This window comes from Jatropha curcas, chromosome 10 (assembly GCF_041381405.1).
Source record: "Jatropha curcas cultivar XTBG-Jc1 chromosome 10, XTBG_Jcur_1.0, whole genome shotgun sequence".
Classification (NCBI taxonomy): domain Eukaryota; kingdom Viridiplantae; phylum Streptophyta; class Magnoliopsida; order Malpighiales; family Euphorbiaceae; genus Jatropha; species Jatropha curcas.
This window is the reverse complement of record NC_143160.1, coordinates 17435046-17507134: the sequence shown is the minus strand read 5'-3', so window position 1 is coordinate 17507134 and position 72089 is coordinate 17435046. Positions and strand designations below refer to the sequence as shown.

Genomic DNA, 72089 nt, shown 5'->3' with positions numbered 1-72089 from the left:
CATGGAAATGGGGTTGGAGTCGTATTCAAAACTCCTTGTGGAGAATACGTCCCAATCGCAGTCAAATTAGATTTTGACTGCACCAACAATGAAGCCGAGTATGAAGCTTGCATAAAGGGGTTAGAAGCGGCACTAAAAAAAGAGATAAAAGTCCTTAGGGTTTTCGGGGATTCCAATTTAATAGTCTCTCAAGCTCTAAGGAAATGGAAAATTAAGGAAGAGCGTTTGGTTCCTTACCTATAATGTTTGTACGAATTGGCTCAGCAATTTGAGGATTTATCCTTCCACTACTTGCCGCGAGCCAAAAATCAGTTTGCTGATGCTCTGGCTACTTTGGCCTCCATGGTTAATGTAGGGGAAGACCAAGTCATTTGACATCTGACAGTTTGGCTACAAAAACAACCAGCACATATCATGAATTTGGTGGATAGCAAGCCCTGGTATTGGGATATACAGAATTATCTTCAAAATGAAGCCTACCCGGAGGGATCCACTAAGACTGATCAATGGACATTGAGACAGTTAGCATCCGGATATTCCCTTACTGGGGGAGTTCTGTATAAAAGAAGTTGGAATGGCCTGCACCTAAGGTGCGTTGATGAGGGAGAAGCTCCAACCATCATGGATTCCTTACATAATGGGGAGTCTGGTCCACACATGTACAGGGTAGCCTTGGCTCAGAAATCCGTGAACCTGGGTTATTACTGGTCAACCATGAATGCGGATTGCGTGAGGCACACGCAAAAGTGCCATGAGTGTCAAATTTTTGCTAAGCTGCAAAGACAGCCTCCGGTCAATTTGAATCCTATTACTTCACCATGGCCTTTCGCAACTTGGGGCATAGACATGATCGGAAAGATCCACCCAAAGGCTTCCAATGGTCACCAATTTATCCTGGTCGTTGTTGATTATTTCACTAAGTGGATTGAGGCAGCCTCCTATTCGGTCTTGAATGCTAAGAAGGCAGCACAGTTCGTTCGTACTAACATCCTTTGTCGGTACGGAACGCCATTCAAGATCATCACTGATAATGGGTCCCACTTTCAAAGTGAATTTTCTGACCTGCTGAAGCAAAAGAAGATTCAGCATCATAAGTCCTCGCCCTATTGTCCACAAACAAATGGGGCTGTAGAGGCTGCAAATAAGGCTATAAAGGTCATTTTACAAAAGACAGTTCAAAGCATAAAGCTTGGCATGAACAGTTACCAAATGCCTTATGGGGATACAGGACTTCAATCAGAACGCCTACTGGGGCAACCCCATATTCCTTAGTGTATGGTATGAAAGCAGTGTTGCCTATTGAGCTGGAAGTTCAGTCGGCGAGGATTATCCGGGAAAGCCAGATCAGCGAAGCAGATTGGGCTAAGAATTATCATTTGCAACTCTTGGGTATGGATGAAAAACGATTGCAAGCGATCCACCAAACTCAAGTTTACCAGAGAAGGATGGCACGACATTTTAATAAGAAGGTCAAAGACTGAAAACTCGAAGAAGGTTGTTTGGTCCTCAAGGAAATTAGACAGCCAATCATAGACCCACATGGGAAGTTTCGTCCTCATTGGGCTGGACCCTATGTGTTGAAGAAAATATTGTCGGGCGGAGCCGTCATTTTGACTGATTTGGATGGTTTGGAATTCACGAATCCATGTAATTTAGATCAGTTAAAAAGATATTTTGTATAATAAGCATTGCATAATGTAAAAAGAGCTACATTAGACCTGATTCTCCTCGGAAAAAAGAAATTGTGTATCTGTGAACCCCTTTCCCCGGATGCATAGGCATGTGATGCATATGACAAAAGGAAGGAATGCACGTGAGTGTGTGAGTCGCCACCTTGTTTAATTGTTTCAGGGTAAACTAGGAAAAACCCTATGTGACTCCAATTTTAATTAACCTAATTACTAGATTAATTAGCCCAATGTTTAAGGCACAGTCTGCGAACCCGAGGTGGATCCCGAGACTATGTCATGCTGATGAACTAACCGATGAATGAATGCTTTGCAAGGCGAATGATGGATTAATGAAATGTTTAAGTGATTTTGACTTGCCACCCGGGGTGAAATCCCGAACGTGCCTACGTACTTCCGTTTGAATGGAAGATCAAAGTCAACGTAGTTCGATAGGCCTTCTTTGAAGGGCTTTGAATAGGTATGCTTAATGCATGAGTGTGTGTATGCTTCGTGCATTTTGTTTAGGCATTTTGCCAAAGGATCAATTAATTCGATTAGGTGTTCGTCGCAAAAAGTGTTGGTTTTAAGGCATTTGTGCCAAGAATGGTTGTCGGGCGATTTATCGCCAAAAATGGTGTTTGGGCTTATTATTGCCAAAATTGGTGTTCGGGCTTATTATTGCCGAAAATAATTTTGTCGGGCGATTTGTCGCCAAAGTTGATGTTTGGGCTTTTTCTTGCCAAAATTTGGTGATTTAGACAATTTATTTGCCATGAGATTTGATTGGGCGATTTATCGCCAAAAAGATTGATTTTAAGGCTTTTAGCCAAAAATGGTTTGTCTAGGCGATTGTCGCCAAAATTGTTGATTTTAAGGCTTCGGGCCAAAATTGGTTGATTTAGGCGATTGTCGCCAAAATGATTGATTTTAAGGCTTTGAGCCAAAATTGATTGATTTTAAGGCATTTTGCCAAAATGATTGATTTTAAGCGATTTGTCGCAAAAGATGGTTAATCTCATTTATAAGCAATTTGTTTGCTAAAAAATCGATTAGACCGTAGGTAATTTGTTGCCAAAATTGTTGTTTTTAATGTAGGCAATTTATTGCAAAAAAAAAACGTGATTAAATGAGGCCGTTAGCCACAATTATTGATTAATTGGACTTTTAGGCGAATTGTTCGAAATAAGGCAATTGAACCGTAGTTATTAATTAACTAGGCTGTTTAGCCAATATTGTCGGATTTAAGCTTTAATACCACGATTATTTATTAACCGGGCATTTAAGCTTAATCATATTTAATTGAGACAGTTTATTTGCCTAAATATGATATGAATGCATTTATGCAGTTGTAGAATTATTAAGAGTAGAAGAGAAGCATGCATGAAGTGCTAAAATTAAATAGGCAGAGTTTCGTTTACGTACCTGATTTAATCGACGACCGCTTCTTAACTCCAGATTAAGCTCCTCGTTTGGGAAATATTAATTAATTTTAATTTGTTTAATTTTAGTGGCCAAATATCATAATAAAAATGCAATAAAAATTAAATTAAATGCAAAAAGCGGTAAAGAAATCGCAAGGAGCGTGGGAGGGAGGAAGATCGTCCGTCAACACAGACCGGGGTGTCAAAATGAAGGGGGGAGAGGCCCTTTTATAGGCCAAAACGGGCCTTGGGCGGCAGCTGCCGCCCTTTCCGGCGGCAGGTGCCGCCGGTACGGTCTAATTTGTTGCCAAAATTGTTGTTTTTAATGTAGGCAATTTATTACAAAAAAAAAAAACGTGATTAAATGAGGCCGTTAGCCACAATTATTGATTAATTGGACTTTTAGGCGAATTGTTCGAAATAAGGCAATTGAACCGTAGTTATTAATTAACTAGGCTGTTTAGCCAATATTGTCGGATTTAAGCTTTAATACCACGATTATTTATTAACCGGGCATTTAAGCTTAATCATATTTAATTGAGACAGTTTATTTGCCTAAATATGATATGAATGCATTTATGCAGTTGTAGAATTATTAAGAGTAGAAGAGAAGCATGCATGAAGTGCTAAAATTAAATAGGCAGAGTTTCGTTTGCATACCTGATTTAATCGATGACCGCTTCTTAACTCCAGATTAAGCTCCTCGTTTGGGAAATATTAATTAATTTTAATTTGTTTAATTTTAGTGGCCAAATATCATAATAAAAATGCAATAAAAATTAAATTAAATGCAAAAAGCGGTAAAGAAATCGCAAGGAGCGTGGGAGGGAGGAAGATCGTCCGTCAACACAGACCGGGGTGTCAAAATGAAGGGGGGAGAGGCCCTTTTATAGGCCAAAACGGGCCTTGGGCGGCAGCTGCCGCCCTTTCCGGCGGCAGCTGCCGCCGGTGCGGCGGGCGGCAGGTGCCGCCCAGGCCGGCGGCAGGTGCCGCCGGTGCGGCGGGCGGCAGTGCCGCCCTGGCGGCGGCAGGGGCCGCCGGAGGCCGGGCGGCAGGTCCCACCCTGGCCGGCGGCAGGTGCCGCCCTGGCCGGCGGCCGGAGCCGCCGTGTCCGGCGGTGGCCTTCGGGCCTTTCACTCCAGAGGCATTTTCGGGAGTTCCGGACCTCAGAAAAATATTCCGGGACCTGTTCCGCGATCCTCGTGATATTCCGGACGTTTTAAGTACCATATTGGCATACTTTCGGTGAACTTCCAAAATGGCCTTCGGTCCGGTCGGACTGTTTGCAGTCTGAAAAAACATGCTTTTAGCAAAGTCAAATTCACTGTAGCAGTCTGGGAAAACTGGCTTTTTGAGCCTCAAAATTTGAGTATTCACAGTATCGGAGATATCTAGGCAGCCCTCTTTGTGGCGCGGTCTAAACATTAATAAAAAAAATCATTTCATAATTCATTCTTCTTTGCCAAATAAAAGAAAAAAGGGAAAGAAAAGAAAAAAAGTGAAAAAAAGAGAAAAACTTGCTAAGTCGAAAACCCGAAAGGGCGGCTTAGGCAAAAGTCGGGGCCCGCTAAGTTGAAAACCCGAAAAGGGCGGCTTAGGCAAAAATTAGAGCTTGAATAAATAAAGTTGGAAAATGCTTGGAAAGCTTAAAAGTCAAATGACATTCCAATTAAAGCAATAAAGTCAAATAGCCCGAAGTCAAGCAGAAAGCCATAGAGTCCAAAATAAATAAATAATGAAGTCTAAGTCCAAGTCCAAGGGGCAACATCCTCTATGTCATTCCTAGCCGTTGAACTCTCTCCAACCCCGCCTGTCTGAGGAGCCAACACAATCTCCTCATCAGTCCCAACCTCATTATCAGCGTCCGCCTGAGCCCAATCTTCAAGTGCACTCAGCAGTGCGTTCCTCCTTAGCCTTTCAACCGGCCAGACAACGGCAATGAACCAGGTCCGATACTCAGGAGAAGTCTGAACACCGGCAGGATTAGGTAAAGGCCTAACCATGTGATGGTCTCTAACCCAAGCCCTAAGGACAGCTTGGGTAACACCCGGAGTGATGGCCGAATCAGCTGAAATGTCATCCACAATTGGAACAGTCTGGTCTATCCCCATCTGCCTCATAACGCGCGAAGCGCAGTACCAAGTACAGTGTGTAAGGCCTAAAAGGTAAACCCGAGTATGGCAGAAGCTAACCTGGATGAAGCGGGTAATGTCATACCAGGAAACGTACCACAGTACCTCATCTGGGCCCAGCTCAATCAGCCACGAGGTCCATGCATCAGTAGATGGATGAGTGATCAGGATCCTTCGCATACGATACTGAGAAGGGTTGTAAGGCAAGGAAGTAGGAGTAGCAACCACTTGGAGGTGGTCCTTTAATCAAACCTGAGTAATGGATCCTTTCTATTACGAAGGAATGAACCAAAAGAAAGAAGAAAAAAATGAGAAAAAAGGAAAAGGGGAAGTACCTGGAGAATAATCGGAGAGATTGTCCATTCATCGAAGCCTAAAGCAGCTCTGTCAAGGCTCCTGATAGTCTCGGCCAACACAATGCCTCCGATGCAACCCATATCCTCCATCTGTCGAACCATGGGGCAGAGACGCAAATCCCCAAAGCCTGGATCCTTGTTGAATAAGAAACCAGCTAGTAAGCAGAAAACCAAGGCCCGCATCCTCAGCCTCATCCGGTCTGGATCGTCTGAGTGGACCTCTGAAAATTCGTCAATCAGGGGCAGCAGAATTGCTTTCTGGTCACCAACAATCATGGCCCTAGCTTGAGGCCGGCTGAACTGAAACAGGCTTTCAAATAACCGAACATACCCAATTTTGACCTCATGCTTGACTAAAGGGGCATTGGGATCGCACCCTATAATAGCACAGAATTCCTCAAAAAGAGGGCACATCTCCTCCATCATGGCCCCGAACCGAAAAACGTGGGCCTCTGGGTCCCAAAGTCTGATGCAGGCCCGCAGAAAATCCCAGTCAATTACCACTCCCCTAAGGGTAACGATAAGAGAAAGACCGTACCTCCCTAAGTTGATCTTTTCAACTTTGGAGAGACTCCTAGTCCAGCTGTGCATGCTATGATTATAAAAAGGATTCATTTTTGAAGGAAGAAAGAAAAAAGAAAAGAGAGAAAAAGAGAAAAACTGGCTAAAAAAAAAAGAAACTGTTTTTTTTGGCACAGATTTCGAGAAAGAATGAAAAAAAAAGGAAAAAATAGCCCTTTTATAGAAAAAAAAGTGCGCGGAGGCGGCTGCCCCCGCCGGCGGCGGCGGCAGTGGCGGCAGCGGCCGCCGAAGGCGGCCCTGCCGGCAAAAAAAAATTTCGATAAAAAAAATGAATGAAAAAAAATCAAGGAAAAATCAGAAATTGAAAAAATTAAAAAGAGAAATTCTATTCTTTCTTAATTAAAGTAAATAAACATGCATACATACAAATTTTTCACTACTAACCGAGTGCAGGTACAGTCAAAGTTCAGTACAGAAATACAAAAAAAGAGAGCAGCAAAAATCTAGCAAGCATGACATCAGCGGCTGGGCCTCCTCCTCCTCTGATCATCAAAGGCCCTCAGAGTCCAAGACGCAGAAAGTTCTTGTTGCATCCCGAGCATCAGCTCCATCATCTGACTGACCAAGCCGTTAGGAACCTGGAAATCATACAAAAAAGCACAAGTCAATATCAAATCTCTTATGATTCCTTTTTGTGAGAGATTTATCAGTCATTACCTCATTAATGTCCTCGGGAGGAAGATCCAAGCGATCCACATTCTCCAGGGAGACCTCCCGAAAAGCTAGAGTGCCGTTAGGTGTATAGTAGGAAATGTTGTATGGAAGACGTAGGTTGGCCAGGCCTGGATGAAGCGGCCCGGTAGCCTCTGAAATGGCCCGAGGAGCCCTGGAAGGACCTGACGGGCGACTAGGCCCGGCCCGAGATGGACCCTCAACCAGAGTGGAAGAAGTAGGATCAGTCTGGGGCCTCCTCCTTGTGAACCCCTACCCCGAATATCATAGCATATGAATGCATGTGACTAGGGAAGAAATGCACGTGATGTGTGTGAGTCGCCACCTTGTTTAATTATTTTAGGGTAAACTAGGAAAAAACCCTAAGTGACTCCATTTTTAATTAACCTAGTTACTAGATTAATTATCCCAATGATTAAGGCACAATCTACGAACCCGAGATGGATCCCGAGACTATGTCATGCTGATGAACTAACCGATGAATGAATGCTTTGCAAGGTGAATGATGGATTAATGAAATGTTTGAGTGATTTCGACTTGCCACCCGGGGTGAAATCCCGAACGTGCCTACGTACTTCCGTTTGAATGGAAGATCAAAGTCAACGTAGTTCGATAGGCCTTCTTTGAAGGGCTTTGAATGAGGATGCTTTATGCATGAGTGTGTGTATGCTTTGTGCATTTTGTTTAGGCATTTTGCCAAAGAATTGATTGATTTTTAGGCATTTGATGCCAAAAATGTTGATTTTAATGGCTTTTAGCCAAAAAGATTGATTTAGGCAATCGTTGCCAAAAATGATTAATTTTAGGCGATTGTCGCAAAAATGATTGATTTTAAGGCTTTTAGACAAAAAGAGTGATTTAGGCAATTTGATTGCCAAAATGATGTTGATTGGGCGATTGTCGCCAAAATGATTGATTTAAGGCTTTTAGCCAAAATAAGTTGATTAATTTTAAGGCATTTTGCCAAAAGATTGATTTAATTGTAGGCAATTTGTTGCCAAAACGTGATCGATTAAGGCTTTTAGCCACAATTATTAATTAGTTGGACTTATGCCGGATTTGTTTGAAATAAAGGCGATTACACCATAGCTATTAATTAACTAGGTGTTTTAAGCCAATATTGTCGGATTTAGGCTTTAATACCACGATTATTAATTAATCGGGCATTTAGCCTAAATTTATTTAATTGAGGCAATTTGTTTGCCTAATGATGACATGGATGCATTTATGCAGTTGTAGAATTATTAGGAGTAGAAAAGAAGCATGCATGAAGTGCTAAAATTAAATAGGCAGAGTTCAAGTTCATGTACCTGATTTAATCGTCGACCACTTCTTAACTCCAGGTTAAGCTCCTCGTTAAGGGAATTAATTTTAATTTAATTTTAAGTGACCAAGTATCAAAACAATAAAATAAAACTAAAATTAAAAAATGCAAGAAAGCAGTAAAGAATCGCAAAGAGCGTAGGGAGAAGGAGCGTCCGTCAACACAGACTGAGTGTCTCAAAACGGAGCCCCAGAGCCGTCTTTTATAGGAAAAAAGTGACCCCAGGCGCCCCTGCCCGCCTTCAAGGGCGGGCGTGCCCGCCTGGGCTGGGCGGGCGTGTCCGCCTGGGCTGGGCGGGCGTGCCCGCCCTAGCTTAGGCGGGCGTGTCCGCCCAAGCTGGGCGGGTATGCCCGCCCATGTTGGGCGGGCATGTGTGCCTTCTTTCTTTTTCTTAATTTCGTTCCGGAGGCTTTTCCGGGAGTTCCGGACCTCCAAAAAATATTCCCAGACCAGTTCCATGATCCTCGTAATTTTTCGGACATTTCAAGTACCATATTGGCACACTTCCGGCGAACTTTTTGAATGACCTCCGGTCTGACCGGACTGTTTGCAGTCCGGAAAAAGTGGCTCTTTGAGCCTCAAAATTTGAGTATTCACACTCCTTAGAGTCCTGGTCGAGGGGCCTGAAGCTCGAGAAGAACGTGTGATAGGAGGCTGTGAAGGTGCTTGAAAATCATCAAACTGAGATCCGATAGGCTGCATCAGAAACATCTTGCAGAACTCATCATAATCTCCTCCCAGAATGAACTCTACATGGGGGAAGCCCTCGATATGAGCGTCGGTAAGTGTCATCTGCTTTCCCGCTCGCATGTCCTCGGGAGGGGAATAGGGGACGGAGCGGCAGCCTCTGATCTGAAAGTCTACTCTCTCACCCAAGTAATATCGCCTCAGGACGGGGTGCGACAGGACCACCCTCCGTCGAGACACGGCATCCGACCGCTGGAAATGGGGGTCGGCCTGAATCCAATTCTGTAAACAGGCGGTCATCGCCCCCACCTCAACCTAATGAAGAAGCAAATGTGTTAACAAATCCTTTTTATTTTCACATACAAAAAAATTTACAAGACACTTACCTGATCCACGGTGCAAGTATCGAAGAATGTCCACAGGTCCCTTAACAACTTTCTGCGTCGAACAGTTTGGAGGTTTGTTTGGTACCACCTCCAAGCCAAAGGTACCAGCCCTAATCTAAGATCAGTCTGAATTAGCTCCGGGCAAGTGTAAGGAAAGTACTCAAATGCCCAAGTCTGCAAAACAGAAGCGAGAATCAGTGAGGGAAAATCAGTAAATAAACAGAAAAGCACAGAAAGGGAGAATGTTCTTTACATTACCTCCCAAAAGTAGTAGGTCCCTCTGAGTTTACAATGGCCCCGACTCAGATCACACATGTCATCATACATGCGGCTCAGAATAGCGTCGGCCCAGTCGTACTCCTCAAGATGGGCCAGATTTTCCAAACTCTTCAAAATGGAGGGATTAAACTTCTCTTTCCTTGTTGGACCAGAAGGTTGAAGCGAACAGCAGCAACAGGGTGAATCTGGCCACCTAAGTAGCCGTCAGCTCTCCCTGCCTGTATCTAGCATAGATGTCGGGGGCTTGGAGGGATAACCAGCGTCTGGAAATGCTAAAAACGGGAGTAGTAGAGCCTGGCCCGACTATCCGGGGCAGGTCGATCCCTATCAGCTCAACCATCCAATCAGGAGAGACCTCAGTCCTCCAGTCATTGTACAACTCGATCGGCCGAATGCCAAAAGAATCCCGGAGATTACCGAAAAATCAGTGGGGGTCATTGTCATCTCACCCCAAGGGAAATGGAAAGTATTGGTGGTGTCCCACCATCTCTCGGCCAGAGCACTCAGTAATTCTTTGTGACTGTTCCGACCCACGTTAAAATGCCTCAAGTAGCCCAGATGGGACGGACTAATAATCGCTCCGACTGGGTTGTTATGATCAAATATCTCGACTGGAATTTCGGCCACAGAGGTCTCACTCACATCCAACTTAATATGGGGGTCCTAAAAGGTAAAGCAATCTAAGAGTTATTCCTTGGTTCCTTACTAAGGATAATATCTTAGTTCTACCCTAGCATGCATACTAATAAAACAGTAAAATGCAAAACATGATGAAAAAAAGAAGAGTAAACTTACCTGGGCGTAGATGCCAGTCACGGAAGCGTGGGTGTCTGCGTCCACGGTAAGGTCGGGGTCCAAGGAAATTCCCAAAGACTCCGGGAAATCCTCGTCGCTGCTGTGACCCGGAGAAGTCATGATGAGGAAGTTGAGAGAATTTGAGAGAGCTCTTTGATTTGGAGAGTGTAGAATGAATGTAAAAGTGAAATTTTAAGCTATTTATAAGGAAATAGCCAAAAGGCGGGTCTTCTGGACGCGTCCAATTTTCGCCCTCAAAATTTGTTTTTCAGACAACCACCGACGCCCATAAATCATTTTTATGGTTGCCAGTGGGGGGCAACTGTGAATACTCAAATTTTAAGGCTCGAAAAGCCTGTTTTCCCGGACTGCAAACAGTCCGGCCGAACCGGAGGCCATTTTGGACATTTATCGAAAGTATGCCAATATGGTACTTGAAACGTCCAGAAAATTACGAGGATCGCGGAACTGGTTCCGGAATATTTTTTGGAGGTACGGAACTCCCGAAAAAGCCATTTGAACAAAAAATAGCGAGTCCGCCGGCCCCATTTTTTTTATAAATACAGCCCCGGGCACTCAGTTTTACTCACTCAGTCTGTGTTGACGGACGCTCTCTTCTCCCCTACTCTCCTTGCGGTTCTTTTACTGCTTTTCTGCATTTAGTGTAGGCTTTTATTTTGCTGTTGTGATACTTGGTCACTTAAATTAAATTAATTTTAATTAATATTCCCCAAACGAGGAGCTTAACCTGGAATTTCCAAGCTGAAGCTAAGAAGCGGTCGCCGATTAACTCAGGTAATAACGAAACCCTGCCTATTTAATTTCAGCATTTCATGCATATTTCTCTTCTACTCCTAATTCTACAACTGCATAACTGCATTCACACCATTGTCATCATTTTGGCAAATAAATTGCCTCAATTAAATATGATTAAGCTTAAATGCCCGGTTAACTAATAATCGTGGTGTTAAAGCCTAAATCCGACAATATTGGCTAAAGCCTAGTTAATTAATGACTATGGTATAATCGCCTTTATTTCGAACAGTCCGGCTTAAGTCCAATTAATCAATACTTGTGGCTAAATGGCCTTAATTAGACACGTTGTTTGGCAATAAATTGCCCATATTGCAATTCAATTGATCACTTTTGGCAAACAAATTGCCTATAAGTAGATTAATCATTTTTAGCGACAAATCGCTTAAATCGAAGCTTTGGCAAAATGCCTTGAATTAATCAATCTTTTGGCTAAAAGCCTTAAATTACTCATTTTGGCGACAATCGCCCAATCAACACTTTTGGCAAACAAAGTGCCTAAATCAACTCATTTTGGCTAAAAGCCTTCAAATAATCAATTTTGGCGACAAGCGCCTAAATCACATCAACTTTTGGCAACAATTGCCTAAATCAATCTTTTTGGCTAAAAGCCTTAAATCAACACTTTTGGTAACAAACGCCTAATCAAATCAATCAACTCTTTGGCAAAATGCCTGAACAAAATGCACAAAGCATACACACACTCATGCATTAAGCATACCCATTCAAAGCCCTTTTTAAAAAGGCCTATCGAAGTACATCGACTTTGATCTTCCATTCAAACGGAAGTACGTAGGCACGTTCGGGATTTAACCCCGAGCGGCAAGTCGAAATCACTTAAACATTTCATTGATCCAATTACATCATTTACCTTGCAAAGCATTCATTCATTGGTTAGTTAATCAGCATGACATGGTCTCGGGATCCACCTCGGGTATGCAAACCATGCCTTAAACATTGGGATAATTAATCTAGTGATTAGGCTAATTAAAAATTGGAGTCAATTTAGGATTTTTTCCTAGTTTACCCTAAAATAATTAAACAAGGTGGCGACTCATACATTCACGTGCATTTCTGCCCTTAGTCATATGCATTTATATGCCTATGTTTTCGGGGGAGGGGTTCACAATTGCGAAGCTGATCAGGACAATTTCAATGACCAAACAGTGATGGTGTATTACGAAGCTGTTTGGACTCTCTCCCCGGTCAATGATGGTGGATTACGAAGTTGACCAGGGCAATTAAAACCCTTTGAGCCAATCAAACCGAGCCTCGAAGGTATCTTCATATCCAATCAGACTGAATTTTGGAGGTTGTTACGGATCCGATTGGAGCCAACAAAAGCCGATCAAACTGAGCTGAGGAGGTGGCCAGATGATCAAGTCAACCTAACATCCTTCAAGCCAATCAACCTGAGCTTTGAGGATGATTACCAGATTGAAGGCGCGTCAATGGACCACTTTAACATTAATCGTTTATACAACTAATGATAAAGTTGGGGGGTAAACTGTTGACACGTGTTTTTATGCCCCCACCTAACCCGATGAGGATACGAGGACGCGGAATAAGGAATCATGGTTAACCGGAAGTCTTTAAACCAAGAATCGATTTAAACCAATTCAAGGAAGTCTGGTCTGCACTAGGGTTGCGTCACGCAACTATAAGGTGCGTGACGGCACTAATAGTTGCGTCATGCAACTCTAACCAGGATGACGACACCTCAAAAAACCCACATAACGGTTTTGCTTTCTGTTTGGATACGTGGCAACGGTCCAAAAAGTGAGCTGCGTCTCGTAGCTCTCGGGTCCGTCACGCAACTATTAGTTGCATGACGCAACTATACTCTGTTGCCCTACCCATATAAATACTGCGTTTTTATCTTTTAAAAGGGACTTTTTGAGAAAACTTTAGGGGAATTCTAGAGAGAGCATAGAAAACAACTGCGGCTAGGTTTTCTACAAGAACTCCTTTGAGTTATCTTGAAGAAAAATAGCCTTAGAGATTAACTAGTTGAAAACAAAAAAAAAATCACACAAAAAGAGAAAAAGAGAGAAAAGAAAAGAAAAAGAGATTTTTTGTTAAAACTTGGGAAAAAAAGGCTTCTGGGATCTTGAAACTTTCCTCCTAAGGCGTTCAGATTGTGTGCAATCCTCAAATCTGAGGGTTAGGTAATCATCTAAACTTTTCTTTGTATTTTCTTAGTTGTTAATTTGTTTATATCTATTTTGTTGGTATTTGGATAGCTTGATATTGATTAAACGGTATTCTGCCTATTGTTGAACGTTTCTGAGTTATATTAAAACAAGTTTTGATAAAAAGAAAACGTAAAAAAGGTAGTTTGAAAGGTAGTTGCGGACCAGAGCAGTTGCGACAAGCTGCGTGACGGAACTATTCATGTCCAAAATATGTTGACGTTACCCCGACTAGTTGCGTGACGGAACTGTTCGTGCTTATAATTTTACTTCGTTTATATCTTTTTATTTAATATTGTATTTTAAATAAATGATTGATGAATCTGAAAGTTTTGCCAAAGGCACGAACAGCTACATCACGCAACTATGAGTTCCGTCACGCGACTGTTCTTCCATAGAACAGCTGCGTGCGCGACTGTTCTAGGGTTCCAGAATAATTTTATTTTTTTTATTTTGTGCTATCAAATAAATATTTAATTCTTTTTATAATTCAAGAAATAACCAATAGTGGGCAGATTGCGGTTTAATCAAATCAAGTAGGCTAATTTATTATCATACATGATTTCAGGTTTTTAGGGTTTATTGGATTTAAATTGGGTAGAATGTATTTTAAGTTTGGTTTGTGGCCCGCCTTAACCATAAGGCAAGAGCGGGTCTTTTAATTATTTAAACTTAATTGCTATGGGTTGAATGATTGATGTGGTTTGAATGATTATGAATGCAATGAATGAATTTATTTGGGACGATTAAATCATTTTCCACACAGGAACTCGGTTCGATTTACTCGGGTTGGGTTTGTATAAATAAATTGGCTTTTCTAAATTAAAATAAATTAGAAATTGTAGGTTAAAAGAGGCCGATTTTCCGGGCGTCGACTTCCAACGGGCCGACGTACCCAATTCCCTTATCCAGAATCGCACTTGGTGCGCCTGACTAGTCTTTTAAAATAATTGGCCTTAAATAAAATTGGGTTAAAATGAAGTCACTTTTTAAAATAAAATTGGAAACGGTCCCATTGCCGAAAAAATGGGTGGCGACTCAAAATGTTTTATAAGACCGATTCATCGGCATTGTGTTCCTAAAAAGGTTTTGTCACCATTTAATAGAAATCACTAATTTAAAAATAAATATATATTTCAATAATCGAGCGTTTTTCGGATCGCTCGGGGGCGGTGCGAAAATAGCGTGTAGTGGCGCTAAGCACTTGCCCTTATCAGAAAATCACAGAGTAGAAAACAGAGTCTTCTGACTGTGTTGACGCGTGTTTTTTATGCCCCGCCTGATCCAATGATGATACGAGATTGGTTCAATATCATCTAGAAGTCTTTTAACCCAAAGATTTAAAAAAATAAATAAATAATAATAAATAAATAAATAAATAAAAATAAAAAATAAAAATAAAAAAGAGTTGCATCATGGCTGCATCACACAGCTACTGTGCAACTGTGTGATGCAGCTGTGCAGCATAAAAATATATATATATAAATAAATAAAAAAAGAAGAAAAGGGAAAAACGCGTAGCTACAGTAGCTGTGCTACTGTAGCACGCGTTCCCTAATCAAATGCACTAACTTAAAAAAAAAAAAAAAAAAAAAAAAAAAAAAAAAAGGAAAAACGCGTAGCTACAGTAGCTGTGCTACTGTAGCACGCGTTTCCTAAACTCTATAAATACCACCTACACAAGGGGCTCTCTCTCGGCTCCTCCTTCCTCTCTCTCTCTTCCTCTCTCTCTCGACACTACCACACTTCAACACTACAATCACACTACAATCTACACTTCTACACTACTACTATACACTTCTTCACAATCTTAAATCTTAAAAAAATATATTGTGCGGTCAAATTTCTCTTCAAAAATTCACAAAGAAAATATACTTAAATCCTTGGAAACAAAGCTTCTGTGAGATCTGTTTGATCCATTCACAATCTTCAATCTGAGGATCAGGTAATTTCCTTAACATTTTTGTATCTTTTACATACTTTTATTTTATTTACATATTTTTGTGTTGTTTATATATTTTTATGGTTTTAGTAATTTAAGTTTCTTTAAATTATAGTATATTTATATTTGGCCATTTTATATACCCTTAAATCATAAAAATCACTTAAAAATAATTCTATAAAAATAATAATAATAAATATGCAGTTGTTCATCGGTGAACAGTAATTGTTCATCGATGAACAGTAAATGTTCTTAATTTTTCTGGAAATACACTGTTCACACACTGTTCACGCACTATTTAGGCACTATTCACACACTGTTCACGTACTATTTAAGCACTGTTTATACGAAAAAAAAAATCACACATATAAATAAATTTTGATTTTTTTAATAAATCTGAAAATGGCCAATTATGAATAGATTATAGTTTAATTAAGCTTAAAATATTAAAATGTGATTATATATATTTATTTGTATGAATTTTATTATTTTTGGTTGAATGCAAAAATGAAATTAAACTAAAAAATAAAAAAAATTAAAATGTGATTTAGATATTAAATAACAATTATGTATGGTTTTATTTTTATTAGTTTATGGATTTAATTTTTGATTCGACTTATATATATATATTTTTGGATCCGGTTTGTTACCCGCCTTGAACCATAAGGCAAGAGCGGGTCTTTTATTATTTGATTTATTATTTTTGATTCGGTTTGTCGCCCGCCTTGAACCATAAGGCAAGAGCGGGTCTTTTATTTATTTGTTTTAATTGCTTTGGTTATTGTTTTATTTTGAATAATTGCTATGTGATAATTAGATTTGTTTGGGACGATTAAACAATTTTCCAAATAGGAACTCGGTCCGATTTATTTGGGTTGGGTTTAATTAAATAAATAATTTGGCTTTTCTAACTAAAATAAATTAGAAATCATAGGTTAATAATAGAGGCCGGTTTTTCCGGGCGTCGGCTTCCAACGGGCCGGCGTACCCAATTCCCTTACCCAGAATCACATTGTTGCGCTGACCAGTCTTTTAAAATAATTTGGCCTTAAAACAAAATTGGGTTTAAAAAGAAGTCATTTTTATAAAAATGGTCCCATTGCCTAAACAATGGGTGGCGACTCAAAATTGTTTATAAGACCGATTTATCGGCATCGCATCCAAATAAAAATATTTCATAAAAAATCACAAAAAAGATGTTTTCGGGTCCTTCGGGGGGATTTTCGGCGAAAACAGATTGGCGACTTCACTGGGGATACAACCACTAGTCCCCGATTATTTTTTAATTAGATGGTTGTGATTAGGAATTAACTCTAAAAACCTATGTTTTCTAAAAAAAAAATAATAATAATAAAATTGGTTAGAAAGCCGTTGGAAAATTATTTAATCGTCCGAATATGTTTAATTGCTTTCCTTTTCTTTCTAGGATTTTTGCATTCATTCGCATTTCTCTCTTCTCACCTCATTCTACCCATGCTACCCTTCGGTACTGGTGTTAAGTTTGACGGTGGATCTAGCCTAAACCATGCGATTTAGGTGCATCCATCCGAGAATTAACATTACTACCAACCGCAAGCCTAGTACCTTAAAGGTGCGTCAAAAGGAGTAGGCCCAACAAAGCCCGAATCCTGTTTGCGGAACCCAGACTTTGTTAAGCCCAATAAGACTGAAGCCAATGCATATAGTTGAAAAACCTTAGTTACTTCCTCTAAGGTACACCCGATTCTGTCTGCTGTTGTTATGCCGCATTCATTTCTGAGAGTTTGTATCGTCAATCTCAAAACCCCCTATTGGTTGTCGAGATTAGACCAATTCCTAGGAAACAGATGTCGGAATTTATACCAACGGAATCCGTGTGTGGGAGCAATAAGGTTGGAAGGCATGCATTTCCCAACTCCCGTTCCCCTGTTTGTTATAAATTATACATATGTTGTGACATTCATGCACCACGTAATACTTTTTGTTTCAGCCATACATTAATAAGAGTTGATTTTCAGTATGGACATTTGACCTTGATTTTGAGACTGGACCTCAAATTCATTTTGAATAATATAATGCAATCACTTATAGTGAATCAATACTCAAAAGAAAAGGGAATTATAAGGGGTTGCGATTCCTTTGTATTGTCACATTTCTCACATTATCTGAAAATAAGTGAGCAAGAGATTACAAAACAAAATGATATCCTGCTTGGGACCATATGTTCCAAGGCAAAAAGTAAGGATATGAAGAAAAAAATCCCGCTTGGAAATTCTTTCATTCCAAGGCAAAAGTTAGGGACTTGAAAGAAAATAGTTGACCGTAAAATCCAAAAGGAACGGTTGACGACAGATAATGCCAGAAATGTTTTAGTGCAAAGTAAATAATTGTTATGTTATTCATGCTGAATTTTAGGTCCAATCATAATAAAACAAGATCTTATTTCCATACTGATCATTAGCACATTAGATTTGCATTTCTCATCCATGTGCCTATATTCTTCATGCATATAAGTGCAAAGACAGAAAAAAGGCAAAGCACCATTCACATCGTCTTCTCAAACAAGAGAAGTAGATGCCTTACAGCAAACACAGGAGAATTTGCAGATCACAGTTTTTGACATGGGACAACAACTGCACACGATCCAGGCAAACCAAGCATGCATGGAATGGAAGTGGAAGAGATATTTCCAAAAAAATAAAAAATAAAAAAAAATAAAAAAATAAAAAAAAATAAAAAAATAAAAAAAAAATCTTTTTTACTCTGTCACCTTCAGGTTCGGGAGGCCTAGGGATTTTCTGTCTTTTGTTTTTCATTTCTTTTTAATTTCTTGTGTGTTTTATGCATGTGCATTTTGTATTTTATGCGTGTATTCTCCCACAATGAAGACATTGTGTCTTTCAAGTGTGGAAGAGAACTATATTTTCATTTCATTTCACTTATAAAAAAATCGATTGACAAAAAATAATAAAAAAAAAAACTTTGACGAAAAAAAAGGGTCAACTTCTTTGCCTTAGTTCAATGTTTTAGTCTCTACATGTTGATTGGTTCGTATTTTGCTTGTTGAGATAGAAGTCTTGAATAATATACCATGATTAAGAGATTTAAATGCTTTTATGAACTTAGTTATTAAGATATGACATATAAAATATTTCTTTGCAAATATTAATCTTTAATTTATCTTTGACTTTAGAGAAGCATGAATCCTAACTTAAATGAAGAATAGGAAGGAAAGGGAAACTAAAGCCATAATACTTGTATGTTTCGAGTCAATAAAGCATGAGGGTATTTTAAGAGAAAAACAAAAAAAAAACGATAGAGGGAATAATGGAAATCGGTTCTAAAACAAAGTGGTACGGAGCATAAAATGCGACCACTTATTATTTACATTCCCACATCTCTCTAAAAAAAAATAAAAAAAAATAAAAAAAAAAAAAGAGAGAAGAAAAAAAAAAGGGAAAATGTGGTATAGAGCACAAAATGCAACCACTTTGTGAAAAAGAAATAGGTTATCTAAAAATACCTTGAGATAAGAAACAATACATCTGTGCTAGAATTGTCCTAAGTACTTCCTATTTTGCATTTTAAGGTAGGAGGATTGCTTATCTCACATTTTGAATGACTAGATTTTGTATAGCCATATTGACAATTTTGAATGTCATTCATTTATACTACTTGGTTCATAAACACTTCAATCTCTTATCTTTGGTCTATTACTTAAGAAGTCTAAATCAACGAGCAAAAATAAACATGATCAACATGAGTTCAAAAAAGATTAATGTTTTGCTTAGAGACAAGCACAGAACTAAGTGCGGAGGAATTGATAGCCTCACAAAGCGGGCAAATTTTGTTATGGTATTTTCATTTGATTTGCATGATTGCATGTTGTTTTTATACATTTTACGTTTGCTCATGGTTATTTTAAAGTGATTATAGGAATACAATTCGAAAAAAAAAACAAAACAAAAAAAATGTTTTTATACATGAGGGAGTTGCACATTTTATCCAATCACCCTCTCTTTCCAAAAAAAAAAATGTAAATTTTTGTCCTCAGCTAAATAATCCGCTTTAATGTGCTTTCATTTTTTAATCCAAGGGCAAGAGGCCCAAATGCTAATCCAGCAAATAATTTCAAAAAAATTATTGTTGTTGTCTTTTGCTATCTCTGAATCAATAAAGAAAAAAAGCGGCGGACCACTCTTGCTATCTCTAAGTGCAGAAAACAGGAATCAATAAAAAAAAAAGCGGTGGACCACTCTTGCAGTAGATGGGCATTTATGCCCACATTAATTGGACCACTCTCGCAGGTGAGTTGGATGCCTCCTTTTTATTTCTGTGGCTTTGGTTAGCTTTCATTTTTATTGCCTTTTGTCCGTTTTGGAATAAAGAAGATGGGCATTTATGCCCGCATTAACAAGGTGGACCACTCTTGCGAATGAGTGGTATGTCTCTTTTTGTTTCCGTGGCTCTGTGTAGGAACAAAGCAAATAAAAAAAATCAATCAAAAAAAAAAAAAAGAAAAAAAAGCAGCACACGGACAAATGACGTCCGAATAAAGCGGTAAGTCTTCTCTTGCGTCAATTCTAGCTTTCATTTTATTGCCTTTTGTCAATTTTGGAATAAAGTAGATGTGCATTTATGTCCGCACTAACAAGGTGGACCATTCCTGCAAGTGAGTGGAATACCTCCTTTTTGTCCCTATGGTTTTGTTTTCTCTGTGCAGGAACAAAACAAATCGAAAAAAAAGGATAGGGGTGGAAACATCCAGAGATGCAGGAGATGAGGCATCCGAATAAAGTGAAATAAAGCAACAGTCTCAAAAAAAAAAATTAAAAAACAATCAATTTGGAGTCACTTGCCACACGGGGGCAAACTCAGCACATCCCCTCAACCTCCAGGTAAGTTTTCTTTCAACACCGCAGGAAAAGTATACCTGAAAATTTGAGAAAAAAAGAAAACAACAATTTTTGTTAAAATTTAAAAGACTTTTGTTAAATTCAAAGTTGCAATGGATAAAAAAAATAAAATTTTCAAGGTTTGCTTAAAAGATAATATTTTTGGTCTCAAGACAGAATTCCAAACTGGGGGCAAAAATACAATCTTTTGTCCTGATGCAAAATTCCAAATTTCAAAATTCATGATTATTAATGCATGGGGCATGTGATGCTCCAACATTTAACAAAGGCAAGATCTGTTTGTACACAGAAATTGCTCTTTCCTTTTGAAAATGTTTTCAGGTCAACCGGCGTTAGACCCCACCGAACAGTGATGATGTATTGCGAAACTGTTTGGATTTTCTCATCCCGATCAATGATGATGTATTGCGAAGTTGATCGAGTTAATCCCTTTCCTGATTAGTGATGTTGTGTTGCGAAGCTAATCAGAACAATTTCAACCTCCGAACAGTGATGATGTATTGCGAAGCTGTTTGGGTTTTCTCCTCCCGGTCAATGATGATGTATTGCGAAGTTGATCGAGTCAATCCCTTTCCTGATTAGTGATGATGTATTGCGAAGCTGATCAGGACAATCTCAATGACCAACCAGTGATGGTCTCTCAAAGCCGTTAGGTCCCACCAAGCAGTGATGGTGTATTGCGAAGCTGATCAGGACAATCTCAATGACCAACCAGTGATGGTCTCTCAAAGCCGTTAGGTCCCACCGAACAGTGATGATGTATTGCGAAACTGTTTGGATTTTCTCATCCCAATCAATGATGATGTATTGCGAAGTTGATCGAGTTAATCCCTTTCCTGATTAGTGATGTTGTGTTGCGAAGCTAATCAGAACAATTTCAACCTCCGAACAGTGATGATGTATTGCGAAGCTGTTTGGGTTTTCTCCTCCCGGTCAATGATGATGTATTGCGAAGTTGATCGAGTCAATCCCTTTCCTGATTAGTGATGATGTATTGCGAAGCTGATCAGGACAATCTCAATGACCAACCAGTGATGGTCTCTCAAAGCCGTTAGGTCCCACCAAGCAGTGATGGTGTATTGCGAAGCTGATCAAGACAATCTCAATGACCAACCAGTGATGGTCTCTCAAAGCCGTTAGGTCCCACCGAACAGTGATGATGTATTGCGAAACTGTTTGGATTTTCTCATCCCGATCAATGATGATGTATTGCGAAGTTGATCGAGTTAATCCCTTTCCTGATTAGTGATGTTGTGTTGCGAAGCTAATCAGAACAATTTCAACCTCCAAACAGTGATGATGTATTGCGAAGCTGTTTGGGTTTTCTCCTCCCGGTCAATGATGATGTATTGCGAAGTTGATCGAGTCAATCCCTTTCCTGATTAGTGATGATGTATTGCGAAGCTGATCAGGACAATCTCAATGACCAACCAGCAATGGTCTCTCAAAGCCGTTAGGTCCCACCAAGCAGTGATGATGTATTGCGAAGCTGGGTCCCTTTCTTGATCAGTGATGGTGTATTGAGAAGCTGATCAAGACATTCTCCATACTAAAAACTCCGAAGCCGATTAAACTGAGCTGAGGAGAAATTGCTCTTCTCGACAGAACCCTTGAACGTGGCCAGATGACTGCCAATGCTTAGAACGCTAAAGTAGTCCGACTGGAGCCTTCAGGTCTTTTCAACAACAAAATCCTCCCTAGCTGATCAAACTGAGCTGAGGAGGTGGACAACAAAGCTGATCAAACCGTGCTTTGGATTCTTTTCAAAATCCCCTGAAACCGACTACACCGAGCTAAAGAGGTGAACAACAAAGCCGACTATGCCGTGCTTTGGTCTGTTTTCAAACTGTCTGAAGCCGACTACGCCGAGCTGAGGAAGTAAACAACCAAGCCGACTATGCTGTGCTTTGGTCTCTTTTCAAACTCTCTGAAGCCGACTACGCCGAGCGGAGGAAGTAAACAACCAAGCCGACTACACCGTGCTTTGGTCTCTTTTCAAACTCTCTGAAGCCGACTACGCCGAGCTGAGGAAGTAAACAACCAAGCCGACTACGCCGTGCTTTAGTCTCTTTTCAAACATTCTCTGAAGCCGACTATGCCTAGCTGAAGAGATTGCTCTTTCTTTTGAAAATGTTTTCAGGTCAATTCAACAGAACCTTGAAACTGGAGCCTTCAGGCCGATCAAACCGAGCCTCGGAGGTGTCTTCAAAGCCAATCAAACCGAGCTTTGGAGAGATCACAAATTCGACAGAATCCTCTAAAGCCAATCAAAGTGAGCTGAGGAGGTATCTTCAAAACCAATCAAACCGAGTTTTGGAGTCATTCATAGATTCAACGGGAGCCGACAAAGCCGATCAAACCGAGCTGAGGAGGTGACCAGATTTTCAAATTCAAATTCTTCGAGCCAATCAGACCGCGCTTCGGAGGTGACTTCAAAGCCGATCAGACCAAGCTTTGGAGTTGATCACAGATCCGACGGGAGCCGACAAAGCCGATCAGACTGAGCTTTGAACGTGACCAGATGATCAAATCAATTTTAATCAAAATCTGACTGAAGCCAATCAGACCGAGCTTCAGAGGTGTCTTCAAAACCAATCAGACCGAGTTTTGAAGATGATTACCAGATTGAAGGCGCGTCAGTGGACCACTTTAGCATTAATTGTTTATACAATTAATGATAAAGTGTGGGGGCAAACTGTTGACGCGTGTTTTTTATGCCCCGCCTGATCCAATGATGATACGAGATTGGTTCAATATCATCTATAAGTCTTTTAATCCAAGGATTTAAAAAAATAAATAAATAATAATAAATAAATAAATAAATAAAAATAAAAAAGAGTTGCATCATGGCTGCATCATGGCTGCATCACACAGCTACTGTGCAGCTGTGTGATGCAGCTGTGCAGCATAAAAAAAATATATATATAAAAAAAAAAAAAAAAGAAAAGGGAAAAACGCGTAGCTACAGTAGCTGTGCTACTGTAGCACGCGTTCCCTAATCAAATGCACTAACTTAAAAAAAAAAAAAAAAAAAAAAAAGGAAAAACGCGTAGCTACAGTAGCTGTGCTACTGTAGCACGCGTTCCCTAAACTCTATAAATACCACCTACACAAGGGGCTCTCTCTCGGCTCCTCCTTCCTCTCTCTCTCTCCCTCTCTCTCGACACTACCACACTTCAACACTACAATCACACTACAATCTACACTTCTACACTACTACTATACACTTCTTCACAATCTTAAATCTTAAAAAAATATATTGTGCGGTCAAATTTCTCTTCAAAAATTTACAAAGAAAACATACTTAAATCCTTGGAAACAAAGCTTCTATGAGATCTGTTTGATCCATTCACAATCTTCAATCTGAGGATCAGGTAATTTCCTTAACATTTTTGTATCTTTTACATACTTTTATTTTATTTACATATTTTTGTGTTGTTTATATATTTTTATGGTTTTTCGGTGAACAGTAATTGTTCATCGATGAACAGTAAATACACTGTTCACGCACTATTTAGGCACTATTCACACACTGTTCACGTACTATTTAAGCACTGTTTATACGAAAAAAAAAATCACACATATAAATAAATTTTGATTTTTTTAATAAATCTGAAAATGGCCAATTATGAATAGATTATAGTTTAATTAAGCTTAAAATATTAAAATGTGATTATATATATTTATTTGTATGAATTTTATTATTTTTGGTTGAATGCAAAAATGAAATTAAACTAAAAAATAAAAAAAATTAAAATGTGATTTAGATATTAAATAACAATTATGTATGGTTTTATTTTTATTAGTTTATGGATTTAATTTTTGATTCGACTTATATATATATATTTTTGGATCCGGTTTGTTACCCGCCTTGAACCATAAGGCAAGAGCGGGTCTTTTATTATTTGATTTATTATTTTTGATTCGGTTTGTCGCCCGCCTTGAACCATAAGGCAAGAGCGGGTCTTTTATTTATTTGTTTTAATTGCTTTGGTTATTGTTTTATTTTGAATAATTGCTATGTGATAATTAGATTTGTTTGGGACGATTAAACAATTTTCCAAATAGGAACTCGGTCCGATTTATTTGGGTTGGGTTTAATTAAATAAATAATTTGGCTTTTCTAACTAAAATAAATTAGAAATCATAGGTTAATAATAGAGGCCGGTTTTTCCGGGCGTCGGCTTCCAACGGGCCGGCGTACCCAATTCCCTTACCCAGAATCACATTGTTGCGCTGACCAGTCTTTTAAAATAATTTGGCCTTAAAACAAAATTGGGTTTAAAAAGAAGTCATTTTTATAAAAATGGTCCCATTGCCTAAACAATGGGTGGCGACTCAAAATTGTTTATAAGACCGATTTATCGGCATCGCATCCAAATAAAAATATTTCATCAAAAATCACAAAAAAGATGTTTTCGGGTCCTTCGGGGGGATTTTCGACGAAAACAGACTGCAGGAGGAGTGGCATGTGCCACACGTAGGGGTGTGAGCCCCTTGCATTGTGGCATGTGCCACTCCTGACACAGTCAGGGAGTTATGATTGTTCACGAATTTCTTTCCCAACCAATCAAAAGAACGGTGTTTTCCACACCCAAATGAAAGAAAAGAGATGAGGAAAGAGGTTAATGGCTCTCAAAAGTTATCTTTTGAAGATTTCCAATGATTTTTGAGAGATTGGATGCAAGAAAACCCAAAAGCTAGGTTCTTCAATCAAAGATCCGAGTTTGAGATCAAATGAATGTGTTTTTGTGGACTTTTGATCAACAATCAAGGGTTTTGTAATCAATAATGAATGAATACAACCTTAGATCAAAGTAGAAAACACTAGCTTTCACTTTGATTTTTAGGTGGAGTTTTCAAATGCAAAAGTCTCCTTAAGTAGATCCAAAAAAGTCTCCCTTAACACTATTCCCAAGGCCTATTTATAGGCAAAGGGTAGTGTTGCCCCATTTTAGGGCTTATATGGCAAAATGTTACTGGTGGGCCCCAAAATCAGGAGGGCCCATTTTTACAGAATTAGACCGGGTAGCATGCGAAATCAGGCGGTACATTGGGAAGTGCACAGGCAGGCCCGAAGCGCTTCCCGTGCCCAGTTTTGTTGCAAAACGTCCGGTGACCCAAAAAAGTAAAAATGGTGAAACATATACATTACCTCAACCAATGACCATTGGTCCAAAAACCGAAGCAATCGAAAGTTTCGATCCAATCTTGTGTTAAAAAAAAGGTTATCATCACCGAGCCATTAGTGGCAAAGAGCGTCTACAAGCGCTTTGACTGTGTGTGGTATGTTTAGAGTTGCCACCTTAATTTATTTTTTGTTTTCGAAGAAAATATAAGGTCAAACTCCCGTGTTTGACTCCATTTTAATTTGCCTTTTAGGATAAAAGCACTAGCCTCGAATCATTGGGTTCGGAGACCAGGTTTTCGGTTTCTTTTTGTATGAATCAACAGTTTGGGTTTAGTCAAGAAATCAAAATATCATTCGCATGGATGACAGTTAGACATGCATGATCATACTTATAATGCATGACAATTATAGACAAACATTAAAAGCATAATTAAATTGAACAGTGTGTAATTCGAAGGGAAGCCCGACTCTAGCCTCATTTATCGAGGATTCTAAGCATGCAACGCATTCCTCTAAATCCCGACCGATCAATTCGGTGGGGCCCACTGCCAAGGGTGAAATTCGTAGAAATGACTTCGTACCTCGTTTTTATGAGGATCAAGGCGCACAAAGTTCTACCATCGATTAAGATGGTAGGGTTTTGAAGGTGCCACTTGGGAATTGGCTTACAGGATGTTGGACAGATCGGATTTTAATTTTTATTTTGTTACATTACTTTTTTTTTTTGCTTTCTTTTTTAATTTTCTAGTTCAAATAGTTTATAGGTTTAAATAGTCCTTAATAACTTGATATAATGAATAATTTTTTATTCAAATATTTTTTTTATTAATAATAATATGGTGGTAGTGGTGGTATTGAGTGGTGGTAGTGGAGTAGTGATAGTGATAGTGGTGGTGGTGGCAATAGTGATTGATAAGGATCAGCCATCGCTCAACCATGGAGCTCAAGGGAGCGTGGAGAACAGCTTGGGAAATCCATTGGTGCTTCCTAATGGGCCAATTACGAGAACTTAATGTTAAGCTTTTGTAGGCTTTTGTAAAGGCCCTATTAAATTAGATGGCCTTATTTAAGTTGTTTTGGGCTGATTTTAATTATGCATGTAATTGGGCCTAAACTAACTCGTTTCTTTTGGGCTGGAAATGACTTTATTTGTGTGCTTTAGTTAAGCCCATGTGATTGGGACTTAGGGCAGCCTAGTTAGATACTTTGCTTTATATTTGGGTTTGTTTGAGGCATATAAATAGCCTCCTTAAGATGTAAAATGGGTTAGTTGGGATTTTATCAAAATTGGTGGCTGTTTTGCCTTCCTTTGATTGAGGAGCTTGTCTCCTTCAATTTTTGCAACAAGAATTGACTACTTATCAAGATTTCATCTTGTGGTGTTTTCTTTCTTGTTTAAGTCTGACCTATAATCCACATTCTCAATCCTTGTTGTTTGGGGGTTTGGTAGGGTTACATCAAGAATCAAGGTAGACTTATCAATTCGTTGTGGCGTTTATCTTGTTCTTCTACTCAATTATTGGTGTTTCTGTTTCCTTATAAATGTGGGGTGCCATAGAGGGGAATTCATCTTGATCTTTGATCCGATCCACTCGATTAGGGGTTCTAGGAATTCATTTCCTTTGGGTTCCGCATCATTTGGTATCAAAGCCAAATCAAAGATTAAGGTAAGTTCTATTATCTTAATTTTAGGGTTTTGAGTTTTCTTGTCTTTTGAATTTCCTTTGGTGTTTCTTTTAGCTTTTGATTTCATTCTAAATCTGAATTTTCATCTTTGAATCTCTTGTTTGTCTTCTTGACCAAAAAAAAAAAAAGGAAATTTGGAAATTTTTGACTTTAGTACTCCCTAAACAGAAAAAAAAATTAATTGTTACAATTATTGAGAATTTATAAGTTATTAAACACCTTTGATTGAGGTTGTTTAGAACTCATTTTATACATTTGTCCCTTGTTAAAGACTATACCTACCTAAATTGGGGTACAATTGTGGGTTAAGGGAGGATAAAGGACAACATGCCCATGCTTCACAACTAGCACGCCCATGCTAGGCTCTGACTCTCATTTTCGGACCAAACCATACAAGCACGCCAGTGCTAGGTTCTGACCTTTTAAAAAAAAAATTTTTTTTTTTTTTTGGCTTGCTTGCTTTGTTTGGGTAGAATTACATGGTCCATATTTAATTTGCTTTATAGTGAACTAAATTCGTCCATTATAGCCAGAACTAGTTTTTCTTAATTCTAGTTTCAATTATTCTTGTATTGTGCTTCCTTTGCTTCTTTAGCATTGTTGGGGTGTGTTTGCTCGTTCACTACACTCTAATTGATAATCAAGTAGTACATAGTTCTTGTTCTTGTGCTGCCATCCAATTTAATTTGAGTCTTGTTTAGGATACCATCCATTTGGGTCTTTTCCATAGAGTACCATCCATTTTCAATTTTTTTTTTTTTTTTTTTTTGTTCTTGCTTCTAAAATTGTAATTCTATATTTCTTGTTTAGGATATCATTGTGATCTTATAAACTACTAGTTGAGTAAACTTATTTGAGTTGATTGATTCTGAAGTGCAACTTGAAAAAGAAGATAATAGCGGTAAAAGGCAGAGTGTGTAAGATCAAAAGAGGGTAAAAGCCTAATTTTTGAGTGAAACACGAGAGGAGTGACATCTGATTTGAGGGTAAACAAGTAAGGGAGTGTTTGTGAGGCTTTTATTTCTAACCTTTCTTTCTTGCAGCAATTCATAATGTCTAGTTTAGATCATGAAAAGAAGGGACTTACTATAAATGATGTCTTACAAAGCCAAAGCTGGTTCTTCTCATAGAAGATTTAATAGAGGTAAGCGAGTCATGACCAATGAGGAAGAAATAGAAGGTGATAAAGTTGGTGGTGATGGTGGTGAAACTATATTTGAGCTAGAAGAAATGGTTAACATGGCAATGAAGATGGAGAGGCAATTAAAGAACAAAGGGGCAGCAAAGGATATTCAGGTTTTAACAACCAATGGAGTTCAATATTGTTAAAAAAGGAGAAGAATAGTAAAGAAAAAGGCATGGATTCCAAGGGAAAGTGGTCGGATTCCAGCAAGCAAAAAGGTACCTCAACTTTTAACAAAGATTTGAGGACAAATCTTTTTGAGGAAATGGGGAATGATACGGATCAGTCATCGCTCAACCATGGAGCTCAAAGGAGCGTGGAGAACAACTTGGGAAATCTATTGGTGCTTCCTAGTAGGCCAATTACAAGAAGTTAATGTTAGGCTTTTGTAAAGGCCCTATTAAATTACATGGCCTTATTTAAGTTGTTTTGGGCTGATTTTATTATGCATGTAATTGGGCCTAAACTAACTCATTTCTTTTGGGCTGGAAATGACTTTATTTGTGTGCTTTAGTTAAGCCCATGTGACTAGGCCTTAGGGTAGCCTAGTTAGATACTTTTCTTTAGGATTGGATTTGTTTAAGCCATATAAATAGCCTCCTTAAGATGTACAATGGGTTAGTGGGGATTTTATCAAAATTGGTGGCTGTTTTTCTTTCCTTTAATTGAGGAGCTTGTCTCCTTCAATTGTTGCAACAAGAATTTACTACTTATCAAGATTTCATCTTGTGGCATTTTCTTTCTTGTTTAAGTCTGCCCTATAATCCATGTTCTCAATCCTTATTGTTTGGGGGTTTGGTAGGGTTGCATCAAGAATCAAGGTAGACTTATCAACTAGTTGTGGCGTTTATCTTGTTCTTTTACTCGATTATTGGTGTTTCTGTTTCCTTATAAATGTGGGGTGCCATAGAGGGGAATTCATCTTGATCTTTGATCCGATCCACTCGATTAGGGGTTCTATGAATTCATTTCCTTTGGGTTTCGCATCATTAATGACGTGGAACCCAAAGGAAATGAATTCCTAGAACCCCTAATCAAGTGGATCGGATCAAAGATCAAGATGAATTCCCCTCTATGGCACCCCTCGTTTATAAAAAAACGGAAACACCAATAATCGAGAAAGAGAATTAGATAAATGCCACAATGAATTGATAAGTTTACATAGTTCTTGATGCAATTAGAGGAAAGCAATTTCTCACAATCACTCTAAGCAAAGGAACATGCAAAGCATGAACAATTTCTATAATTCAATTTGATCAAAAGTTGTTGTTTACAAAAAGAACAAGCTATTTATACTAAGATCCTAAACATAAATGGGCTCACTAATGGAACTATGACCCAATAACACAAAAGCCCAAATCTTTTACAAAATAGCTAACCAAATAAAGCATAAAGAATAAAAATGTCCACGTCAGGCCCTAGCATGGCTAGGGCATACTACTTCAAACACCTCCAAGAGTCAAACTCTAGCACGGCCAGGGCGTGCTACTCCAACACCACATGCTTCCAACAATATAAGATGCCTCGGTGTGCCTTCAAGTTCCACACAAAACTTGTTAAAAGCTTGATCATGAAGCTCTTGTGAAACTTGGTCTTAAACATATAAGGACATGGCTACCCCATATCGCTTGGCTCGGCTCCATGTAATTGGCCCACTAGGAAGCACCAATGGATCTCCCATGTTGTTCTCCATGCTTCCATTGATGAGTGGTGGCGAATCCGTATCATTCCCCCTTTTCTCAACAAGATTTGTCCTCAAATCTGCATCCATCTCAAAAGGAGACAAATCACTAACATTAAAAGTAGCGGAAACACCATACTCACTGGTAAGTTTATCTTATAGGCGTTGTCATTAACGCACTCCAAGACTTGGAATGGACCATCTCCACGTGCATCAAGCTTAGTCTTTCGTTGGTTGGGAAACCTCTCCTTCCAAAAGTGTACCCAAACCCAATCTCTAGGCACAAACACTAGCTTCTTCCTTCCTTTGTTCGCTCTGTCAGCATACTGTTTGATCCTCCTTTCTATGTCTATATGAGCTCTAGCCTTAGCATGCATTTCCCTGACTAAGGCGGCCTTCTTCTCACCATCAGAAAACTCCTGCAACAAAGAAACAAAACTAGAAGGCAGAGAAGAAGTGTCAATGCTAGGCAAATTAAGTAAAAACTCCTTAAACCGAATCATCAAGACTGGCCTATCCTCACTAACACTACTTCGAATCTCTCTCTCTCACACATACATACTTTGTTTCTTTCTTCGCTCTCTTTGTTTTTCACTCACAATTGAGCCATTAATTTGTTTTGCGACTTTTGTGGCCTCTTTCTTCCCAATCTCACTCTTTACACTCTTTTGTTCTCTTGATCTCGAAGCCTCACTCCCTTTTTCCCTCACGACCGAAGCCTCTTTCTCTCTCTCAAGCATCTTCTTTTGATCAGTATAGCCTTCTTGAGGTGACAATGGAGCAAGAACCATCTTTTTACCTTCATATGAAGATTGGGCAATCTCTTCTGGAAACACACCTCCAAATTCATTCTTTTCTTTTTTTTCAATAAGCTGAATTTGCTTTCCTTTTTTTTTTCCCCTCTTCCTTTTTATTTGCACTCTGTTTATTCGCATTCATTTGATGGTGGTGGTGTGCTAATTACATTATATATTTACAAAAAATTATCGAACGACGATTACATTCCATAAGTTTTCTCAATTATATTACCAAATATAGTAATGGAATCTCAATTACATTCCATTACATGATATTTTTCATCGTATTACATCTTTAATTATATTACATTACATCAAATCAAACATAGCCAAAGAGAAAATGTATTAGAGATGAGAAAAGAAATCACTTAAGCAATTCCTAGAATTCTTTGATACCAATTGTTAGGATCCAGTGATATGCAGATCCTAAATAAAGGAATTAAGGAAGAAAAATTGTGTTTGGAGGTAAGAATCAAAGGGAAAAAGTGAGAAAGAGAGGAGGAGAAAAGAAGAGAATATAAGAGAGAGGGACAAAATTATAGGGAGAGAAGGAAATATGGAAATTTGTAATATTATTCACAACTTCCATTTATCATCTATATACATCATTATTTGTATCTCGATTATAGACTATCACATAAGCATACTTGACAACTAAGCAAATCCATCATACATTCTTGTAATTACAATTAAGTCCCAATTCCTAACATAAAGCAACAATCAAACAGGCAGCAGAACATTATCCATATTCTTGTGCATTGTTCTAATTACATTAGTAACCTGTTCAATTTGGTTGTCGTTTGAACATGCTGAGAGAAGTACTTTGGCAGTTCTTCCATCTGGATGGCATCCAGCATCAATCATCTTTTCGAAAATTTCCAAGCATCTCGTATACAGTTTCTTTCTAGAGTAGGCTCCTAACCTTGAAGTCCAAGTCACCACATCTGGTTTCAAACTTTTGGTATCAAGTGATTGAAAAAGGTCTTCCATCTTGTCGAAAAATCCTGCCCGCCCATATATATTGATAAGGATGTTGTATGTGCTGATATCAGTCTCATAAGGACCCTTTTCCATTACAGTTAAAACTTCTTCCATCTTTTCAAATTGACCTAGTCTGCCATACAGATTCAGCATACTATTGAGTACAAACGTATCTGGCTCAAGCCCAGATTCATGCAACTCATTCACAATTTCTTCGCATTTTGTTACGTTTCCAGCTTTTGAGTAGGCAGATAAAAGTAGCATGTGTGATTTCATTGTTGGGGTAATTCCTAGTCTTTTCATCTCTTCAAATACAGCTTGAGCATCTGTACAAAATACAAATAAATGTAAACAGGGGAAAGAATAAAGTAGGATTGAATATATAGCATTGAAGCCAATATAATGTTGCAGAGGGCAGACATGTGCAAATGCAATCTGGAAATAGGAAAATGATTGCGATAAACTCAATGAATCTGTTTGTTTGATTAGACTCTGACGTGGAATTCCATAATATCAATTTTAAATAACTCCATGACATGGCTACACTATTCTTCAAGAACAAACAATAAGGGAAAACTAATGGTTAATTACAAATTTTGTATGGAACCACTGCCAGAAAGAAATGCTGATATAAAAAGATATTGTCTTCTTGAAAATTAAAGTTATCACAGAATACAGTCATCCAAATTATGAAAAGTTCTAATGTGGACTCGCTAATACAGCTATATAGTCTCATTGTGGTTAACTGATCCCCCTGAAACTCTGAAAAGGAAGTTTTAGGAATTGTTTTGAAATTGCCCAGTAGAACCACTGCAGAAATGCACACGCACAGAGAGATTGGATTAATTTTGCACTTTGATTACAGATAGAACTGCTCAAAATGATGGAACTGCTAATGTGTTGATGTCCCAAAAAGAGGGACATGCGACAGGACTCAAACATTCATTTTTATATGTCAAAAGAAAAGTACTCACCCAATAAAGAAGAGAATAATTTATAAAGATATGAAAAAGAAATAAAGATAAACGAAGAAAAGGAGAGAAAAATACTCCTTTTGAATACAAAAGAGGCATTTTCATGTAACTTTCAAGAAAATGAAACTCCATAGTCCCTTTTTCTCTAAATTTATCTTCAATGAAATTTTATGAAATTTTTAGATTATTGATTTTTTATAGGCTCAATACATAAATTTCCTCCTATATTTTTTCTTGAAAGACCTTACGGCATCCTCAACTTTTATTTTGACCCATTGAACACTTCAACTTATAAAATTATATTGATTAAACAGTTATTGGATAGTTGAAAAATATAAAAACTATTGTTCCAAAAGTTATATTAACCACATAGCAAAACAATATTTTGTATTTAAAAGTCAAAAATCTTAAAAATTGTTATTTTTAGCGTAAAGAAGTGTAAAATTATTACAAAAATTGAAGTTCAAGATGCCACAAAGTCGATTTTAAAGTTTAGGATGCTACAAGGTTTTTTTTTGTCAAAATTTAGGATTAAATTATGTATTTGTCTATTTTTTATAAGGTAATGTTACTTGGCTTTTTTGTTTGAAGATTTAGAATTATTTTTGTTAATCTTTCCAAGTAATCATATGTTCGAAATCATTTTTCGGTTTTTTTTTTTCTTGGAAAGAGGCCCCACTAAAAAAGAGGAAAAATAGACACTAACTGGCAAGTGCACTACAAGATGGCAAACTTGTCCCTAGTTGGCTTAAGCTTTTCTTTCTTTTATGTTTTTTCGTTTTTCCCGCTCCCTGTTGCATTGTTAACTTGTATAGTATTGAGTGATGTTCATGTTATGAGGTGGTTAGTAGGAAAGTCATGTAAATATTTGGTTCAAGGTCTTTACCCTCATGAAGACCAGCTCTTCCATAGGCATCTACCATGATGTTATATGAAGCTCTATCAGGTTCACATCCCATGTGCTGCATGAGTGAAAATATTTCAGCAGCTCCAAATGGAAAGCCTGCACGACTGTTACGAGAAGATAGTCAAGACATTGCATGCATCAGATAATATAAAAGTTCCAAACAATTTCATATGGAAAGCCTGCTTTTTTTAAAAACATATAAAAGTTTATTTCTCAGAGCTTGAAAAAGCCTTGGCTTAGTTTTTTCCCCCCAAAACAGGCAACAGATATTCCAAGTTATATTCCAGTGGAGATATGATCTCCAAAAAGAAAATGACAGTGATCATAGTCATGGTAGTCCGAGGAGTACATTACAGTGGTTTCCTTTAAAGCCACATCAAAAGAGGCCACCAAAGCCAATTTTTGAATGCTTCATGTTTTAAATCGATCAAATTAATAATTTAACAGGCTAATAACAAGAGTGAATCCCCTAAATCTAACAAAATATAAAATGCAGACAAATATAAACAGTTTTCTGCTGTTTCCATGTAGATAGATTCTTTCTAACCATGTGCTCTCCAGAGTTCCTTGTTTGGAAATTAGACAGGCACACTAACATTATAATTTGTATCCTAATTAAGATTACATTGTAGTTAACAAAATATATTATTGTAGAGGTGTAACTGCAGTCAATTTAAATATCTAAGCTCTGTGTTTCAGAAAGGTGGCATGATAGATGGAGATCCATAGAATTAGAATAGAGTGGATGAAATGAAAGAATGCTACAGGTGTTTTATGTGATAGGAAGATATCTAAAAATCTAACAAAGAAAAGTTCTATAAAGCGGAGATGACACCTATGATGTTGTACGGGAGTAAAGTGCATGTTGGATCCCAAATGCCCAAACTATCCACGAGATAAATGTTACAGAAATGTAAAAATTAAGATAGATGTGTGGTTACACAAGATTGGACAACATTAGAAATAACTATGTCCAATAAAAATTGTAGGTAGCACAAGTTCGGGATAACATGAGAGAAGGGCATTTCAGATGGTTTTTCATGTACCAGTCGACCCCTATGTGCTCTGGTTTGTAATTGCAATACATTGATAGTAAGAATATTAAGAGGGGAACAGGTAGACCTAGAACCATAGAGAGGAAAGTTGTCCCAAAAGACTTCTTGAAATTAGTATAGACTTAGTTATGAATAAAGTGGAATGGAAACAAAAAATTCATATAGCTTATCCCAACCAGTTTGGGATTAAGACTTAATTGTTGTTGTTCTTGTTGTTTTTGTTGTTGTACTCGTCTTGTATGTCTAAATATTGTTCGCATACATGAGCAGCTCTAGCATTTTTTTTTTTCACTTTTTAAAAAAAATATTAAGACACCATTTTTTATGATAGTAACCTGTATGCTTCCATGAGTGCATTATAAGCATAAACATCAGGTTCATGGCCATCTTCTTGCAGCTGCTCAAAAATTTCCTCAGCCTTCTCACAAAGTCCCTCCCTTGCAAATGCATTCATCAAAGCAGTGTATGTGCAGATATTTGGTTTACATTTTTGAGTTTTCATTTCATTGAACAACTTCAAGGCCATGTAAGATTGACTTGCCTGCATCATATAAAAGGGATGTTTGCACCTCACATGTCAAAGAGAATATCGATGAAAGTAACTTAAATATTATCCTTGCACATAAAGAACAGTTTACGATGCTCGTGAATGCATGCTTCTGATGTTAAGGTTTGGATGCAGGTTATGCCATTATATCATTTTAGCATTGGCTAGAGCCAAGTTTTCAGGACAAACCTGCTCTAGTCATAGCACAAGTATGACGCCAATATATCACTAATGCCATTGTTGGAACAATTTAAGCAAAATAAGACCTGTGACCTCACCTTTCCATGTAAGTTGATCAACAACGTATAAGTTTCAGTAGATGGCTGGCAGCAATCTCTTTTCATTCTCTGAAAGATCTCTACTGCTCTTTGAGGGTTCCCACTTTTCATTAGCCCATCAATATATGCATTGTATACAATGGCACCTAGTTAAAATAAGGGTCCATGTAAATTTAAATTTCTGATTTCACTCATTGGACATGCAAGTGTATCAATAGTGGAGATACAATGAGCTAGATTGAAAATCTAACATATTTCAATAAAACAAAATCCATGAAAATTCAAAACTTGGACAACACTTTTCAAATTCCAACACTAAAAATAAAAATCAATATCTCAGTGTTGGATAATGAGCCTGATAAGGGAAGGATGAAAAAGTACTTATTTAACCTAGCTTCTATCAGAAACAAAAAAATGAATATTTAATGACTCTGTTACAAACTGGACCAATGTTCCTAAAGACCTCAAGAAAAAAATACCTGTAGAAAATATCATGAAGAGAACTGCAGACATCAGATCAACCAGCTCACACAAGAGAGAGAGAGAGAGAGAGAGAGAGAGAGGGTACGGCTCTCTCCAGACTAACTAATGACCTGTCACATATATGCCATGTGTAGAGACAGTGATTAAATATGTATATGCATATCCCCATCGCAAAAGTTTAGACTAAAGGATTCCTAAATCGAAACTACTTGCAAAGAGATCATATTATGTAATTTAGCTATTATTCGATTTTTAATGGAAACCAGTAGTTGCTAGTTGCCCTTGACTTCAGACAACAATAGCAGATAGCCGAAAGTCAACCTGCAGCACTAGCCTAATTAGACCTTGTCTACCGAATTGCTAGCTCATCACCTGAAGACAATAATCCCATTAAGAACCTACAAAAGAGGAATGATCTTTGCTATTTATGATGGGCAGAGATCTAAATTCACACAATGTATGTTCCCTTTGGCTTCATAGGGTTCTTTTGGTGGTCCTGACTCCTGTCCCTTTGGAGAAGGCATTTCACATGGAAAGACACTAAAGTTGCTCAACTCCCTTAGCAATGGTACACAAATCAGGTAAAAACAAGGAAAGGTAGAGAATAAACTCAAGCACTTCATAAGGATTAAGAACAGATGAAACGTAGGATAAATTTTACTCAAAAAAGTTAGCCGTAGTTGTGATAGGAAGATTGATAAGTATCCTGCATCAGAAGTTCACACTTCAAAGAGATAAACAAAGAGCTTTCTTTTTCAGATTTCAAGAAAAGTATAATAGTAATTGTTGAAAAAAAATATGCAAACGAAATTTTTAAGTAATTATGAATGACGTGAAAACATACTTGGAGGAAGGCCATACTTTCGCATCTCAGCAAAGACAGCTTCAGCTTTCTCAAGTAGTCCAGACATGCAGTATGCTTTTAGAAGAAGTGCGTAAGTGTCTTCAGTAGGAACACATCTGGCTTCAAGAAGTTCAAAATATGCAGATTCTGCCTTCCTGTACAGTGACTTTCGCCCATAGGCATCTATGACCAAATTGAATATCATAACATCTGACTGGAAGGAGCTCCTGTACACTATCCATTGGCATATCTGGAGATTTTCATAGTGTTACACTCCAAGAATAAAAAAGGTGTGACTGCATAATTTGTCTTATTTCAAAATAAGATAATACTTTTTGCGTCACTAAACATAAACTTCTGAATTGATAAACATGTTTCTACATGTCAAAATCTGATCAAATTAAACCCTTCGTACATGTTTCTACTTTTACAACATCTTATTTTTGAATTTCAAGCATGCAACTATAGAAGCCAAATATAGTTCACCAATCCAAGGTATGTTTAGTTTAGTTAATTAAATCAACTAAGCCCTTTAGGAGTTTTAATCAACTTACATTCTTAGGTTGTTTTGTCTGCAAGTGTTTATCATATTCCCATGTGTCAATAAAGATAAGATTCTGAATTTTGATAAACATCAATGAGTTATTTGCATACATTCAAACAATTTAGCATTTGGTCTTCTACTTTGTCATATAAATTTTTTATGGCAGTCATTGTCTTCCTAATGATAATGAACTTCAAGAGACAGCTTCACATAAAAAGCTCATGCACTATGATAAAAGCTAGCTTGATGTCTTAAGCTACAACAAATATGAAGAAAATGAAATAATGTCTGACATTCTTACCAACAAAATTAGATCCCATTGTTTATTCAATCGAAGTTGAACAGCTACATTAATAAGATCATCCCATATGTCATGGCTGGCAGGAAGAGTATCAAGAGCAGCCCAAACACTATTGACATCAACTTCCTTCTGTATAAAGTTGAAAATTTGCTGTGCAGTGGGACTTAGCACTGGAAAAATCCCATCAACAAACCCAGATCCATATTTCCATCCTTGTCCCCTTAAAGAACCACCTGTAAAAGTATGTTCTTCAGATATTTTATTTGGTATAGGCTTTAACAACTTTTGCATAAATAATGCACAAATGGGGACATCACAAAATGGATTATTTTGTATTACATCGTTTCCTTGACAATTTTTTGCGATCAAAGCTTCTCCATCTGCCATGTTTGTCAATATAAAGAGCCTCACGTTTATACTTCTCAACAGTCCTACCACTGGAGCTCTTTGCTAGGCATTTGAAATCACTCTTAAAGCTTCTTGGTTCTATAAATATATAATTCAGTTTGCATACAAAAATCAACCTGCAAAAATTTATTCAAGTCAAAATATAATTGCCCATAGCAATTAGCAACAATTAACAACTCGTTGTAATTTGTAAGTTAAGAGCTCAGATGAAGCAAGTTGTCCTAATATTCATCAATTCAATGTCCTAGAACAAAGAGTATAATACCAAATTGATAAGAAAAGCATCCAAAAAGAACAAAAATGGTAAGCCAGAAAGCAAATACGAGAGCAAAAAGGCAGAGAAATTGCAAAAAGGATACGTAATGTAAATTAATATATTAGGAACAGACTCACATGAACGGATGAGAGAATATAGAGCGGGTATGTGTTCAATGTTGAAACTGCAGAGAACAGAACAATCGAAAGGCTACTTTGAGATAATGTATCCATGGCCGTGGGTGATGAAGACAGAAGCAGACAGCTTCTGAGTCCGGACAAAAACTTACCTTCTCTTTTATCAATGCAAGAAATATCTTCAAAATATCTCGAATGAAATTGATAATCTGGAAAGGAATTTGGCTAAATTTGCTCTTGAATTTGGAAGCTTCGTACAAAAATCATCTGTTTGCAGGATTTATCCCTGAATTTGCATTAAAATAATTTTTTAATATTTTTAATTCATACAAATTACTTCAAAGTTTCAATTTAGAAAAGAAAAAATTATTTAAATAAATACAATAATTATAAAAAATTATAAGATGATCAGTGAAAAAATCTAATATTATATTTTATAATTTTAATTGTATTATGTAATTCTTTACGTTTATTAAACTATCAGAGAAAGCTACTATAGTTCTAAGTCTGGCATATATCAATGTTTGTAATTTTTACTATTATTAATGAATTATATTTCAAAAAAATTATAAAATCATAAGATAATATTTGATTATAAAATCATAAGATAATATTTGATTATTTTGAACTAGGTGAAAATTCACGCATTGCGCAAATAATTTTATTAATATATTTTATAATTTGTAATTTATAATTTATTAATTGTATTTAATTCATATTATTTCACAATTTACATGCCATTTCTTAAAATATAAATCATAGACACCAAAATTTTATTAAGTTAATTTAATTATTAACTTAATTATTTAATTAATCAATTAAATTATTGGTTAGTTAAATTAAATAATTTATTTTAATAACCAATCAAAATATTTAAATGGTTATTAAAATAAAATTATTTGATAAATATTATTCATTGTATAAATAAATAATGTTGTAAAGGTCCAATAAAAATTAGTCAAGTAAACCAATTAAATTAAATCTTGATGAATAAGTCAAACGTCTACAAAAGATAAGTGACACCGCAACAGCCAATGAAAGCTTACCAAGTGAACCAATCAAATTACATATTTGGTAAGGAGACTCTTTCTATATAAATATGAGGTCTCTTTTCACTATGGGACATAAACACATGCGGAGAGAAAGACATAAAAGAAGCCTTAAAGTTTTGTCAAACTCAAGACTACAAAAAGTCTCTTCCAAGTCTAAAGAATTAAAGTTCTTTTAACTTCAATTCAAGATCAAATCTATTTAACCCTTGAATTGTGCCCAAAGTTCGTTCTACATCAAATTTAACATCGAGTCTCTTCGACTCTTGAATTTTTCAAAATTTGTTCTATATCAATTCAACTTTAAGTTTTTTCAACCGTTGAATTATATTCAACATCAAGTCATTTCGATCCTTGAATCGTATTCGCTACAATAAAAAAAAAAAAAAAAAAAAGAATCACAGGATAAACTTTTTTGTAATAGGAGATTTCATATAAGAGATTGTATCCATTTATTTATCATAAATACGATTTGAAATTTTGTAATTTGTTTCTTAATTTTTAAGAAAAAATTTTACACACACACCCACATTTTGAATAATCCAAAATTTAATTCTATTCAAATGGATGTTTTACCATATATCTTAATTACCACATAATGAAGATACACACAAGAGAATTATGATAAATTAAATTTATGAACAAATTTGTTTAAGCGTTTTGAAGTCGATGTGTTTTAACAGTATATATTTGGCTTAATATATAAATATATAAATAGATATGTAGTTTTATAAAAAAAAACAAAGATATAGCTTTAATAAATTATTAGGCGGAAGCCGCACGTTAAGCAGATTGTTTTATTACTTTATTATCATGTATTATAATAGAAGTTATTTTTCTGTTGTACATATAAGATAAATATTTATATAAAAAATAAAGGGTAGCGTTATTTCTAGATCGCATTTTGTTAATACCAGAGCAATGAATTTTTTTAATATTAAACTGACTATATTACCCTTTCTAACTTAGAAATTTATCATTAAAACAAGAAGTATAAAAATTTATTTATTGTCATAAATTGAAGACCCATCTTGATGCCAATTTTGCAATATTTGAGTAACTCTGTGTAACGCCCCAAAATTTTCGAATCTTAAAATAATATTATTTTATCGGGTCATGAATGGTGCTACAGAAAGGGGGATAATATTTTATTTAGATCCGAGGAAGATATTGAGTATGATTAACTATGAATGGGTAGTGATTTACCAGTCTATGAATAGTACCATCGGTCTGTGAATAGTACCACCGGTCTGTGAATAGTACTACCGGTCCGGGAGTCGGTATTATTTTGGTCCGGAAAAATTACTATATATGTTTTATATTTTCTTTAATATTTTTGGAGTATGTATGCATGATTTTTATGGGTAGAAAGTAAGTAATGAATATTTTTGGAGAATTTAGATAATTAGTGAATAGTGAAATATGATGCTTTATTAATTAAGGAAATTTGAGGAATAATTTTTATGGAGTAATTTGAGAAATTTGTAGAGATAAATAATATTGTGAAGGAATTGAATTGGAGAATATTTTTAGCCATTAGATGAGCTTAATCTTAGCCATCCAATTATGGGGAAAAGACCAAATTTGATCACTTTATAAGGTCAACTTCAATTATTGAGCAACCACTTTTTCTCTTCTTCTTCTTCTCTTCAACGCCAACTTCCTCTTCTTCTTCTCTTCTTTGTTTTTCTTCACTTCTTACTTGTTAAATCCACCAAATTAAACCCACCCAACTTGATTTAAGTAATTAATCTTAGAGAATTAAGCTTGAGAAGTGATTTGTGGTGATTATTTTCAAGAAATTTGGAGATTCTCTACCTAAGCCAAAGGTTGGGGAAACCTCTACCATGGAGTAAAGGCAAAGTTAGAGCTTAGAAAGCTTTAATTTAAGCTTGCTAAAGCTTATTTTTAAGGTTAGTGTTCATAAACACACTTACCTTACTTGAATTTTTGATTTTGTTTATTTATGCTATCATACATGTATTTTGGGATTTTGTATGAAATGATTGATTTGTTGAACTTTGGTTGCAATAACATGCTCTTGGGTGATGTTTGATGAGTATTTAGTATGTGGTAAAAATCTCTACCTTGTATCTTTGTTGTTCATGTTTTTTTTTTCATGGTTAAAGTAAGCTGAATTTTGGAAAAAGTGTTATTGGGTGAGATTAAGGACTAGTTTTCGACCATTTCTATTTTCCATTTGTGTCTGAGTCCTTCATGAAAGTTGTAGCTCTATTTCTCAGCTTTCCAACACATATTCTTATGTCTAATTCCACTACTTGTAGCTCAACTTATGATTTAAATACCAAAACTGGTTCTGTTATGACGTCTTACCTGTCTATCCGAAATGATTGTCCATTTTGACCACTCAAATGGCAAAATAATGTCTTATGTTCTTCATAAAAGTTATAGCTTTACTTCTTATCTTTCCAACCCATCCTCTTGTGTCCAAAGTGGAGATACATAGCTCAACTTATGGCTGAAACACCCAAACTGACTCTGCTGTGTCGGGCCACATGCATTACTAAATTGAGTGCCCATTTTGACCACTATAATGACAAGATTTGGTTCTGAGGTCTTCATGAAAGTTGTTTCCCTTTTTCAAAAAAAAAAAAAAAAGAGATGAAAACGAAATGAAATGATTATCTATAAAAGACAAAAAAATTACTCGCTACACTTGTGAATACTCAATTACTTCTAATTCATAATCTTATTTAATGATTTGTATGTTAAGTTAAGACGGTGTCTCCGGCACCGAATGTGGCATCCGTCGTCGGGTCTCACGGGATTGGGCGGAGGGTGTTACACTCTGCTTTCCTTTCTTCTACTACAGAATGGTTCACCAACCAAAACAAATCGATAATTTACATTCATTAATATAAAAGGGTCTACCATACACTATGAACTGAGTCTCATTTCTGATCACAAAAAGCCAATGCTACCTCTTGTTCTTGACGAGAAGTAAGAATCACCAAAAGGCATGTAAATAAATGATTCAATGTCATTTTTTTTTTTTTTTTTTTTTTGTAAATACTGTGTAAAGGATCTAAAAAAGTGTTAAAATATAAAAAATTCAACAAAAATGGGATAAAATTCATGGATAACCTTTTGGGTTCATTGCAAGATATTCCCTCAATTATGGAAAATCCTTCAATACAAATTTTCTAACTATTCATTTCACCTTTTCCTACTTCTTTATCAAACACAAGGAAGAAAATATAGTATTGGCTTTTAATGGCAGATCTATGAAAAATTTGAGCTTTTAACCATTTACAGTTTCTCAGTGTAATTAATTGCCTTAATCATGGATTGATTAGTTTTATTGATTTAAGAGAGAAATAGAAAGTCTTGAGTTCAAGACTTAGGAGTTTTATGGGTTAACCGTAATATTTAACTAGAAGGGTAATATAGTCAGTTTAATATTAAAAAATTAGTTGCTCTATTATTAACAAAAGACACTCTGAAAATAATGCTACCCAAAATAAATCATACAACTTCAAAGAAATAAAAGAAACAAATAAAAATATTATAAAAGATATACATATAAACTAAAATAGAGTAAATATATAATACATAGATATATTCAGAATTTCTGCAAATAAGCATAAAGGCAATAGTAAATATATATAGATATAAAAAAATAAAATTATTATAAATAAATGGGACAAAAATTAAACAGTCGAATCTAAAACAAAAAGAAAATCAGATATCGATAGAGATAATTATTTTAAATAATTACTAAATTTTAAACTTAAAAAAATATTCTAAGTAATCTAATAAAAAGTTTTAAAATATAATCATTATATATAATTTTGTAATATTTAGATAATAAAATTAAAATTTAAATGATAAGTGTTTACATATAATAATAAAATATATTAAATAAATAATATTAAATTCCTAAATAAACTCAAATTAACAAGTAATATAAGAATCATAATCCTTATCCTAACACAACCAAATCCAGTATATATACTCTAAATTTAACCCAAGTACGAGTTACTTCACAATTTACTATACCTCAAATTTTTAGTGCGATGAGCGTGGACCACACCTTCAATCCTAAAAGTTTCCAAAGTTTTTCTTGATTCCCATGGCCACCAATCCCACTGAGCGCCTCAACCTTGAAGGCCCAAATAACACCCATGACGAAGCCAACCAACAATCCCCATTCATACTTCCATCAATCACTGGTCCCTAAGTAGCAGCTGTAGCCTAATCTTATTCACAATTCACCATCGTGCTGAAACGCCTCTTAGAGATCCCTCAGCCTAGCAACGAGCCAATACCATCTCCTAGGCCAATGAACTCTCCTCGTCAAGAGCATAGGTTACCCCAACTTCACCTAAACACCGAAATCACTCAGAATTTGATTGATACCATGAGGCAGAATCAGAGGTGGACCCTAGTATGACTATCCCCAACAGCTAACAACTAATTCGCACCCAACCAATTACGAATGGAGCAAATCTTTGAGATGTTGTCAATGAGCTTATTCGAGAGTGTAGAGAGACAAAAGACACAGGAGATTATGGACTCCAACAGGAATCACCCTTATCAATTGATATTTTGGCCGCAGCCTCTCCACTAAAGTTCAAGCTTCCTACTTTCCAATCCTATGATGGATCTACCGATCCCTGGAGTCGTCTGGCGATCTTTCAAACTATGATGTATTTGCAAACCAATTCGGAGGATTTAATGTGTAAGGTCTTTCCAACTACCCTAAAAGGGGCACCCCAAGAGTGGTATCAAAAACTCAAGACATTATCCATTCATTCCTTCTCTCAGTTGGCCACAACATTCTGAGCCCGTTTCATAAACATGTGTACCATCCAGGAAAATATCGTCTGACTTGGTAGATTTAGAAAGAGAGGAAGGAGGGACCCTGAGGTAGTATGTATCCAAATTTCAAAAAATGGCGATTCAAGTAGAGAACTTGAATGATGAGGTAGCCGTTAGCGCCATGGTAAAAAATTGCAGGTACAACAAATTGTTTGAAAGTTTGAGTGTAGACCCTCTCCTGACCTTCACCGAGCTTATGGCGCGAGCCCATAAATATATAAAATTAGACGAAGCTTATGAGGCTTAACAATACAGATCACCCAGAGAAGAGAGGTGTAGACATAAGACACCCATCTCCAGTGAGGAGACGATCGCACAGAAGGAGGTCACATGTTCAGCTCCCACGAACTAGTTATTATGTTCGAACACCATACTTAAGAGATGGCAAGCCACTGCAAGATCGGGAGTTTACCCCTTTGAATAGACCACGCTCGAAAATATTGTCTTGGGTAAGAGAACAAGGCAATCAAATTCAGTTCTATTATCCTAGAAAGATAAAGGAGGATACCTCAAGCCATCGAGATAAGAGCAAGTATTGTGAGTTCCATAAGGATGTAGGCCACGAGACTGAGGCTTGTTGACAATTAAAAAAAGAGATAGAATGCCTTGTATAAAAAGGCGAACTGAAGCAATTTTTTAGAAGAGCGTGAAGGGAAATTGAACAGAAGGATAAGTAGCCGAAAGAATGTCACACCCTAGGTACAATCCACACCATATTTGGTGGCTCATTGGGGGTGATAGCAATTTAGCCAGAAAAAGGAGAGCATGGAGATCTATTCCATTCTACCCCAGTGTGAACCCCTCCCCCAAAAATAGGCATATAATGAATATGACTAAGGGCAGAAATGCACGTGAATGTGTGAGTCGCCACCTTGTTTAATTATTTTAGGGTAAACTAGGAAAAAACCCTAGGTTGACTCCAATTTTAATTAACCTAATTACTAGATTAATTATCCCAATGTTTAAGGCATAGTTTGCGAACCCGAGGTGGATCCCGAGACTATGTCATGCTGATTAACTAACCTAAGTGTGAATGCTTTGCAAGGTAAATGATGGAATTGGACCAGTAAAATGTTTAAGTGATTTCGACTTGCCGCTCGGGATTAAACCCTAAACGTGCCTACGTACTTATGTTTAAATGGAAGATCAAAGTCGCGTAGTTCGATAGGCCTTTTTTAAAGGGCTTTGAATGGGTATGCTTAATGCATGAGTGTGTGTATGCTTCGTGCATTTTGTTCAGGCATTTTGCCAAAGAATTGATTGATTTGATTAGGCGTTTGTTGCCAAAAGTGTCGATTTAAGGCTTTTAGCCAAAAAGATTGATTTAGGCAATTTGTTTGCCAAAAGTTGATGTGATTTAGGCAATTGGTTTGCCAAAAGTGATTATTTGAAGGCTTTTAGCCAAAATGGGTTGATTTAGGCAATTTGTTTGCCAAAAGTGTTGATTGGGCGATTGTCACCAAAATTAATTGATTGGGCAATTTATTGCCAAAAATTGATATTTGGGCTTTTTGTTGCCAAAATGGTTGATTCGGCAATTTATTGCCAAAAATTGATGTTTGGGCTTTTTATTGCCAAAAATTGATGTTTGGGCTTTTTGTTGCCAAAATGGTTGATTTAGGCAATTTGTTTGCCAAGAGTGTTGATTGGGTGATTGTCGCCAAAATGATTGATTTAAGGCTTTTAGCCAAAAGATTGATTAATTCAAGGCATTTTGCCAAAACTTCGATTTAAGCGATTTGTCGCTAAAAATGGCTAATCTTATTTATAGGCAATTTGTTTGCCAAAAGTGATCAATTGAATTGAAATATAAGCAATTTATTGCCAAAAAAACGTGGTTAATTAAGGCTATTTAGCCACAATTATTGATTAATTGGACTTAAGCCGGACTGTTCGAAATAAAGGCGATTATACAGTAGTCATTAATTGACCAGATACTTTAGCCAATATTGTCGGATTTAGGCTTTAACACCACGATTATTAATTAATCGGGCATTTTAAGCTTAATCATATTTAATTGAGGCAGTTTATTTGCCAAATTGATGACATGAATGCATTTATGCAGCAGTTTAATTCAGAATTGGAGTAGAAGAGAATATGCACAAAATGCTGAAATTAAATGGGCAAAGTTTCGTTATTACTTGAGTTAATCGGCGGCCACTTCTTAGCTTCAGCTTGAAAATTCCAGATTAAGCTCCTCGTTTGGGGAATATTTAATTAAAATTAATTTAATTAAGTGACCAAATATCACAACAACAGAGTAATAAAAGCCTACACTAAATGCAGAAAAGCAGTAAAAGAACCGCAAGGAGCGTAGGGGAGAAGAGAGCGTCCGTCAACACAGATCGAGTGAGTAAAACTGTCTATTCGGGGCTGTATTTATAGGAAAAAAACAGGCTGGACGGCAGGCGCTACCGCCGTGGACGGCGGGCTGGAGGGCGGGCGCCGCCGCAGTGGACGGCGGCTGCTGTCCACTCGCTAGTTTTTCGTTCCAGAGGCTTTTTCAGGAGTTTCGTACCTCCAAAAAATATTTTCCGGGACCAGTTCTGCGATCCTCGTAATTTTCCGGACGTTTCAAGTACCATATTGGCATACTTTCGGTGAACTTTTTCGAATGGCCTCCAGTCTGGCTAGACTGTTTGCAGTCTGGGAAAACAGGCTTTTTGAGCCTCAAAATTTGAGTATTCACACCCAGCAGAAGCCGAGCACTAGGCCGCCCATATCATTCTTTGAAGCCGATGGTGAGCTTGTACGTGCCCAACACAATGATGTCCTAGTAGTTGAGGGGATTATGGAAAACTTTCTGGTGAAAAGAGTGTTGTTGGATGAAGGTAGTGCAGTGAACTTTTTGACTACGGAGGTATTCAAGGCGTTGAAACTAGATCAGGTGAGGCTTAAACCTGTCCAAACCCCTTTAGTCGGCCTAACAAGAAAACCTATGCAAGAGTCTAGGTCCATAGACATAGCCCTAAAGCTCGGAATCGAAGTCTCATCGAGGAAACTCAAATTGAAATTTATAGTGGCGGACATTCATTTTCCATGTCAATACAGATACTTAATTGCCAATGCTTGTCATTCAGACACCAGAAAAAGCTAAAACGTTCAAATACTAAATTTATAATTATCTGCAATAAATATATCATAACTAGTTCCTTTACATACTTATGCTCCATTTGTTTCAGGAAAATTATTTATCTTTGGATAATATTTTTCAAATAATTCGTTTTCTATTGTTTGGTTACAATATTGAAAATTAATTAAAAATATAGCTAAACCATTTGAAATACCCAAAATTTATGGTTACTAATTTCCACAATAGCAATAAAGCAAACATTAGTAACTTCATTCTCTTCTTCCTCACTTTTAGAGTCATTTGAATCATCCAAGCTTCTTTTTGAAGTTCTTAATTGGCTTCTTTATCTTGGATATTTTATTTTTATATGACCCTGTTTATCACATTCATAGCAAATAATTTGATTCTTCTTGAAGTTCTTTTTTGGCTCAAACTTCTTATTTTGGAAGAGCATTTGCCTCATCTTCCTAGTGATTAATGCTAGTTCTTTTCATTAATTTTCTCCTCATCATTAGAATCTTGTGAAGTTTCTTTTTAGTGTTATGTTTTTCTTATTTTTAGAACGTTCTTCCATTGCATCTAGTTGGAAAGTCATCTCATAAGCAATGAGATTTCCAAGAAGCTCATTAAGTAGCATTTTGTTTAGATTTTTGGCATCTTTGAGAGAAGCAACTTTCGAATATCGTTTGTGTAAGTTTTGCCAAGAGACTTCATTTATCCAATAATCTTGATGAATATCATTCATTTGATTGGTACGTGAAGAGCTCATATTAATATGTGAGTATCTCCATCTTATTTTCTTTGATTTGATAAGTGCCTCCATGAGTGACTATCAATGCATCTCATATATCCTTTGTAATGGTCTTCATCCGCATTTTGTTGCACTCACTTCTATTAAGAGCATAAATGAGATATTGAATTGCTTTGTTATTAAGAGTCATCATTTTCCTCTCATAGTCATTTCATTATCTTTGGCTTAGGAGCACACTAGCACCTTCAATAATTTTGGTATGTACAAATGAACCTTCATTAAATATATCTCATAACTTAACTCCTTCTCATCTAAGAAAGTAACAAATCCTATTTTCCCAATGTTGGTAGTCATCACCATTAAACAAAAAAAAAAAAAAAAAAAAAAAGGGTCTAATGAGTTTCTTGTTTTTTTATTATAGGCTGTCATTGATTTTTGCGCCAAGATGGTTAATCTTCAAGTGAGGAGATAAGGCTCTAATACCACTTATTGTCCCTTATAAGCAACCCAAAATGAGGGGTGAATTTAGTTAATATCAAATTTGATGGATTCTTCACGATCATAAAATAAGTATTCCAAAATGAAAGAGAAAGGAAAAAGAGGAAAAGAAGAATACATCAATTTGTAGAGGTTCAGCCACTCACTACCCTTCTCTTCTCCAGAAAGCTCTCTTTGAGAGTTCTCTCCATTTAATATAGTCCCCTTCAAACTGAAAGACTATATCCTTTATAACAAACTCAGAAACCCAAAGTATTGTCACAATCATAAGAATAATATGACAAAAAATATTTATAAATTTTAGGGCTCTACCCAACCCAATTCTCATTAAAAAGCTATAAAGTTCACTCAAAAGTATATAGTCCTCTCTCAAATACTCAATCCTAACAAGAGAAGACTTAATATCACAACTAAAAATTCATACAAAAAAAGTTTGCTTGCACTTATAAGCTCTTAAGAATAAAAATATAACTCAAAATATTGTGGCACATTTTTATTATAGTTTTTGGTTCACTTTTCTTGTGTTTTGGAAGTCCCAAATGATCTTTTTTTTTTAAACTACTGGTATCCAAACCCTATTATCAAGGACTGTCTAATCCAACTCGGGGCTTCCCAAATGCTTTTATTTATTGTCAAAGAAGAGAGCTAGCCAATATGGAAATATAACTCATAATTTTTTATGCATTGTAACAAATATATACTTATAGAAATGTAAATATGTCCCAATATTTGAAAGTGTTTTGTTTTTGATGTAAAAATAGTCGTGGATAGCCTGAGGTGCCCGAAGAGCTAATGGTATGTGTCTGTAATAAACTATGGTTAGCCGATGGTACCCAATGAGCTAGTCAAATGACTGTGGTTAGCCACGGCTAATCTATGGTGGTTGATGAGCTACTGGCTGTGTCTAACACATGTAGGACACCTAGAAAACAAGTGAAAAGTTTTTGGCATTAGGGTGCTTTAAGCAATACAATTCCATTATTGTATGCTCTAAACATGTTTGAAGAATGCACCACTTTAAATTTCTCGCGTAGATGCCATTTTATGTAACTAATTCCACTACTTCGAATAAAATAACATAATATCTACTAATTTATATTTTAACTCAATTTAAAATTTGAAGTTTAAAATTTATCATATTATTCAATACGCAATGTAAAATTATGTATATAGATTGTTACAATAAAAATTTAAGGGTTTACAAAAAAAAAATTAAAAAAAAAAAAAAAGAGAGAGAGAGAGAGAGAGACAGAGAAAGAAATAAAGGATGGAAGAAAAGATACACTCAATCAAACTAGAAAATCAATCTATAAAAGATTAATACTAATTATTAAAGAAGAAATATAGGTAGGCATGGCTATCAATTTGGTTTGAACCAAAATTAAATCAGAATCAAAATTATCGGTTCAAAATTTTGACCAAATTGATGGTTCATAGGCCGATTAAGGTTCACATTAATATTAAATTCTTTCTCCCCAAAGGTCGAGAAAAAGTTGTAAAACAAGAGTAAACGGAACCCGAAAAGGTGATTACATATGACGGCACCAGTGATAAATGGCCTAAAAAGTGGCTTGTGATTGATTCTCACAAGCAGGCTATGAATTTGAATCGACCTGGAGCTAGCGATTCAAGTCCGAACCAAAATACTATTTTTATTTGAAGAAATTTATAATAAGTTAATCTCTTCTATGCCCCATTAAAGTCTAAATAAGCTGATTTCTCATACACTTGACTTAAAAAGCTAAAAGTGTAAAAAAATAAAAATAGAAAAAAGAAATACAATACTTAATATAAAATTATATCGTTTGATATAAATGGGAGTTCAACAATGTTTTTTTTTTCTTTTTAAAATTCTTTTACCAGTCCAAAATTATATTGTTTGAAACATTTTTTTCATTTCAAATTTTCCTAATAATTTATTGAATTAATAATATTTAGATAAAATAAATCAAATTTGTTTGATTATTTTTAATTATTTATAAAGTTAATGATTTTTATTTCTTATATGTATGGACATTTTAAAAATTATTTAAAATAAAATTTATTAATATTCTTTTCAAATTTACTTTTTTTCCAAAAAAAAATTGTGTAACTCTAGAACCAATTTTCTTTTTTTTAGAAAAATAATGCATATATTGCAGAAACTATGTCAGAATTATAAATTGAACTGTTGGTTCATCGAAACGGAACCAACATCTGAACTGGTTAGAAATGACAGTTCAAAAACTTATTCAAATTTGGCATTTTGAAAATTTTTAACCAACGATTCTATAAATTGAAATAAGTGGCTCAATGACGAAAATGTCTAAACATATATATGTATTAAGCCCTGAAAAAGCATATAATCATTTTGTTTTCATAATCTCCTTTCTTTTCTTTTCTTTTTTCTTTTAAGAATTTGTTTCCATAATTTTCTTGGAAAGGGAAATTATCCAACAAACTTTCTTGCTAAGTTAGTTGCTCCTTGAACAAGCGGATCTGGTATTCAACTAACTGTTAGACACCTGAGGTTTAATTGAGTTTGTAGTCCTTTTTCCTTTTCTGCTTTATCTAAAAAACCACAATCATTTAACTTTGTATTAGTACTTAACGGTTGTTTTTTTTTTTTTTTCCGTTTTAAATTTAATTGATCTAATCACTCAAAGAACCCAAATTCTTTCTAACAATTACAATTATATCAAACCTCTAAAAATAAATTATTTTATCTAATTTCAAAAATTAGTTACAATTATATACATTAGGTCATAATCACATTCATTACTTTTACAGTCAAAATTATCTCTCATTTTGAGAAAAAATGGTACTATTAATTAATTTGTTACAATTTTATATTTATTTCTAATAAATATAATAATGATTTTCTACAATTTTATGAAATCTAACTTATCACCTCCTTTTCTCTCTCTTAATTTTACCTGAGAGAATCACTGACTATGAAGTAATTATCTAAGGCAAATGGTAATTTAATAATTATTTTCTTAATCACGTGTAAAAACTTTAAAGCACTTGATAATTAATGAAGAAAGATTTATTATAACCAGCAAACTTAATATTCCATCTCAAAATATAAATCGTTTTTAGAAAATTATTTTGTTCAAAAATATAAATCGTTTTGAATATTTAAAGAGTAGTATATGATTTTTTTTTTCAAACGTTACCTTTATTTACATTAGATATAATTTAAACGACTTATATTTTGGGAGATAACAATTAGCACAAACAAAACAATACTTCCTCCATTCCTAAATATTTGCCACGTTTCAGAAAGTACTATGTTTTTAAATACTTGTCACATTTAAAAAAATACTATGTTTCTAATACTTGTCATGTTTATGGATTTAATAAATAATAAATTATTTTTTTCAAGTTTACCTTTTATATATCATCAACGGTAAATGGTCTCAAATAAATCACACAAATATGTATTTGACTCTCACACAACTATCAATTTAAATCTTTCCTCCCCTTCAAAAAAATTTTTAAAAAAAAAAAAGGTACTAACATTTTACTGCAATTAAGGTTGCAATGTAAATGTAAAAAAGGAAATCAAGGTATTGAAATGGAGGAAGAAAATACATTCCATCAAAATCTATATATGTAGCAGGAGCACTCTGCAGCAGCTTGCCCAATATAGAGTCAAATCTCCAAATTTGCAGGAAAAAATTTCCATAATTAAATCCTTATAAACAAACACCTCTAAATTACAAATATACATACAACTATACATATATAACGCAGATGGTGCCAAAAAAAAAAAAAAAAAAAAAAAAAAATTCAGATGCACTCATTAGCTCAGCTCTGTCTCGTACGCCTGATCAGTCATCACGAGCGGCAGCAAAAGCATGAAAACTCTCTACTAATAAGTTTAATTTCAATTTTGATTTTAGCTTTAATAATTATTTTATATATATGTATATAGATATAGATATAGATTTATAGCTAATTAACAGGAAGATGAAGTGGAGAGAGTAGTGGCAGATGATGTTCTAGGAGAAGGTGATCCTTGCTTTAATACCACAGTTGGTAATATGCTTGTTTTTCTCCTTTCTTGTTCTTTAATTAGCTCTCCACCAAATGACTCTAACTTGTCTAAATTTGTACTTTCAGCTATCTTCTTTCCTTTAAATAATACAGACTCTACGTTTTTCTGTTCCAACATTTCTTCTGTCATCGCCAATATGTTTGTTCTCTTCTCCGACTTTATTTGCTTCTTTCCTATTATGCCATTTGCCTGAAATTTTCACATCATTCAAAACAAATTAATCACCATTTCTTTTTTAATTAAAATATATTTTCCTCTTATTTTATAATTTTTCTATTGTATGAAAACAAAATATAAATATAAATAAAGGGTAATAGTTGGGAAATGATTACCTGAATGCGAACATAATTGCTTGTCCGACACTGACCAAACGCCATAGATACAGCTTGATCAACCTAATTAATTAAAAGGTCGAATTAGCATACCTACTCGACCAATAAAGGATAATAATAAAAATAAAATGCCACACACACAATAATGCCCATTATTTCGAAATAAAATAATAATGTCCGTTGTGGAGCAAAAGACAGCGGCCCACCAAAATATACTAAATAATTACACAAAGGACAACGCTACGTCCAGTCCACAAAAAAATAATAAATAATAAATAAATAAATAAAGAAAAAGTTCCCATGACTTCAAACTGTAATTCGGAATTGTCATTAGTAAATTTAAACTAATTTAAGTTTAATCGAATTAGATTCACTCTAAAATAATAATATATTGATCGAACCAATTCAATTTTTTTAATTTTAGCTTTTCTTTTCATTAAATCAATTAATTTTTAAAATTTTCAAAGAATTACATGGAATTTAATCAATCAATTGGTCAATTCTATCAAGTAAATTAAATTTCTTTTCCAAATTTATAAAATTATGTAATGTAATCATTCTTCTTAATTTTTTTTAATATTATTTTTATTTATATTGCATTCCTCAATCCAATTCAATAATCTAGTTAAAGAAAGTAAAGGTTAAAACGCATCGTACCATATCGGAAGCTCCTTCTCCAGCGACTCTTACGAATCTCGCCGGTGTTGAATTCAGATTTTCAAGACCTAAATCCGACTCTCCACCGCCGAGGGACATCACCAGTAGATCCTCCACTCCTTTGCACAGAGGAAACTCCTGCTTATTATTCAACACGTGTGTAATAGCTGCTGCCGTCGGATTGTTCATCGCGATCCCGCCATCAACAGCCACGATCTTTGTCTTTTTATCAACTGACCTCATTTCCACAGCGCCATTCACCATCGGATCAACTGATGTGGCCAGGCACACATCGCTTATCTTGAAATCATAGCCGTCCATTTCCAAAGCGTCCGCACGGGAGAAAAGGAACGGTGCACGGGTAGAGAGATCGTAGCACGGAATCAAAACCGACTTAAGCGTGTCTTTTAAAGTGCATTCACCGAAAGTTGCGCGAAACAGCTTCTCAACCTTCGCCTGCCGGAAAATTCGCCGGATAATCCCTCGAGGCGACTGATTAAGCTTCCTACGATTCTCGATCAGAAAACGAAGAGCTCCATCGGCGGTTAACATAGGACGGCCATCTTTTCCCCGAGTGAAAAGGAGAGCGGCTAAGATGCCTCCACTACCTGAGCCAGCAACAACATCGAAGTAATCCGCGATCGAGGCGTTAGGATTGCCAGATTTACGTTGGAGGCAATACTCGAGATAAGAGAGGGACTTGGCGGCAAGAATGCCGTCAGTGGCGCCACCACCGTCGATAGAGAGGATTCTGACTTTACTTTCAGTGACATTCTTAGTAAGTATTTGTTGATTATTTTGAGGGAGAGAAAGCTTAGGATTTTCACATCCTCCAAAAAGGAATTTGTTTTCCAGGATGGAGAAGATTTCGAAAGTGAGTTTGTCTACGTCGAAGGTTGAGTCAAGCATGTCAGATTTTGTGGTAGCTACGGCCATTGACGTGCTTTTTAAGCTTTTTATTGTTTATTTTAGTTCAGTGATTGCAGTTTTAGAGAGAGAGAGAGAGAGAGAGAGAGGAAGAGAAGTTGGGGATGAAGAAGATGGAGAGGCGTTGAGGAGGCTTATATAGTGTGAATTTGAGCTCAAGTGATGTGGCCATCGAGGAACATTCCTTGGTAGGCGATTAATCGGCACGCGAGCTTTTTTTTTTTTTTTTAATTGGGCGGGATAACATCATGAGTTAGTTGTTCCGCTTTAGTACTTTTGTTTAATCGAGGAAATATAAACATATCAAATTAACATAAATCACCACACTTAGAATAAGAAATAAAACTAGAAGGAATACAACCTCACTCCTCAAAATTAGAGCAAAAAAAGAGTAAGTATGAGTTACCAAAAAAATTTTTCGCATATACCAAAAAAGAAATATAGGGCACACTTTATTTTATTACCCACCGTTCCAAAATACAAGTTGTTTAAAGTTTTTATATGAGTATTAAAAAAATAATTAATTTGATTAAATTATCTTTTATCTCAAAAATAATAATTACTTGTGAAGTATTTATTGTATTTAGTGTAAACAATGACAACATTAGAAAAATAGTATTTATTAATTCTTGAAATATACAAAATGACTTATATTTTAGAATAAAATAACAAATCAAAAAGTATTTATATTTTGGAACAGAAAGAGTAATTAATAGTTAACTAATTGAGATTCAAGCACACCTAGTTTGATATATGGTAGGACACACCAATTTAATATGCATCTCTATTGAAAAAAATATTATATATGTTACATTAATTTTTACATTTTTAACATTTAATAAATAATAAGAAAATGATTAAATAAAATAATTAATATTATCTTAAAGAAAATAATTGAAAGAAAAAATAAAAATAACTAACTAAATTATCTTGTACTTAATTCTTTATAATTAAGAGATATAAGATCGATGAAAATAGATAGACAAGAGTAAAATTTAAATACAATAATTAATATTACATTGATATTTCTAATAATATCATTGAAGTTGGAAAATAAAAATAAAAATCAAAAACGTCAAAATTATCGGGACGGAGTACTATCTCTATTTTATTAAATTTGACACTTTTGAATTTTCATAATAATTAAAAAATAGTTTAAACCACATAAATTCTAAAAAAGAAAAGTAAAAGATGATTGACTAAATTAACCTTTTATTAATTATTTGTAATTAAGAGAAATATTTAGGCAAGGGAAAAAATGTCTAAGGAAATGGGAGTTCATTAAATCTTAATATAAATAAAATAATTATTATTAATTACCTCTTATATTTTCATAACTTTGAAATGTGAATCACTTAAAAAAAAGGATGGAATGTATTTTTTATTCAATTTAAAATTACAATTATCTTCATATAAATATATCAATAATAAATTAATCACAATATAAGTTATAATTCAATAGCTAAATATCTATTTTTATAACAGCAGCTATTTATTAGAAAAAAAAAAATACTAAACAGAAAGTATTATTTAATCATTTTAATTAGTCTTTTAATGTATGTATGGATGAAAGAAATATGTTAAAGTGCATTTAAGAAATTTAGCTTGCGATTATATTATATCTTGGAAGATGCTAAATTTAATAAAAGCGATATAGTAAATATTAGGATAAAATTATATTTTAATTATTTGTTAGCTAAGGGGTTTCTTTCAAAAATTACATTTTTAATGTCCTTTTTAATATCAACATATGAGATAGAATTGCACAGAAAGAACCCAAATTCTAATATTATCATTCTTAATTTCTTATTATTTTTTTTAGAATTACTTTCTTATTATTAACAATTGACAACTTGATAATGATTATAATGATGGTTCAATTTATTTTTTAAAGGTTTATAGTATTATTTTCATATCAACTATTGTATAGTTAAGTCAGACAAGCTATTTAATTTAATTGAAAAAACATGAAAGCAAGAAAAGATGTTACTCCATAAAAGGAAAAGTTACAAAAAGATCAAAATGCAAAATTTGAATAAATTAAAGTGGAGAAAGGTGGGATTGAAGGATTTTGCCCCCATTATTTTTTAAATAATTAAAATTATTTGATTTTTTATGGTGGGAAAATAAATGGGCAAATTTATAAATTTATTCTAATACTTTTCGCCATCAATATTTTTATATATAACGTCAAAAACATAAAAATTATTGTTACTAGTAATATATATGCAATATTACTAAATTTATGGACTCAATAGATCACCCTAACAATTACGGTGTTATAAGATATTTTTTTTTAATGCTAGGAGAGAAGATTTAAATTTAAATCTATTGCCTGATTGTACATATATTTACCACTATACTATAAGTTGGTATGCATTATAAAATCCATTGTTTAGGTTGAAAGCAAATCTTGAGAAGCTATTTGAAAATTGAAATAATAATTTTATAATGAAATATTATTATAAGGCAAATGGTAAACATCGAACGTTTACTATAAAGCATTTGAGTTTAGTGGCATCTCTTTCAAACGTATCATTTTCGCGGGTAAATTCATGTTTTTACATTAAAAAGGAGATTCTAGGCTTTTGTGTCTTTGGTTTTTGGTTAAGTGGCGGGAGACTGTCAGAATATTTATGGAAAAATGAAATTCATATATAGATGGATAAAGACAGTTTAAAAAACAATAATCAGAATAAGTTCGATTATTTTCATATTCTATTTTTTTTTTTCAAATCCATAATTTGTTGATTATAAAACATTAAGGTAAATTATTGTAAGTTAATTTTTAATTAATTAACAAATTATAAAACATTCGGTTTTTAAAAAGAAATATAAAATTCAAGCTGCAATATTAATTAACAATAATAATTTTTAATCCTTAATTAATTCACAAAAAATATTTTTTTGTTAAGAGTATAGTGAAATAAAAATTGAATAGAATTATAATTTAAATTGGTTATGTTACATTTTGTTACATTATAAATGTTCTAAAATTGCAAATTGCTTAATTCTTATTTTGAAATATAATATTAATTTCATTGGAAAATTCTAAGTTAATTAGTTGTTCTTCAATTGAGACCTCAGACCTTACAAGATGTTAATAAAAATAAAAAACAACTACAGAAAAGGGATTGCAATTACACCTAAAACGCTCAATTGGTCATAATTGTAATTACCCGGACCCCTACAAGGATAATACTCCTCTTTGGGCAAATTATCCGGTATTAACTGATACTGATAACTAATAGCTGATTGTTAATAAATGTTAATTGTTGGTAAAATCTTTATGGCCGTTACTGTTGAAATCTAAAATGACAGTTAAGAATATAATTATTTTCACAAAATATTATATATCATATATATTTTTATTTTCATGTGTTATATAAATGAAAATATATTAATTAAATTTTATTATAAATAATATTTAATAGTTATTTATCATTTTAATAGTACAAAAATAAATTAAAGTTTAAAAAAGTTTTAATATCATTTTCATAAATATAATATTATCAAAATATAATATAAATACAAAGCGGACACCGATTCAGTTGATATGAAAAAGTTTCAAAATATAATTGATGGAATCAATATTTGGAGTTTATTTTGCCATATTTGCAGTTCTAGTAGTTGATGTTGTTATTGTTATCTGCTAGCTTGTTAGCTATTTATTTAGAAGTGCTTGGTAAAAATAGTTGTTTAACTTTAAAAATGACAAAGTAGAATTCAGTAAAAAAACAATGGGTATATTTATAAAAAAAAATTAATTAAACTCTATAAAATGTTAAAATTAGAGTATTTAAGATTTTATAAAAAGCTCCTTAAATCTCTAAAACCTATTATAATACATATATTACCGAATGGTACAATTGATAAAGAGAGAGTTTTGACTTGGTCAAAATGAGCATTAATCAGTTAAAATAAACATATAAGTTAATGTTATCTATCTAATGTTTACTCCTTCTAAATATTTTATCTTTTCAATTAACATAAGAGCTTATTTTATGTATAAATTTATTCATGAAAAAAATATTAATTTTATGATTTTGACATTTATAGTTAGAAGTATTTTTTTCATCAATTTACGCATAATAATTGATTTATTTTCTTATTAAATGTTTTCAAAAATATATTGGTTTTATCATTTTCATTTAGTAATTATACCTAAAGATTATTTAAAAAAAAATTATGAACTTTAATTGAACATATCCAGAAAGAAACAACAAAAGAAAAATGTGCAGACCAAATATAAAAAGCTGGCGCTATGACTCGTGAGGGTCAGGGAGAAATCCGGAGTAGGGCCTTACGAGATGTGGTGGTTGCTGGTACCCAAAATAGGCTTTACTTTCGGATTCTTTTCAATTATTTTTTCTCAGCTCGTTTCCACGCCATACAGTACGGTTGTACCGACATTTTTTTTGCGCCAAATATCTTTTCTTTTCTTTTTTTTTTCTTTTAATTATCGTTCGCTCTTCTACTTTTTATCTCTCTAATTCTATCCATCCAAATGTTTATTAGGCTTTTCTTTTTTTCTTCTTAAGGATCTAAGATTTTTGAATTTCACTTGGACTAAACACATAAATTAAAAGTAAACTTTCTAAGAAAAAATATGAAATATCTAATTTTTACGGTAATTTATTAAATATTTCAACTCGTAGGATTATATTTTATCTATAAGAGTGGTCAAAATCTGAAATTAGTGTTTTTATTCATCATACCATTGATTCTGATCCTCCAAAATCAGAAACTAATATTAGCCTAGACTCAAATAACTTAATTCCAATCATTTTCGGCACAAACCTTTTGTCTTTCCTCGGTCGAAATGCTTTAAATCAGCTGATCTCAACTGGATATAGTCTCTATTTTTTGAGCTAATTTTAGTTTAGACTAGTCCTGTAGTCATGCCTATCTGTTGAAACACTTTCGTAATTTATATAATTACAGTTACCGAATATTTAAACTTATAAATAGTTCTTATTAAATATTTATCAAATAATTTAAAAATATGAAAATGATTAGCGAATTAACCACGAGATTTATTATATTTTTTGCATATCCTTGTATCAAAGGATTCATACAGTATTACACTTATTAAGTAATTAAAAATTGCTAAAATTATTATTGATTTGATTATTTGAATTATTCAATAGATATTATTTTAATTGTTGAAGGGTTAATTGATCAACCTAAAATTTTAAGAATGACCCTTAATCTTTGTTGTAAACTTTCAAGTATCGATTTATATATTAATCCATGGAAACTGATACCCAAAATACATTTACAAGATAGAAAAAAAAAAAAAAACATTTACAAAGTAAAAATACATAAATATAAGTAAACTTTCTTAACTTTGTTCCAAATGTAAATTCAAGACCAAGCGGACGGAGAAATTAATGAAAGTTAAAGGTTTTTTTTTGACAGCAAAGGTTTATATCCTAACAATTTCTCTCTTTTTTTTTCTTTTTCTTTTTTTTTTAATAAAAAACAACTACCAGTATCTCTGGTACTAAATACTCATCACATTTAAAATTTTAGGTCTTTTAAGAAAACTATTAAATTTGTCTAAGTTACAATAAATTATTGAATAAATTGATTATATTACCTTTAATTTAATATATTCAAGCACTGCGCCTTTGAGAAATTGAAACAATAATTATTGGTCATATAAAAAGGGTAAACATAGAAAAAAGAAATTTTTTATTCATTAAAATCACAAATGTGATAAATATTTTGAAATATAATAATTTTTTAACTGTGACAAATATTTAGAAACGAGTTACTTGTAATTAGTAAATTTTTTATTTTTATTTTTTTAAAATGTCAATTTTGGATTTAAAGTAACCTCAAAGCACTAAACTAAATCAATTAAAGTACATGAAGTGGTGAAACCAAACAAGTGTAGGAATGGGCAGGCCAAGTGCCATAAATGAGCATAGATCTTTTGAGATTACACAACACGCATAAACACACACACCCAAGTCCATTAAATGTAGATATTAGTTTTGATGTTGTCAATTACAGTTGTCCCATGCATCCGTACCATTCCACACATTTGCCAACCTGTTATATTGCCCCCTTACTCCTATTTATGTCTCGTCTTAACTCTGCAACCACTGAATCGTACATTTCATGCACTACGGATTTTTTTGTGCACGTACATTGCACCTTCTGTTTTTTTATATATACATTTTTTTTAATTACAAGGTCTTCTATTTACTAGGGATTGTCAAAAGACATTTCGGACAGCTTTAGATCAAAATTAATACACGTTCAGAAAAAAGGAATAAATATTTATTCGATATAAGAATATTATTGATGTTTAATGCGCAATATTTAAGATTTCTTTGATTATTTAAATCAAGTTATGTCACTCCAACAAAAAAGAATGTATCATATAAATAGTTTGTTCTATCAAGGCAGATGGGTATATGAGGTGGGAGAAGTTAGGAAACCAGTTTTTCAATTTTTTTCAAACATGTACAAAGCTAATTCAGAACCAAGACCTACTCTTCGGTATGAAGTGTTTAGAAAATTATCAAAAGAAGAAAGGTGTGACCTTGAAGCTCCATTCTCAAAAGAAGAAATAAAAGAAGCTGTTTGAAGTTATGGTTCATCTAAAGCACCTAGGCCCGATGAGTATGATAGAGTTTATACTATTAATTATGCTTTTTGTAATAGTATAACTATTTGATATATTGTTGAAACTGAGATTTACATTTAATGAATCATTTATGGTATATTTATAATTATTGTCTTTTATCTTATACTACTGGATGATTTGACGTATAGAGTTTATTCTATACATAGAATACCAAATCATTTTGTTCATATGAGATATAAAGTTTGTTCACAATGTAAGATGAAGCAGACAAACCATTGGTCTGATTGTAGCACATGATTATATGTAATTTATCTTGATTTTGAGAATGATTAAATTACAACTTCTTATGCTGGTGCATATTATATGTATTGAACGTGGACCAAGTTAAGAATAAGTGTTTTTATACTGACTAAATAAAACAGATTCTCTAGCTCATTAATAGATATATATTAATTACTCTTAATCTTGATTTAATTGTTATAAGAAATGTATGTTATCTATTATTTTGATTCATTAAAAAGGTGAGTTTCATTATGGAACAAGAAACTCAGTAAAGTTGAACGATAACGATGTGGGTTAGTGAAATATCAATTTATTGATAGAATCCGTGTCTCAGTATAGGGATTGATAATCCCCCTTAAGAAGCTTATAAGTTTTCATTGCATAAAATTCTACAAGTGGATTTTTTATCCGATACATAAAATAAGTTAAGTGAAATTCTTGAGAAATTAAATTGTAAATTAAATAAAATAGTCGGTAATTTAATTTAATTGACATATATCTATAATTTTAACATAGGGAGTTTGTATATTTTAATGTTAGGAGATTCAAAATTAATAAGGAGTTCAATTATGAATTTTTAGTAGAATAATTCATTATTTATTATAAAAATATTCTACAGGTTGTATACATATATTATTATTATTATAAGTCAGCGTTATTAATTTTATTCATATGGGTCTCTATTGTGCCTATGTTATTTAGAGCTAATTAAGAGGTTAATTAAATATAATGTTAATATTGCAAAATGAGTATATATATATATATATAAATTAGTTTTATTAATGTTATTTTTAATTGGAAAAATATATAAGAGATGCTTAGGCTAAACCTAGACGCTAGTCTCTCATATTTCGTTTTCCCCTCTCAAGAGCCGTCTACCCCCACAACAGTTCTAAAAAAAATATCCTAGGACATACAACAGAAGACTGTAGAGAAAATCAATGTGGTTTTGGTAGAACAGAAGCTGTTGGTGCAGGAGCTATTAGGTGAAAGTATAATCAAAATCAGTGTTTAAAAGGTATTTATGATTCCATAACTTCAATTTATATCTTCTATACCTCTTTACATTGCTTGTATGTTATGCATATGCGATCTTGTGGCTTCCATTGTATGATTTTTCCATCAAGGTATACAATATAATTTTATAAGTACTGTTGGGATACATTTAAAGGAGATTTAGTCAGATTTTGTCAAGATTTTTTCAAGATTTTATAATATTGATCCAAAAATCTCATCCCCGCAAGGCCTTAATGATTATAGGCTAACATCTCTTATTGGTAGTGTGTATAAAGTGGTTTCAAAATTATTATCCATGCAGTTAATAATTAGGGAAAATCAAATAGTTTTTCATAGGCTCATTAAATAATGGATGAAATCTTAATTTGCAACGAATTATTTCATGACCAGGAATGAAGGAAAAGCAAATATGTGTTGTTGAAGCCCGATTTCCAGGCATATGATTCGATCAATTACAACTTCTTGCAAAACATGATGACAAAAATGGGGTTTGGTGAAGAGTGGAGGGGATGGATCAAGGAGTGTTTAGCTATTTCTGGATTATCAATTTTGTAACACCCTTTGCTTGAACTATGAATGGACCACCTGGTTCATGGGTAGTCCATGCAAGAAACGTTACACGCGGTGGTAAAGCACTATGCTTAAATTCATTATGAATACTTCAATCATATGACATTACTAAACTAAACATGCATAATTCTAAACTTAAGTTCCTATATAGAAAAATTGTAAGAGTTTTCCCTTCTTTATTAACATTTCAAAATTTCAAACTTGCTAAAAACACTTGATCCAAGTATGTATATATATAAATATATCATTCGATTCAATTATGTTATATGTCATAGTAACATTTATTATTTTTATAATATGTTTAGCCCAATAAACTCTAGTAGGACTGAAAGCCATAAAAGGGAACTGTATCGGTAGGACACCGAGTGTTGAAAACTGGCTCGAAAGCCATATGGTAATAGTAATAGCACAGTACGACTCGTCAGTCAGAAATAGTAGTGCACCAAGCACTATGATATCTCAATATAAACCAGAAATCCAGTAAGATTGCAGTACTACTAGATAATATACTAGGCACACCACAACCTTATTCAATCCAACTTCCACTAAGCTTATAAGTAGAACTAGCATGATTCTTAGACTAAGATTGTATAAATTCTTGCCAAGACACATAATCTTAGCCTTATGCTTAAATTAAATAAGATTTCCACATCCACATATCTAAATCATACATTCAATTTGTTTGATAACTCTAGCATTCATGCATAATACTTTACTAGGCATGTTTGTTCTTGAGCTCAATAATAAGCCTAGTTACAAGTATTCTCAAAGGCAACATGTATAGATATGAAACAAAAGTTCTATCTCAAGTTCCAGGCTATTTCAAAGAATCATTAAACATGTAGCATCAAGTTCTTTCAAAATAGAGTAGAGAGATTCGTTAGGGTTTTAAGGAAAGCTTATGTGAAACCAAATCTCTTTGAGCATCAACATAACATTTCAAACAACAACTTAGGTCACAAACTCATAAGATTAGGTTGAATTAAAAGTCATGTTTCTTAAGCGATTTAAACTCTTTTTCAAGAGGTTTTAAGAATTACATCAAAGATCCATTAGGTATACATCTTGGAGGTGTAGGAATCATTTAGAAGGCAAAAACATAAAGATTCATGGCAAGGGACATATTATTATGCAGCCAACTCGTGTTTCCTGACATGGCCGTATCAGTCAAGCTTCTCCAACCTTGAAACTCAGCAAGTTACATAGCAAGCCCGTTAACCTGGGTTTCTTGGTTACGAATTTTTCGTAACTTTTTAAACTTTAAACACACCAACAAGCTAATCAATCACAAGTTCATGAATTAATGTCTAAATCTTACTATTTACATGTTAAAAAGAAGCAAAATCATCCAAGAAATAATAGAAATTAGAATTCAAACTTCAAATCCATGAGTTCATTAACAACGTTAGCAAAATCAATATGAAGTTAGGTTTTCATACATATGCTGTAAGATTTTGCCATGACTTTCAAACCTAGTCAAGGCTAAAATCATATGGCTCGATTTAAAGATAAATTGATTAGTAAATTAATTTATTAATTAAGATAATATTATGTTAAAATCATGACCATTGGTTTGGTTATTTGATGGACGTACCGGATCTAAGGTTGAGTTAATATAAATTAGTCTTCCTTCTGCCTATTAGGTTTACACAAAAAATAAGCCGTCAAAAGAATAGAAAAGAAAGATAACAAATAGAGAATAGAGAATTTTTTTTGACGTACTTTCCATCATTTAAGTTTGTGTATAGAAACAAGGTCAAGAGGGAGAAATCAATTTACTGGGTACATTTATTTTCTGCTCTTCAATGGCCAATTTCAATTCCGCATCAGGTTTGTTATTTTATTACTGTAAAATCATGTTAGTTTAAAGATCCCACACAATATGTTATGCAATTCAATTCGGCCTTGCTCCAATCATCCACGCATGATTGTGCTTCTAGTGAATCGGGTATCATACGAGATCATGTTTCATCAACTATGTTTCCTCATTGACTAAAAGCTTGTTCAATCGCAACGGTGGAGACCAGAGTTGCTAAAACTTATTTTGCAATTAGTGAAAGGTTGAGAATGTATTGGCGTGATGACTCCACCAATCTAGAATTGGAAATTTATTATCTGCAAAACTAGCACCAAACTCGAAAGAAGTGGTAAGATAATTATCAAATTCGGAAAAGAACCGGATTCCCTAGGTCTTTTTTGTCTTTGTAGTAATATACGTTCAGCAACACCAACACTTACCCTTTCAGTTAGGAATAATTGATTATTAAATTGAGAAGAATTAGAGAAGTAGATGTACTAGAATATTCAACATATTCAGTATATAATTCTATAATATTTTGTCTAACTTTATGCAATATTACATTTATATTAACACTATCTTCTATATCAAGATTTAATATTTCATAATAAAGAGTCAAATATTCAGATAAAATTTCAAATTTACATCTAGGATCAAATACACAAGCAACAAGAAAGATGGGCAGTATATTTTCAAAATAAGATAACCATTTTTTTTCATCGATAAAACACAATTTTGTAATAAAATATCATTTTCAAATTCTTGAAGTACACTAACAATATTATTGCATATAGTAAAAAATAAATGAGATGTGGGATAATAAACCCCACTAAATTTATATGTAGCATCATTAAAAATTTTTAAAACATCCAAAATTTTTGCACAAATATCCCAATTTTGTGGATGTAAATTAATTTCTTCAATCTTTTTAGTAACAAAAATGCACAATAATTCTTTATATGAAAAAGACTCGTTTAATAATTCATATGTTGAATTCCAACGAGTTGAGACATCCCTTGAAAAAAGTTTTGGTCTTTTTTTTTATTTTCCTTACAAAATTAAGCCCAACTTTTCATCACTTGAGGATGTTCCCATAAATATGAAATAGCTTTTCTAATTGGAGAAATAAAAGATTCAAGAACTTTTAAACCATCTTGTATACATAAATTTAAGACATGGCATGCACATCTAATATGAAAAAAATTTTCCACCAATATTTGGTTCACAAATTGATTTAAGTTCAATAATTGATTTAGTGTTGGCAAAAACATTATCAAATGAAATTGAAAAAAATTTTTTGGTCAATTTATACTCATCTAAAATTGAAACAATTATTCTATAAATATTATTTGCAGTATGTTTATCATCAAAAGCATGAAATGCAATAATTCTTTTTTGAATTTTCCAATCATCATCAATCCAATGGCATATAATACTTATATAAAAATGCATTTGCCAATGATTATTCCAAATATCACAACAAATTGAAACATGAATTTTCATTTTAGAAAATAAAAGTTGTAACTCTTTTTTTCCTTTGTTATATAAAGAAATAATAGTTTGTTTTATAAGATTTCTTGGCACTCTTTTAGCAGAAGGATTTAAAGCTTTTTGATAATTATTGATTAAAACCTACCTTTTCACCAAAACTAAAAGATAAATATTCCATAGAAATCATTTTAGCTAATTCTTCTTTTTGTTATTTTTCAGAATATTGAAATAAAGAAATGTTAGAAGATGCATACCCAAAAATTTGTATTTGAGACCGATTAACTCCTATTTTTGTTGGATGTTTTTCTCCAAATGCTTACAAAATGATCTATACCCGCCCCCTTGTTTGAATTTATAAAATTTTCCATAATAATTGCAAATTACATCGAACATTTTGTCGCCTTTGAATTTCTTCGTGAAATGAATTACGAATATGTTGGAACTTTGTCTTACTCTTTGAATTCGAAAAACTTGTGTACCTTCCTCTTGCTCTTCCTCTTGTTGTAAATGCTCATCATTAAATTCAGATTCTTGAGTTGGAATTTCCAAATTTTCATTTGGATATCCCTCAAGATTATATTGGTCGGGAGTGAAATCGAAGACGTTGTTTGTAGGGATAGATGAATATTGTGTTTCTCTAATCTTTCCCTTGCCCTTAGCGGAACTTGAGTTTCCTCTACTTGCCATTATAGGAAAATCATATGTAATTGGGAAAAATTGAATAAAAAAAATTAGAGAGAATAATTAGAGATTGGAATTTGAAGAAATTAATTCAAAATAATTTGGACAAATAATTGGAGATTGGACTTTGAAGAAATTATCTTGCAATATTTTTGATAATAATTTTGAATGAAAATTAGAGAGATTGTAGAGTAGAAAAGAATAATATAGAGTAGAGAGAGTAGAGATAATTTTGTGTGAGGGGATTGTAAATGGAATGAGGTATTTATAATAAATCCAAAAAATCATTTTTCTACAAATACCCTTGAAACTAGCCGTTATGTAGCCGATTATAGTTGTTAGGAGGGGTAATTTGGGGATTTCACAAAAAAGTTTGAAAAAAAAAAACAAAAAAGCTGCTAGAACTGGCTAGAACTGCCGGTTCTAGCCGTTTCAAATAGAATTCTAATATTCTTGGAATCGCTGGTTCGAACTCACTTGAAAAATCTGCGATTCTAGACAGTTCCGGTTGGTTCTTGGAACCGCTAGTTCACGGTTCCAAAAATGGTGGAATCAGAACCGAACGGTAGGCCACTGGTTCCGATTCTGGTTCGGACTGGTTCCGGTTCCCATCGGTTCTGAACTCCCGATTCTGATTCCGAGAACTGTAATTTGGCCATCGCTGCTTAGGGATGATGGTGGATGATTCCTTTTTGGTGCAATTTATTTTGAACTCACTACCTCCTAATTATGGGCCATTTCAAATTAGCTATAACACTATTAAGGATAAGTGGGATGTTAATGAATTGGCTAGTAAGCTTATACAGGAGGAAGCAAGATTGAAAAGTCAAGGAAATCATTCTATCAACCATTGGGTCATGGAGCTAGTAAAGGACTTAAAGCAAAATCCAACAAGTTTAAGAAGAAGAAAAATGCACCTATTAATGTTTCTAATGGTGAGAAAAAGGAACAAGCCGCAGTTAGATGTCATTTCTGTAAGAAGGAAGGACACTATCAGAAAGATTGCCTGAAGCGTAAAGCTTGGTTCGAAAGGAAAGGTAAGTCATATGTTTCTGTATCTTTCAAAACAAACTTAGTTGAAGTTCCCAATAATACATGGTGGTTTGATTTTGGTGCTACTACTCATGTGTCCAAAACGATATAGGGATTCCTTACGATCCAAACCACAAACCCAAATGAGGATTTCTTATATATGGGGAACTATGGGAAGGCTCCAATTAAAGGCATAGGAACTTATGGTTTAGTCTTGGAAACTGGTTATGATTTAGACTTATTTCAGACTCTCTATGTACCTTCAATTTCTAGAAACCTTATTTTTGTTTTAAAACTTGATGTTTCTGGTTTTGATGTTAAGTTTGGACATGGATGCTGCAGTTTATTTAAAAACATGAATGTTTTTGGTTCTGGATTTTTTACTCATGGTTTATATAAACTGAAACTTGACAATATTTTTGCTAAATCATTGATTGTTGAGTTTAGTAGTATTGAAATTAGGCGTAATGTGCTAAACAAAAATTCTGCTTGTTTGTGGCTTAAATATTTAGGTCATATATCCAAAGAAAGACTTGAAAGATTGGTAAAAAAATAAAATTTTACCAAATTTGGATTTTACTGATCGTGGTATATGTGTGGATTGCATTAAGGGAAAGCAAACCAAACATACTAAGAAAGGTGCCACAAGAAGTACCCAGCTTCTTAAAATAATACACACTGACATATGTGGACCTTTTCATATTCCATCTTTTAATAACGAGAGGTATTTCATCACCTTTATCGATGATTTCTCACGTTGTGGATATATCTATTTGCTTAATGAAAAATTTCAATCTGTGAATGCCCTTGAGGTGTACATCAATGAGGTTGAAAGGTAATTAGATAGAAAAGTGAAAATAGTAAGGTCAGATAGAGGTGGTGAATATGATGGAAAGCATAATGAATCGAGACAATGTCCTGGTACATTTGCAAAGTTCTTCAAAAGTTGTGACATATCTGCGCAATACACTATGCTGGCACACCTCAACAAAATGGTGTGGCAGAAAGGCGCAATCAAACCTTAATGGATATGGTTAGGAGTATGATGAGCAACTCCTCATTACCTAAGTCCTTGTGGATGTATGCACTTAAAACTGCCGTGTACCTATTGAATAGGGTTCTTAGTAAAGCAGTTTCGAAAACCCATTTCGATTTATGGATTAGAAGGAAACCTAGCTTTAGACATTTACATGTTTGGGGTTGCTAAGCAGAAGCAAGAATATATAATCCATATGAGAAGAAATTAGACGCTCCTACGATAAGTGGGTACTTCATTGGGTATCTAGAGAAATCTAAAGGATATAAGGTTTATGTTCCAAACCATAGTCCGAAGATTATAGAAACTAGTAATGCTAGATTCCTTGAAAATGGTGAAGTTAGTGGGAATGCTAAAAAATAAGTGGTGAATATTCAGTAAATTAAAGTAAATTTCTCTACTCTTATAAATATTTCTTTATCCACAACTACCATGAATGTTGTTCCAGCAATTAATGAAAATCCTAATAGTGTTGAACAACATTTGAATGAAACACTCCAAGAAGAAACTAATGCACCTTTAGAAACTAGCTTGCAAAGATCTGCTGAAGATGAAGTACAAACAATGCCATTAAGAAGATCTCAAAGAGAGAAAAGATCAACAATTTCCAATGATTATATGGTTTATCTACAGGAATCAGGTTTTGATATAACAATTAATAAGTATCCAGTTTCATTTTCACAAGCCATGAATATTAATGAGTTTGATAAATGGTCCAATGCCGTGAAAGATGAGATGCAATCCATGGAACAAAATAAAGTCCGGGATCTTGTCGAATTACCTAAGGAGTCAAAACAAATTGGATGTAAATGGGTATTTAAAACCAAATGAGACTCAAATGGTAATATTAAAAGATATAAAGCCAGACTTGTTGCCAAGGGATATACTCAAAAGGATGGTGTTCATTATAAAGAGACATTTTCACCAGTCTCTAAAAAAGACTCCTTAAGAATTACTATGGCATTGGTGGCTCGTTATGATTTGGAGCTACATCAAATGGATGTGAAAATAGTCTTTCTGAATGGAGATCTTAAGAAAGAAGTTTATATGGACCAACCTAAAGGTTTCTTGATTAAAGGAAAATGTCATATGGTGTGTAAACTTAAAAAGTTAATATATGGACTCAAGTAAGCTTCATGAAAATGGTACATCAAGTTTAAGGATACCATAAAGTCTTTTGGTTTTCAAGAATACACTGTTGATCGGTGTATTTACCAAAAGATCAGTGGGAGTAAGTTCATTTTCTTAGTTCTATATGTTGACGATATTTTACTTGCTGCAAATGATTTGAGTCTATTGCATGAGACCATAGTTTTTCTCTTTAAAAATTTTGAAATGAAAAATATGGGAGAGGCATCCTATGTGATAGGAATTGAGATATTCCGTGATAAATCACAAGGATTGTTAGGGTTATCTCAGAAAAACTATATTGAAAGAGCTCCTGAGAAATTTAATATGCATAATTGTTCAGCACGAATTGTTCCTATACAAAAAGGGAACAAATTTAGTCTTATGCAATGTCCAAAGAATGATGTAGAACAAAAAGGGATGAAAATAATTCCCTATGCTTCTGCTGTGGGCAGTTTAATGTATGCTCAGACCTGTACAAGACCCGACATTAGCTTTGCAGTTAGAATGCTTGGCAGATATCAAAGCAATCCTAGAATTGATCACTGGAAGGCTACAAAGAAAGTTCTTCGGTACTTGCAAGGAACAAAGGATTATATGCTCTTGTATTAGAGATCTAATCTATTAGAGGTGATTGGATATTCAGATTCAGATTATGCTGGATGTCTTGACAGTAGAAAGTCCACTTTTTGTTATTTATTCTTACTTGGTGAAGGTGCCATATCTTGGAAAGGTGCCAAACAATCTGTCATTGCATCATCTACAATGGAAGCTGAATTTGTGGCGTGTTATGAAGCCACAATTCATGCATTATGGCTGTGAAATTTTATTTCAGGACTTGGGGTAGTCGACACCATTACCAAGCCGCTGAAAATTTACTATGATAATTCAGCAACAGTATTTTTCTCCAAGAACGACAAATATTCTAAAGGTGCCAAACACATGGAAATCAAATATTTTGTCGTTAAGGAGGAAGTTTAGAAACAAAGAGTGTTTATAGAGCACATTAGTACTAATCTTATGACAGCAGACACACTAACTAAAGGTCTACAACCTAAGACATTTATAGAACATGTTCAGCGAATGGGTCTTTGTTATATTGATAATTGATACTATGTGATAGTGCGACACTTTGAGCTCTAATTAATTTATTTCTGATATACAAAACTTTAAGTGCATTTCTTGTTACTAATGATTTATGATTGTGTACACATATTTATTTGTTTTATTTATAACAAGAAAATTTTATTAGACATCATCAAGACAGGATGCAATTTGTATGTTATTAAAGAATCTATTATATTGAGTTGTTAGTGTTGTAGTATATGAAAGGGAGTATGTGACATAAAATAATATACAACCTCCATAACTCACAGTTATAATTCTATATAGCAGGTTATTATGATGGATAAACACATACCATAGGCGCTTAATGTTTGTATTATCGCTATCGGGCCAAGTGGGAGAATATAAGATTTTGCCATGACTTTCGAACCTAGTCAAGGCTAAAATCATATGGCCCAATTTAAAGATAAATTGATTAGTAAATTAATTTATTAATAAAGACAATATTATGTTAAAATCTTGACCATTAGTTCGGTTACTTGATGGACGTATCGAATCTAAAGTTGAGTTAATATAAATTGGTCCTCCTTCTGCCTATTAGGTTTACACAAAAAACAAGCCGTCAAAAGAATAGGAAATAAAGATAATGAATAGAAAATAGAAAATTTATTTTGACGTACTTTCCATCATTTAATTCTGCGTATAGAAACAAGGTCAAGAGGGAGAAATCAATTTATTGGGTACATTTATTTTCTACTCTTCAATGGCCGATTTCAATTCCGCATCAGGTTAGTTATTTTATTACTGTAAAATCATGTTAGTCTAAAGATCCCACACAATATCTTATGCAATTTAATTGCTGACATTTTTCCATAATA

General features: G+C 34.4%; 2 protein-coding genes and 1 long non-coding RNA gene across 4 annotated transcripts in view; all 3 read right to left on the bottom strand.

Moving 5' to 3' along the window:
• Positions 1 to 31179: 31179 nt before the first annotated feature.
• LOC105645022 (Tetratricopeptide repeat (TPR)-like superfamily protein) lies at positions 31180 to 38583 on the bottom strand. The gene is made up of 8 exons (XM_012230523.4): positions 38340 to 38583; positions 37878 to 38062; positions 37539 to 37771; positions 36694 to 36943; positions 35367 to 35512; positions 34877 to 35082; positions 33466 to 33590; positions 31180 to 31931 (listed from the first exon to the last, which is right to left on the bottom strand). Coding segments are annotated over exons 1-8 (1734 nt in total). The 5' UTR covers positions 38342 to 38583; the 3' UTR covers positions 31180 to 31344.
• Positions 38584 to 52080: 13497 nt separating this feature from the next.
• On the bottom strand, positions 52081 to 54697 carry LOC105640974 (patatin-like protein 6). Of its 2 annotated transcripts, XM_089715752.1 has the most exons (4): positions 54583 to 54697; positions 53584 to 54545; positions 52927 to 52989; positions 52081 to 52783 (listed from the first exon to the last, which is right to left on the bottom strand). In XM_089715752.1, the coding sequence occupies exons 1-4, from the start codon at positions 54680 to 54682 to the stop codon at positions 52496 to 52498; spliced, it is 1413 nt and encodes a 470-aa protein (XP_089571878.1). In that variant the 5' UTR covers positions 54683 to 54697; the 3' UTR covers positions 52081 to 52495. The 2 variants fall into 2 exon arrangements, with proteins under 2 accessions (XP_089571878.1, XP_012080791.1); XM_012225401.4 differs by having other exon boundaries at positions 53584 to 54625.
• Positions 54698 to 63832: 9135 nt separating this feature from the next.
• The window catches only part of LOC110010241 (uncharacterized), an 8823-nt gene continuing 566 nt past the window's right edge, over positions 63833 to 72089 (bottom strand). The window contains exon 3 of the long non-coding RNA XR_002285222.3: positions 63833 to 64238. This is a non-coding gene — a long non-coding RNA (uncharacterized LOC110010241). The remainder of the gene's footprint in view (positions 64239 to 72089) is intronic.

Coding starts and splice junctions, on each gene's coding strand:
- LOC105640974 (XM_089715752.1), bottom strand. CDS start 54,682: ATGGCCACATCACTTGAGCTCAAATTCACACTATATAAGCCTCCTCAA. Junction 52,990..53,583: donor GAGAAGGAGCTTCCGATATG/GTACGATGCGTT, acceptor TTAATTAATTAG/GTTGATCAAGCTGTATCTAT. Junction 52,784..52,926: donor GCAATTATGTTCGCATTCAG/GTAATCATTTCC, acceptor TGAAAATTTCAG/GCAAATGGCATAATAGGAAA.
- LOC105645022 (XM_012230523.4), bottom strand. Junction 33,591..34,876: donor GCACTCATGGAAGCATACAG/GTTACTATCATA, acceptor TTCTCGTAACAG/TCGTGCAGGCTTTCCATTTG. Junction 31,932..33,465: donor AAGAGCTGGTCTTCATGAGG/GTAAAGACCTTG, acceptor TATTTTGTACAG/ATGCTCAAGCTGTATTTGAA.